This window comes from Tyto alba, unplaced genomic scaffold (assembly GCF_018691265.1).
Source record: "Tyto alba isolate M040663 unplaced genomic scaffold, T.alba_DEE_v4.0 Super-Scaffold_15, whole genome shotgun sequence".
NCBI lineage: Eukaryota > Metazoa > Chordata > Aves > Strigiformes > Tytonidae > Tyto > Tyto alba.
This window is the reverse complement of record NW_024881277.1, coordinates 7,491,937-7,562,940: the sequence shown is the minus strand read 5'-3', so window position 1 is coordinate 7,562,940 and position 71,004 is coordinate 7,491,937. Positions and strand designations below refer to the sequence as shown.

Below are 71,004 nucleotides of genomic sequence, written 5' to 3'. Positions count from 1 at the left end.
CGCAACATGCCCCCCCAATCCCCAAACCCTGACCCTCTTACGGAGGGACAGAAACAAGCAGTGTCATTCTGGGGTGGGTTAGCCGAGGAGGCCAGGGGCATTGCGGGGGAACTAGAGTCTGAGGAAGTCTGGGTTAGACCACCACCCTACGCGCCCCAAAATGGCGCCGAGCAGAAAAGGGAAAGGCGGGGTGAAGGTGTCCCCGGCGGGAACAGGGAGAAAGCGCTAGAACTAACAAGCGCACATAAATGGAAAGGGGAGGAGAATGAAAAGAAGGGTGGTGGGGGCGACCGAAAAGGAGAGGGGTAGAGGACCAATCAGAACGTCCGCTTGGATAAATGCTCTTATAGGGCAAACATCCCGTCGAACAGAAGGCGGGGCAGGCCAAAAGGGAGGGAACAGTCCACCCGCAAGGGAGGTGGGGGGGGCCGGAGCCCAACAAAAGAGTACTGGAACCCGGAAGCAACCAGTCGAGTTCCGACTCCGGATCAGACACTAGCTGGGGCGAGTGGCCTGCAATCGATTCAAACTCAGAGGAGGAAGAAATGGAAATAGATCTAAAAGCCAAAACATCCCTACTCAAATTAAAGAGGAGTTGCAAAGTGGACAAATCCCTCTCACGGATTGGAGGAAAATAAAGATAGCGTGTGCCGGTTTGGCCCCATCGGCCCCGCTGACGTTCCCGGTCCGGGTGACGGATGGGGGACAGAGGGTCTACTCGCCAATAAACCCTAAGGATGTACAAGCGATTGTTAAAGCAATTGCAGATAAAGGGTTTAATTCTGCCATGGTCTCCATCCTCATGGACGGTGTCTTTGGGGGAGACGACATGTTCCTGTTCGATATAAAACAAACTTGCAGATTGATCTTTGACGGGGCAGGGATGATCGTTTTTAAACAAGAATGGGAGGACAACTGTGTGAGGCAATTGGCCCAAGTAGCCGGGGCGGACCACCCGCTACATGGCTCCAGCCTACAGCGGCTAATGGGTACAGACCTGACAATGATTACCCCCCAGGCACAAGCCCAAGGCCTGCGGGCCCATGAAGTTATGTCAACGACTCATGCGGCCAGAGAAGCCATTCTCACAGCCTCTAGAGTTATCGCCAAACCATCGCCATGGGCCACAATAAAGCAAAATGAAAGTGAGAGCTTTACACAATTTGTGGATCGTCTCCAGGCAATGGTCGACTCTTCGGCCCTGCCCGCGGAGGCAAAAGGTCCGGTTGTAGCAGAGTGCTTATGCCAGCAGTGTAATTCAGCAACCAAAGAAATCCTGCGATCACTGCCGGCGGGGTCAAGCATCGCGAACATGATTAAGCATGTCATGAATGAAGAGCATCTAGCCCCGATCCAGGTGGCTGTTCGCACTGCAATAGGTAATGTGATGGCATGTTTTAAATGTGGCCAGGCGGGTCACGTCGTAGTGAATTGCCCTCGATTGGGGGACCCGCCAACAGCACTCCCTTCGCGCCAAAACCAGCCAAGAGGACCGTGTTGGGCCTGCGGAAAGAAAGGGCATTTTGCCAAGGAATGCAGTTCTAAAACTCAGGGAAACGGGAGGGGGAGAGGGCACCTGGGCCGTGCACGGCCCTCTCCCACTTGGGACATGAGGCGGCCCAACTATGCCAACCCCGAAGGGGGCAAGGTGCTCCCGAACCCACCACCCCCTCAAGTGACCATCTTTATGGTTCAACCGACAGTCCAGCCGGATCTGTCCCTATCTCAGAGGCAGCAAAGACCATCCCTTGGGGGCGAGACCCCTGGGTGGCCCTGGCGGTAAAATGTGATAATCCACCAGTGGTGTGGGGGATCTGTTCCCTTTATAATACCTCAAATGATACCACCATTAGAGTTCCCTTATTGATCGACACCGGAGCAGATGTTACAGTTATCCCTGAGACAAATTGGCCCCCACATTGGAAATTGGAAGATGCCCCCATGGTGGGTGGAGTTGGAGGACTAACCCGAGCTCGAAAGAGTGCTCAATTGGTAGCAATAACGCTTCACACTGAAAAAGGACTGGAGAAAACTATTACCCTCTTCCCACATGTCATGTCAGGAGTCCCACCCCTGTTGGGAAGGGACGCTTTATCCCTATTAAAAGCCAGGGTGACAAATTTATCATGAGGGCCACTGCCGCACACCCACTTACATGGAAGTCGTCCGACCCAGTGTGGGTCAAGCAGTTGCCCAAAAGATGGTAAAGTTAAGTGGTGTCTGCTTAAGTCCATTAAACCGGACCTCCAGAATAAAACTAATGAAAATTGTGAGTTTTTGTCCACAGGACCGGATTATCGGACACTCCCGTAACCCGTATGCCCCGGTGGTAAGAGAAGACGACAAGGCGGCAAGCACTGTGTCCGCACCTGGGAGTTCCCTACCTTCCGGCTGCAGAATCAGCCAAACCCAAATCTTATGAGTTCTTGTTGGTTATGTTATGATGTCCCAGTTATTCCTGGTTACCCCAAGTTACACCCCATGATTCCCAGTTACCCCCCCGTTACCACTTGTTCAGTGTGCCTTATGTATTCTGTTTGAGATTTGATATATACTCTTTAAAGTTTTTACAGTTTAGCCAATTTAGTTAAGCATAGAGGGGAGGGAAATGTAGGTAGTTAAGGCTTGGCAGTCAGAAGATGTCGCGCTGTACGGAAAGGTAGGACCACTCTCCGGACAGACAATAACATTTGACTTGTGATGTAAGCAGACAGAAGTGACGTTGTAAACCCAAGCTATATAAGGTTGTGCCACACAGCAATAAATGCCATTTGCCATCCACCACATTGGTGTCTGTGAGCTGATGGCCCAAGCAGCCTGGGGTTGGTCACCGTGCCGTTCCTGAACCAGGTCGCCACGCCTCCAAAAGGCAACACACTTTGTGGAGCTTTCCTTCTCTTCCCACTACCAAGAAAAGCTCCATCATCTCTGAAACCATCCTTCAAGCTGCAGGCATCTGCTACAGTGCTCTGAGCCTCCACTTTACCAGGCTAAGGAACCCCACGTCCCTCAGCCTCTCCACACAGGCACCAAATTCCATCCTCACAGATCTCCTTAGGGCCTTTTCCATTTTCCCCTCCATTCCTCCAGAACAGGGAGCCCCACCCTCAGACACACTAGTCCACATGTGGCCACACCAGTGCTGAGTCAAGGGGCATGATAATTCCCTTGTCTGGTTGGCCACACTCCTCCTACTTCACCCTGTCTACACTTGGCCTTATTCATGCTGATCATGCCCCGCTGGCTCACATGGCATCCCTTGTAATGCCCAGGCTCTTCTCACGATGGTCAGTCCTGGGCTGGTCAGGTCCCAGCCTGCCCTCCTGTATGGGGTTATTCTCTCCCCAGTAAAGGACTGGCCACTTCGACTTGTAAAACTTCATGAGGTTTCTATTCCCAAATCCCAGAGATTCTCAAGGTCCCCCATGAGTGAATCTCCACTGGGCCAGATTTTAATATGTGCATATACGTGGCTCTCCCTGACATGTGATGCCTCAGACAAGATAAGCATGAGGAATTGTAGGACACTACAGACAAGAAAAGGAGGCTTCTGTGTTCAGTGATATGGCTGACCAATTTAGGAATTTCCCTGGTGATCAGCTCAGAAACACCAAAAGAGCTGTGAGGGAAGAGGAAGGTGGGCGATTTTCATGGGAGGGTGCAGGGATGGTCAAGGGGAAGTAACTCAGGGAGGGCAAAGAGGGAAAAAAGAAAAGGTGAACCACAGGAAATGATCAGGGCTGTTTCAGGGTACCAGCCAAGCATCCCTGCATTTGCGCAACAATGCCTGGAGAGGGACAAGGAAGCCACAGATCACCTGACCAAATGTTGTGGCTTCCTTCAGTTGTTACCAGGAACCTGAATGCTTCCCTTCCCATCATGAAGGCAAGATGTGTGGTGGAAGGAAATGCTGAATCATTTATGCTGGCAACAACATCAAGGGATTCCTAGGCCAAACTCCATAGGCCAAAGCAGGGTCACCTATGGGCTCAGAACATGTTGCTCAGGACTTTATTCACTTTGAGCTTCAAAAGCTGCAAGAATGGAGATGACAGAAGCTCTCTGGGAAATCTGCTCCTGTGCATGACCGCCTTGATGGGGAGAAAGTTTTTCCTCCCTTGTTTCAGTTGATGCCCATTGGCCCTCATCCTCCCATCAGGCTCAACAGTGAAGAGCCTGGCTCCATTCTCTTTCTGATATCAAGAACATACAGGAAGGCTGTTATTAGGTCTTCTCAACGCCTTCTCCTCTCCTGGCTTTGCACTTTTGCAGTAAGGAAGGCCAACGACATCCTGGGCTGCATTCGGAGGAGCACTGCCAGCAAGTTGGGGGAGGTGATCCTCCTTCTCTGTTCAGCATGGCTATGATTTGTTGTGCTCAATTCCCTCAGGGTTTTCAACCCCACCAACTTCACTCACACTGTAGTCAAAGCTGCCCTCCACATCTTCCACCAGTCCCACTCTGTCTTCTTGTGAAAAACTCTTCCAGGAGAGCATTCCCCCATGTCAGGTCAGGGATTACCTTCTGCTCTCCCTTTGAACGAGGCATTCTAGCAGAGGTCCATGTTCTCTAACAGGGTGTGAGGTTATCCTGACCGGACGACCGTTGCATATTGAGGAGCTGGAGATCAACATAACAGTAAACTTGAGTAGACCCATGGACAATTCCCATGGGAGCGCCCTCTTTTTCAGTCACTACAAATGATGACGAGAAGACTTTTCCTTGTAAGAAAACACTGAAAGAGCTCCTATCTTCCACCTTGTTGGGGACAGTGTTGCAATGGCTTTTAAGAGCTCCAAGCAGCTGTCTCCCCACTGCTGGCCGGGCAGAAGGGACCTGGCAGCTAGCACACGAGAGGACACCATGTGCTACTGTGCTGCATAGGCCCCTGCTCAGCCACCCCAGCAGTGCTGGAGGCAGGCGATACCTGAGAGAATGTCTACAGCCACGAGAAAGCTGAGAGCAATGTAAGGATGGTGTTAATGGTGTAAAGGTAGGATGTTGCTGTCATGCCCAGTGAGCCAAGGAGCATAATAGATGAGGCCATGAAGGTGATCAGCTCAACAATCAGTGTTTCTGCACAGGACAGCTTGATCAAAAGCACACTGTCACAGAAGACGTGGTCCACACGACTGGCATTGCAGAAGGGCACCCTGGCAGCCAGGACAGTGGAGGCAATGGTGACTAGGAATCCCGAAGTCCACAAGCCCAATGGTAGCTGAAAACAAAGGTGACTGCTCATGAGCATGGAGTACTGAAGAGGGTGACACAAGGCCATAGAACAGTCATAGGACATGACAGCCAGAAGGACAAACTCGAGGTAGCCCAGAGGAGAGTAGAAGTAGCACTGAGTTCAGCAGCTTGGATAGGAAGTGGCTTTGCTGCCCATCAGCAAGTTTCCTCTGGCTGTGGATATGACGGATGTCGTGATGAAGATCTCCAGACAGGAGAGGTTACAGAGGAAAAGGTACGTGGGCCCGTAGAGGTCTCTTTCAGCGAGGATGAGGGAAACAATCAGCAAGTTTCCCCCTAAGATCACCAGACACAAAACCAGGAGAGTAATTGCCATTAGGTGTTCCTGATGGTGGAGGGAGGAGTAGCCAAAGAGAAGGAACTCTGTGACGGTCATATGATTCAACATCTCAGCATCCGAGCTGCAATAAGTGAGGGCAGATGGTCATCATGGGAAAGAGCTTCAGGAGGTTAAAAGAAGATGAGTCAGAGCAAAAGAGTGTAGAAGGATAAGACATTCATGCAGAGATTGAAAGGAGAACAAAAGAGAGGAGGGGAGAATTAGCCTAGCGCAAGAAGGCATCATTCTATGCACTAAGAGCAAACGTAGTATGGGGGCTAGAGTAGGAATCCACTGTAAACTGTATGTAAGTTCTTGTATTTGAGCTCTTTCCCCAAGAGTCACTTCACAGTCAATGGAGAAAAAATAGGGATTTCTCACTTGTTTTTACTGTAGCTTATTTAAACATGTATTTTAGGCTGATCAAAAATGTATTGTAGTGAAAGGGAAAACACGTCAGTGAAGTGGCTTTAGCTTTTTGATTAGGACAGAAACAGGGAGAAGGCGGCATGAAGACGTTGACAAATGCAGAAGTGTGTGGGAAGTAAAGGCAAGCAGGAGAGTTAGAGAAGAGGGAAGATTTATTCCCTGGAAAGGGTTTGATTACCAAGGAACACCAAAGCCCAACAGAGAAAAGAAAAGCATGCTGTGTTTAAAATTGTTCTGTTTTTAAGACTGTCTTTCCATCCACGGTTGACCTTTGCCAGGTAGAACAGAAAAATTATAAAGAATCTTCCTCAGTCAGTGACAACTTTCTTGCTGAAAACCAGTCTGATAAAACATTCTCGCTGTCAGAGGGAAAAATAAGAATTAAAAAGCAAAATAGGAGAGGAAACAAGAGGAAAAATCTATGGGTGCCATTTTTTCAGGAGCCTCAACTTTACCTTCTCATCCCTGAGTGTTACATCCCTGGCCAGCTCTTCTTTGTAAAGATGAAGTCCCACAGGGCACTTCACCTCACAGGTTTCTCAGTCACCCTTATCAGGCAGATGTTCCAAATGTGCTCCAAAACCCACCTGCATGGCTTGCACCTCACTATATTGCTTTTAATGCTTCATGCAGCTGGTTCATCTTGACTGGGGCGTCTCTCACAAGAGAACAGTACGAGGAGTTGCAGGGCACTGCCAATACCCCTCCTGGAGGAACTGTGGCTTCTTGGGGGTCTGGTACTGATAAAGCCGTGGGTCTGGACCCAGAGGGGAAGCAGCCCTTTGGGAGGGAGCTGCAGGAACGCATTTAGCTCTGCCTGGGGATGGACAATGAGTCATCTGGGAGCTGAGGGGTCAACAGGAGAGGGGAGAACATCATGGGCACCACTGCGGTGGGTGGATGTCTGCTACAGATCTCCTGATCAGGAAGAGGAAGTAGATGGGGCCTTCTTCAGACACCTCGTCTCTGCTGACATCCCACCTGATCCGTGCAGCAGTCGAGTCTCATTGCCAGCCCTTCCCACCCTGGGAGCTTGGGAGGTATTGTACAGTAGTCATGCTCTTGTTATTGCTCATCCCCATAGAATACTACCCCAGGAAGAGTCCTGAGCAATGTGAGAGGGACAGGATCTCCCATCCCAGGGGCTGGAGGTGAGCAGTTTGCCCTTTCTCTTAACATAACACATCCATGTTCACACAGAATATCTTCCTTTCAATGGCATTTGTCTACCGTCATAATTTTCTCCAGTTTTCTGCTCTAACCAGCCCCTTGGGAGCATTTGTCAATAGCATCCTCAGTGGGAGCCATTAACAGTGCAGGAAACATTGGAGTTTGTATCTGATACTGACTCCTTGAGAGGTTTCATCAACTACCTCTCAGTGCCTGAGGTTGATGGACTTGTCTCCAACCCCTCCTGAGGGGTCATTAAACTGCCTTGGGCTGTTGCTGTGGTGCTGAGCTGGGCCGGGCTCCTGGGCCAGAGGGAGCTCCTGGCAAGTGGGCAGCGCTGCAGAGAGACAGCTCTGCCCAGGAGCAGCTCCTCTGCAAAGCGCAGCAGGGCTGAGGGCACTGCCTGCAGGCACCCAGGGCAGAGCAGCGAGGCACACACAGCTTCAAGGCAGCCTGGGCTGGGAGGCTGCTGAGAGCTCCGAGGAGGAGAAAGCATCAGGGCCCTGGCCACAGTAAGTCTGGGGGTGCAGGGCAATGCAGCTGCAGCTCGGGGAGGGATCTGGGGAAGGCGGCAGAGCCGCCAGGAATCTGCCTCCTGCCTAGAGGAGGAGGAGGAGGAGGAGGAGGAGGAGGAGGAGCTGCTCCCAAGCAGGGCTTCCCTGGTACCCCCTGCGAGGGCCAGGGCATGAGGGCTGCCTTCTGGCGGGGCCGGCTGCAGGGGTGTGCAGCCGGGTGTGCAGGCAGGGGTGCCCAGGGCTGTCCTTCCCAGCAGGGTCCCTGCACCCCAGGGGGCTGTGTGCTGGGGCAGGGACTCTGCTGCCTGCCAGGGTCAGCACTCAGCCTGCCCGGGGAGCTCCCCACAGCGCTGTGGGGAGAAGTTGTGGGGGGAAGGAGAGACCCCCGCCAGGGCAGGCTCCTTCTGCTCTCCAGAGGCTGTTGCTGCGTGGATCAGGGATGCTCACAACTCCAGATCACTCTGAGGTCTTTTGCAGAGGTTCCTTCTGCAGAAGGATATCAAGGCTGCTTTTACTTGAAATGCAAAGACCTTTTCTTTGAGATTTGTTTTTTGGTTGGCTGGGTGGGCATTGCTAGATTTTTTTCTCCACTCTAGTTGAATAACTCAGATCTCAGTTGTCTTTAGGATTCTCAGTCGCTCCTGAGCCCCTGCACCTAGACTGCTGCCCCTGGGCCGTGTCCTGCTGCCAGGAGGGATCCGCAGGGCAGAGCTGATCACAGGGCGGGTGGGATGGGGGCTGGCAGCACTGACGGGGAGGAGATAAGGGGACAGAGAAGCGGCTCCAGGCAGGGACAGCTGCAGGAACCAGAGATATGGGCATGAAGGGAGAGGGAGTTGCTGCCAGGAACGCTGTGGGAGGGGGGATTCGGGCACCTCCCTGCCATTCCCTGCAGTGCAGATGCCTTCCATGGAGCAGCCCCCTGATCTACCCCCTGTCCAACACAGCCTCTGCCCTCAAGGTCATGGGGCACCTTTCCAGCGGCCTCACCCTTGAAGAGGAGAAACTACCCAATACCCAACTGCCTGTCCCTTTCTGTCTCCAAGAACACGAGCAGTGTGGTATTTCTTCATTTTCCCCCTCCTGTATCTGCTCCCCTTACTGTCATCCCTGGACTTGCTGGGATGGGGGGTGGTGGGGTTAAGCTGCAGTTTTGAGCCCAACGCTGTGGGTCCTGCTGTGCAGATGTGTCCATAGGAGTAAAGTTTCCTCATAATCTGTGGGTAAAACAAAGGACCTAATTTTCTCTTCAGGACACCTCCATTTTAGGACATTCAACTCTTGCTCTGAGGGGTTCATGCTGGGCTGCAGGTTTCTCTCCAGGTGGGCACAGCATTCCCAGGACATCTCTGTGTTATCCAGCAGCCCCAGGGAGGAAACACCTCAGTGCTAAGGCCATGGAAATGCTGCTGGGCGTCTGCACACAGGCAGCTGCAATGAGCCCTCTGTGTCCCTGGCTGGGAGGGGAGAGCTGAGATCCTCCTCAGGTGTGATGAGAGGGGCTGAGGGCTTTGGAGAGCTGTGCTTGGAGACTGGATTCCTCTAGTCCCAGCAGTGCCCTGTTTCCATTATACAGCTCAAAACGGTGCCAGCAAAGGGCAGATGAGACCAGGGCTGATGGACAGAGCAACTCTCCTCACTCTGAATTTTAGGACAGCCCCTTGGTCACTCAAAACATACAATGTTTCAGTAGGAGTTCAGCAGAAATGCCATAAATTTCTGCCTTAAAACCACTCCTCATGTGTAGTGGTGCAACAAAAACGGTTTAAAAAATCCAATATCCCCACAGCTATGCCTTGCAGTAAGGTGAATTGGGAGCAAAAACGCTGAACATGAGTGGATTTAATCTGTGATCACACATGTTCCGATTTATCTATGGCTGGCAGGACTGACTCCTCCAGAGCTCACAGTAGAACTGGAGGACTTGGTTAAAAGGGAGAGGCAGTCACTGAGAGATATGAAGTAGGTTTTATCTCAGAGAAGCCTACACTAACATTTCAATGTCTTTTCCTCCATGGACAGTGCCCAATGACCAGTGGAAGCAATTTTTCAACAGCAGCTCCATCACTGAGTTCCTCCTCCTGGCATTTGCAGACAGACGGGAGCTGCAGCTCCTGCACTTCTGGCTCTTCCTGGGCATCTACCTGGCTGCCCTCCTGGGCAACGGCCTCATCATCACCGCCATCGCCTGCGACCACCACCTCCACACCCCCATGTACTTCTTCCTCCTCAACCTCTCCCTCCTCAACCTGGGCTCCATCTCCACCACTCTCCCCAAAGCCATGGCCAATGCCCTCTGGGACACCAGGGATATTTCCTATGCAGGATGTGCCGCACAGGTGTTTTTTTTCTTTTTCTTTGCTACAGCAGAGTTTTCTCTTCTCACCATCATGTCCTATGACCGCTACGTTGCCATCTGCCAACCCCTGCACTACGGGACCCTCCTGGGCAGCAGAGCTTGTGTCCACATGGCAGCAGCTGCCTGGGGCACTGGGTTGCTCAATTCTCTCCTGCACACTGCCAACACATTTTCCCTACCACTCTGCCAAGGCAATGCTGTGGACCAGTTCTTCTGTGAAGTCCCTCAGATCTTCAAGCTCTCCTGCTCAGATTCCTACCTCAGGGAAGTTGGGCTCCTTGTGGTTAGTGCCTGTTTAGCAATTGGGTGTTTTGTTTTCATTCTTTTTTCCTATGTGCAGATCTTCAGGGCCGTGCTGAGGATCCCCTCTGAGCAGGGATGGCACAAAGCCTTTTCCACGTGCCTCCCTCACCTGGCCGTGTTCTCCCTGTTTATCAGCACTGCCATCTTTGCCTACCTGAAGCCCCCCTCCATCTCCTCCCCATCTCTGGACCTGGTGGTGTCATTTCTGTACTCGGTGATGCCTCCAGCAGTGAACCCCCTCATCTACAGCATGAGGAACCAGGAGATCAAAGATGCCCTGAGGGAACTGATAACAGCATGAATTTCTGAAACAATAAATTACCTTTATTTTGCGAATAACTTGAAATGTAACTCATTACAAAGGAGGGCACAGTATGTAGGTTCTGTTGGGGTTTTGGGAGTTGATTTTTTTGTTTGTTTGTTTGTTTTACTTTACATAATATTCTCTACAAAGAAGTGTGATTATTTGTTGCTTTTATAATTTGTCATCTATCAAGATTTGTGTGACCGATAGACTTTGTAAATGAGGACCTATGCTCTCTTTGTGTTTAAACAAAATAAAGGATACTGCAGCAATATATTTCTCTGAGATCCTTCCTCGAAGCTGTTCTCTGGATCTACTGGGACAGTGCTTGTGTGCAGAGGTGGAGGGGAAAAACATCTTGGCAGAGCAGTGCTTCCAGGAAGCAAATGCACTTGATCTTTCCTAAGCTGCTGGTTTTAAACTTCCCCTTTCTGCTCCTGAGCCCTTTTATTGGCCTATGATCTGAGTGCTTCTGTGCCGTAGTCACAGTCCCACGATGTGGCAGTTCTGTGACCACAGGCAGGGACAGGCAGTGAGCACTTCTGTGACAGAGCTGGCCTTCAGGACAGTGTTTCCATCAGACAAGGGGATCTCCTCAGGGCAATGCAGGAAGGTTTAGGTCTTCTTCCAGAGTTGCTCTCAAGAGGAAATTGCCCAGAAGAGAAACCACCAGTGAAGACTGGAAATATGTGAATGTGCAGGGTGGGGGCACACAGCAGTGTCCTCACACATTCAGGCTCCTGTGAGAGACCTGAAGGCCCAGCAGAGCAGGGGCTGGGCTGTGCCCATGTGCGCTGGGCACCCCGGGGAAGCTGCCCCAGGGCAATCACCACAGACCAGCACATAGCAACCACCATTTCCAGCATGGTCCTCTCACCCCAGCTCAGAGAGGCTGTTTATCTGTCTTCAGAGGGACACAGAAGGATTAGGTCAGAAGTCCAAATTGTCATTGTGTCTCTCTGCTCCATCACCCTTTCTTGGCTGTCTGGCCCCTGCCTTCAAACGCACAGAATGAAAGGAGCTGCCCTGGGGAGCATCTCACCTGCGCAGTCAGAAGGGGTTCTGCAAGCATGAGCGACACTGCCCTTCAGAAGAAGGCATTTCCCACCTTTCAGAAGGCACAGAGCACATCTAGGGAGTGTGAATGCACTCAGAGGCACACATACCTTCATCTTTCACCTCTCCCAACTTCCTTTACAATTGATTGAAGCAACTAACACAGAAACAAACGTTCTTCCTCGTAGGTACCACCTCTGCTCACAGCAGTGTCAGTGCTGGTTTTGGCACCTTTTGCAGGTGCTGAGTGTTTCCCGCTGGTGGCCACATCCTAAGGTCAGTACCGGGCTGTGTGCCACCCACTTCTCTCTGCAAGATTCCCAAACTAGCAGGTCTGCACTGAGAAGGCAGTTACACCCTGGCTAGGGGTATTGATGTCATCTACGGTCATCATCTCATTCCTGTCCCAGATACAGTGCTGGGGCCCCAGTGGAGTGGGCCACCTCTTCTGTGATTTCACTGGAGCTCTCCTGCAGTGACACCATGACAGTCCTGCTGTTTGCTGTCACAGCCTTCTTCTGAGATCCAGTCCTCACCTTCCTCTGAGGGTAGGCTGAGGGACTTGGGCTTCTTTAGCCTGGTAAAGTGGAGGCTCAGGGCACTGTAGCAGATGTCTGCAGCTTGAAGGATGGTTTCAGAGATGATGGAGCTTTTCTTGGAAGTGGGAGGAGAAGGAAAGCTCCACAAAGTGCAACTTGGAAACTTCAGTCTGGATGTGAGTGAAGGAAATCTCACTACAAGGGTTACATTGTGGCATAGGAGGTGCCCAGAAGGACTCTCAAAAAGCCCACAGCATTGTTTTTCAAGGAGCAGCCAGCGAGGGTGAAGAGACTTCAGTGAAGCTACACAAATGCTGGGGTGACAGCTAGGTGGGAAAGCAAGATGGATGTCAACAGCCTTAAGGGAAAAAGGTGCATAAAGGAGTCAGTAGAAGGAAGCCTGCAGTAGTGGTGGCCAAGGGCTCTGGAAGGGCTGAAAAGGCCACACAAGAACAAGCTCTGTGTCCTCTTAACTATGGCATTCGCCTCTGTTGCTGAGGCATATCAGGATAAAATCTTATTTTCAGGTTCTGAAATTTGTTTTGTCCTCTCCTCTTCTTGGGGAAGCTGGGGGGTGTTGTGCAGTTTCCCTACATGTGACATTGCTCACCCTCACACCCCACTGCCCCCAGGAAGAGCCCTGACCCACACGTGAGGGACAGGACCTGCCCTCCCAGGGCCTGGGGGCCAGGGCTTGGCCTTTCTGCTTCACAAAACAAAACAAGGGGTTTTGCAGCTTTACAGCCACCTGCACAGTGCCTTTGCCTACCTGCAACCACAGCCTCCAATTATCTGCTCTAACGAGTCCATGGGGAGGCTTTGTCAGTAATGGCCCTCAGTGGGGCCAATCAATGCTTCAAGGTACTTTGGGTTTTCTTCTGACTTTGATTTCTTGAGTATTTTGTTCAGTCTCCTCTCAGTATCTGAGGCTCATGGACTCAGGGCCAAACACACCATGGGGCTCATTAAAATACAGAATGTCCTAACAAGCCATGCATTTTCCTGTTATTTTCTTGAAGTCTTCAAGACTTGGACAGCTAATTGAATAAATTTTGGAATGTAGTTAAGGAAGAACATTTCCAAATGTGTCTAATAAAAATGATTCTTCATTATAAAGAGCATTTTATAACAATTTCAGTTTAGAGAAGAGGTGATAACAACATTCTGTCTCTGATATTGATGCAGAGTGTCTCCTCGGGAGGTCTGGACAGTCCCTTGGGGTCCAACACAGAATGGACAACCTGGCTCCTCATTGCCCAGTCTCACCATTTCTCACATTGGCCCCCTGGGACTTGCATCACTTCTCCTTACATCAGCCTTCTCCACTGATCTCTGCAGCTGGATCTTACAGGTCCTTTGCACCAGCTCCCACTGCTGTCCTTAGAGAACTGGCTGCCCACAGGCACAGAAGGGTTTAGTTCCTTGGAAACAAAGAAATCTAAAGTATGATAAAGCTTCATCAACAGTAAAAACACTTCACAAGCACATGCTAAGTACAAAATATTGCAAATGAGGTTGCCTTCTGCAAGGTCTAATGTCAGGATAAATACTTTAAGTGGGTAAGTACACAAAGATAGGTATAAACAAAATTAAAGTCTTGACTAAGGAAACAATGAGGCTGTTGAAAGATTTTACTCCCTCGAGTTCAAAACAACAGCATAGGTGAGAGTTATCTGAAGGAACAAAGAATAAAGGGAAGGAGAAATCTGGAGAATAATGGAAAGGTCCTTTGTCTCAGGGGTCTGCATCTGAAAAGGTGACATGAGAAATGTTCATTGTATCCTGGCCAGGTGCAAATTCATGAAAGATGAGAGAAATTCAGTACATGGTAAACCAGGCAGGATAGTGGCAATGAAGTTAGACTGGAATATGGATATTTCTTTGGCATATGCCTGTTAAGAGGTCATGGGATTGGTAGAGGCTTCTTGTGGGAGAGGACAAGCCAATGTTGCAGCCAACTTTGAAAGAGCCCACAAGGGCCACCCGGGGAACCACAGGCTGTACAAGCTCTCTTTGGTGTGGAGTGTGTCGTCAGTTAGAGTCCTCTTGGGTGACGTTCCTGGGGACCTAAAAGAGAAGAAAATGTCCAAATGCAGTCAGCAGGGACTGTCCAAGGGTAAATCATGCCCCGCTAACCTGATTGCCCGAAGGATGAAGTAACTGGTTTTGTGCGTGACATAAGAACAGTGGATGTCAGGTACCTCCAATGCAGCAAGACACTGGCCATGATCTCCCTCAATATTCTTGTACCCATGTTAGGCCATTACAGTCTGGCTGGGTCGGCAGACAGGGAGGTGAAACACCAGTTGGAGGCTCAGGCTCAGAGAGCTGTGGTGAAGGGGTCATACCCTACCTGGAGGCCAGGGGGAGATACTGGGGCATTGTGGGGCAGCACAGGGAACTCTCCTGGGATCTGGGCAATTTAACAACTTTATCCATGACCCAGAGGAGGCAATTCTGACAGTGTTTGTCAATGACACTAATTGAGGGGATCATTCCTGTGCCCTAGGGATGCCATTCCGATGAAACCTGGCATATGAGAGGACGGTCCTGTCAGGAATTTCACGAGAGAAGGACAATGTCCAGGTCTAGCCCCTGGGAGAGAATGACACCCTGTAGTGACAGCAGAAGGTGTCTGCCTGGATGAGGAGCAGCTCTGTAGACAAGTCTGTGGTTGTGCTCAGGTATAGAAAGCAAAACATGATCCAGCAGCGATCAGCCCAATCCAGCATGACCTGGTTGCAAAGGCAGCCAGCAGTGTCCTGGAGTGTTTAAAGAGGAGCCCTGCCAGAAGAGTGAGGGGAGTGATTTACCCACCACTCGTCACTCGCCAGACCATCTGTACATTGTTGTATCAATTTTGGTTCAAGTGTGCTGGGACTGGCTGGGATGGGGTTAACTTTCATTGTCGCAGCCCTTATGGTGGCTTGTTTTGCATTGGAGCCTAAACCAGCATTGAAAACACAACATTGTTGTGGTTATCGAGGAGCAATGCATGCACAGCATCACTGTGTTTTCTATTTCTCACTCTTTTTCCTTCCTGTGAATAGCTGCAGGTGGACAAGAAGTGGGGGGTAGATGGGACACAGCCAGGACAGCTGACCCCAACTGACCAAAGAGATATTCATAGAATCATTGTATCATAGAGCAGCCCAGCTTGGAAAGGTCCAACCTTTTCTGAGAAACGGAGCCTACATGAGACTACCTAGCACCCTGTCCAATTGTTTCTTGAAAACCTGCAGTGGTGGGGACTCCACCACATCCCTTGGGGAGTTCCTTCCAGTGAATGACTGTCCTTAGCCCTTTGGACTGTCTCCAGTCTGCCTGCGGATTTCTTTCATTGTGGGGACCAGAATTGGACACAGCACTCCAGCTGTAGCCTGACAAAGCCTGAGAGGAGTGGGATGATCATGTCCCTGTGTCTGCTCATAACGCCCCTGTGGATGCAGCCCAGGAGCCTATTTGCTGTTGTTGCTGCAGCAGGGCACTGCCGGAGCCTCTTCAGCTTGCTGTCCACCAGGAACCCCCAGGTCCTTCTCAGCAAGGCTGCTCCCCAGCCACACACCTCCCAGCCTCTACTGGGCTCTTTGGTTGCTCTGACTCAGGTGCAGGACTTTTGACTTGTCTTTGGCTCGTGGTTCATATTGTTCTTGCTGGCCCTTTTGTCCAGCCTGTGCAGGTCTCTCTGTAACATGTGTCTCCCTTCTGGCATGTCCACCTCAACACCCAGCTTAAAGTCATCAGCAAACTTGGTGAGGGTGATTTCAACCCCACCATCCAGATCATTTATGAAGATGTTGAACAGCATGGGACCCAATAGCAATTCCTGGGGGATCCAACATGCTACAGGCTTCCAGCCTGAGTAAAAGCATTGATCATGATCCTCTGAGTGCAGCCTGTGAGACAATTTCCTACCCATCTCCCACACCACCTCTCCAGTCTGTGTCTTGCCACTTTGTCCAGTAGAAGGGTATAAGAAACAGTGTTGAATGCTTTGCTGAAGTCCAGGACAACAACATCCACTGCTGCCCACATGTCACTAGAAGATGTTATTTTGTTGAAGAAGATGATGATGTTATATTGGCATGATTTTCCCTTGGTCAATCTCTGCTGTATTTTCCCAATCACCTCCTTCATTTGGTTTATGACAGTTGAAAGGTTCTCTGATTTAATCCCCAAGAAAGTTGTTCCTCCTCCCAAGGCCATGCTACTTTGGAAGCTCCCCCAGAATCTGACCCCTGCCCAGACCCAGCTGTGTCCCATGCTGGCCTTTACAGACCGCCCTGCTCCAGGGTCTGCCAGGGTCTGCACCAGGAGAGAGGCCGGGCAGGGGTGGCCGGTCCCCCCATACAGGCACTGAGACCAGCAGGAGGATGGAGATGGTCTCACAGAAAGACTCACCCTTAAGCTTGGGTGAGCAGCCAGTGCTGGAAATGGCCAGTGAGAGAGGCTGGGGGGTGATGAAGGCCCTGGGTCACCTTCCTGGTCTGTTCATTCTAACAAGGGCACAGAGTAGCCTCTTCTCTCCTGCACCTGCATGCCTTCAATCCCTTCCACAAGCCCTGGCTCTGCACCACAAATCCCCTGTTGAGTCCCCACCCTGAGTGTTCATGCAGTATGAGTTATACTTTGTTGTTTATCTCTCCTTGCTACTTTCCAGTTCAGCGCAGCTTCCCCAAGATTTCCCCCTCCCCTGACTTCTCCACCTCTACTCCCCAGCAAAGCCCAGTCTGGGTTAGTCCCAAGGCAGGTTCCTGGCACTCCCCCCACAACCTCAGCCCCTCTGAAAGGCAGAGCAGCTCCTCGGGGGCAGAGAGGGGTCAGCCCCAGAGATGGGAGGCATCAATGGCACAAGGAGAAGGAGGTCAGTGGCACCATGCATCCTCTGCTCTCCTCTCCAGCACATCCTGATGGCCCTGCAGCCTCTCCTGTCATCCCCTCTCCCGTGACCTGCACAAGAGCCCCGGCCCTGGAGGTTCTCTGGCAGCTTCTGCTGCCACACTGACAGAGAGGCCTGACCTGGGCTGGTGCAGCCAGAAAGGTGTTTTCATTCCCCATTCATTCCTGCCCCAGTCAGGATGGATCTAAGGCAAAAAAAGTTGTCAGTTCATTTATTCTGCTTAAATACACATAGAGCTCCTTATTGAGAACAAGTCTCTGGGTTGCACAAGATGGTTGGATACTGAAGTAGGAGGGAAAGAATAATGCTATTTCTTTGAAGAACACATCATCACAACTGGAAAAATGAGGAACAAAATGTATAAAGAAGCAAAGATATTATTGGGCTGTCATGACATATAGTAGGGGTCATCTGCAGAGAAATGCTGAGAGTCTATGGCTACTGGAAAACCTCCGATCGGTTTCCTCAGGGCATCCTTGAGTTCCTGGTTCCTTATGCTATAGAAGATGGAGTTCAGTGCTGAAAGCATCACCAATTACAGAAATGACACTACCAGAGACAGAGATGGGGAGAACATAGAGGAGGCCTTCAGGTAGTCAAACATGGCGGTGTGGATGAACAGGGAGAGCACGGCCAGGTGAGGGAGGCACATGGAAAAGGCTTTGTGCTGTCCCTGCTCAGAGGGGATCCTCAGCACGGTCCTGAAGATCTGCAGATAAGAGAGCACGATGAAGAAAACCCAACCAAATACTGAACGGGATGTAGCCAGGAGAAATGCATAAACAGTTTTCTATCCAGGCCTGTGCTTCCCAGCCCAGTTTCTCTCTGGCCTTGGAGACAGGAGGGTTTGCTCAATCTCTTGGCTTCCAACTTACGCTTTATGTTTCCACTGCCATCCACTCTGGCCTGTCTCTGCTCTGAAGAAAAACCTTTGCACACATGGGGTCTTGGACACTTGGTACCAGGTTTCCCTGAGACAAGTCAGAGCTTGGCCTGGTGCTACCCCTGAGGTGCTACAACCCAAATGTGCACTGATGCCCTCAGCCGGGACAAGAGGGAGCCTGTGGGTTTTGACATCAGTGGAGAAACTGACATAATCTTTCCAAAGCTCCCCAAGGAAGCCTCTGGCTGGAGAAGCCCGGGCCTCACCGGGGACTTTAATGGCCCTAGCATTTTCTGGCAGAGGAACACAGCAGCATGCAAACAGTCCAGGCGGTTTGGGGACAGCTTGTTTTCACAGCTGCCAGATGGGCCAACAAGGGCAATGCAAACCTGTAGCTGACACTGGCAAGCAAGGAAGAGCTGGTCAGGGGTGTGAAGACTGGCTGTTGGGACAGTGATAGCGGAGTCTGAGCTCTGGAGGGCAGTGAGGAAGGGGAATAGAAAACTGCAGATGTCGATCCTCAGTGGAGCAGATCTGGCCGACTGTGGGGAGTTTTAGCTGGGATCTCATGGTCAGCAGCACTGATGGGCAGCAAAGCCAAGTGTACCTGGTTTTCAAGGACCGCATCCTCCAAGCACTGCAATCTCCTGTATCAAAACTCAATTGAAACTTGAATGGGAATTCATGGGCTTCATCATAAGGTTTTACTACTTCAGGAACAGTAGCAAGAAGAAACAGGAATAATGCTTGGTCGCAACTAAATTTTCTAAGATTGGTGGCGATAGAGCAGAGATACTTTATGTTCTCTTTGCCTCATATTTCACCAAGAGGTTCTCCTAAGCCATTGTGCCTCAAGGCAGGACCCTAGAGGAAAACAGCCAACGGTGGAGAGGAATCGAATCAGGGGCTATATGAAAAAATGCGAATGTTACCTGTCAAAAGGAATCAGATGTATCCAACTCTCTTTACATAAGGGGAGAGAAAGCACTATCAGCTTGCTGGTCTTTGTCCATGGCCTGTGAAAAAATGAATGAGAATGTACAGAACAGTGTCAAAGTTCTGGCAATGAAATCTTCTTCCATACGGATTACACCAAGGTCAACACTGCAAATGGTTCAACTTTTGCCAAACATCTTCATTCAAGGGTTGATTCAGTTGCCCACAAAGTGGTGACCACTGCCCGCAAGATACACAAGGGTAGATGAGGCCATGGCATGGGACTGGGAAATGTGTCCCCAGGCTGATGGGAGACTTTCTGGAGCAGGAGCTGGTGGACAGGCAGGGTGAGCCAAAGCATCTCAGTCGAGACAGCTCATTTCCCTCCCTTGAGTAGATGAGGAAGCCTGGACAATTGCACCCAAGCTGCCCCGTGTTGGAGGCAAATGAGAAATGAGTGGGTCCAGATGCTGCAGAGCCTACTGGAAGACGTACTTGTAGCCCACATACAGTGGGATGAGTGCAGATATGGCTATTCAAAAGAGGGCATTTCCTTTCTTTTGACTCTTTGCATCCCTCTGTGAATTTAGGGAGCTTATAACTTCAGGGTGTGAGTGACCGTGAGTGATTACAGACAGAGTCTGGGGTAGGGGGTACTCTGAGGGATCTCAGGATCCCGGCTTGACAAAAAATATGTTTTCCTTTGGTGTAAGGGCATCTCCACTATAAACATTGGACTTCAGAGCAGTTTAGGTGGACTTCATATGCAGAAGAGGAGTTCTGAGTTTCTTTTTTTTTTTTTTTTTTTTTTTTTGTCAAGTAAGAAACATTCTTCTGTGTCTGTGTGCAGCTCATTTCCCAAGTATGGCAGGTAGGAGTTGGTGTGAATGCTCTGAAACGTGCAGCTACAGACTGTCCTGGAGAAATCTCAGATTGGAACAAAGGTGCTGTAAGTTGCAGGGGGCTGGTGAGAGACATGTGGGGCTGGAGGTAGGGACAAACACTGCCCAGAGAGTGTCTGACATACAGGGTCTTGACTTCCCTTCATATTTAGACTTGATCAGGAGATCAGGAGATTCCTGCCAATGCGTGCTCTCCTGCTTGTTGAGCCCTTTCCCTCAGCACACAGGCCTGGAGAACTTTTCAGAAAAGACTCAGGCAAAGAGGGCTTTGAGTGCCCAAGCCCCACCTGCCTCTGTTGTTATTAAATCAGCCTTCCCATTCAGCAGTAGCCCTGCATGTTCCTTCTTCAGCCTTGGTCTCTAATGAGGCTCTGAAGCTCTTCCTTTTGCTCTTGCATTTCCTTGCAACCACTGGCTCCTGGCAAGCTCTTCCTTCCTAAGGAGAGAAAAGTTAAGACATATAAATTTGGCCTTTGAAAATTGTCCTTGCTGTCACCTCCTGGCAGCTGCTTCATGGCCCCTGTCAGAGCCAGCCCTGTCCCTGCACTGATGCAAACTCTTTGCCACACAAATGCATTATTGTCAACGGAAGACCTGTGGTGTAAGCTGTCTAGGCCAGTCAAAACCATGGTCACTGAAGAAATGGAAAAAAAGGTGGGCTGTTGGTATGCTATACTCTGTTACAGCAAGATCTATATCTATATAGGCAAAGATAATGGATATCTCCAAGAGCTGGTCTTACAACTTCTCTCCATCCAGAACCTGGCCCCAGGATCCCCTCATCTCTCTTCACACACACACACACACACACACAAAAAAAAATGCCTCTCTCCTGCACAGTTACACAACCATTGAGGCTGCAAGGCAGCCAGATTCCACCTTCCCTTTGCTACCTCTTCATGATTTATTTTAGTTGGGAACTCATTTCTCATCCGTGCCAGAGTAGTTCCACCTTTCCATAACTTCCTGCATGTTGAGGTGGACTGTTATGGAAATGGAAGAAACCCTTCAACTTCAAGGGTTGCTCCTTGCACCCTTCTTCTCCGTAGGGCCATATACTAGGGTATTCTTCCAATCAAGTCCCTTAGCAGGACAAACCCTGCTTTCATCAAGTCCTGCTCTTGGCCTTGTTCCCTTCTTTCAGAATCCTCAGCTCTACCTTCTCACCCCTGACTGTTACATCCCTGACCACCTCTTCCTTGTTTCTAGTTATGAAGCCTAACAGTGCACTTCACCTCTCTGCCTCCTCAGTCACCCTTCTCAGGATAACTCAATAAGCTCCAGAAGCAGCTTGTGGGCCTTACACCTCGGTCTGTTTCACCTTCGGCATATGTGGTCATAGTGTAAGTCCTCCATGAGGACCAGGGCATGCAAATATCAGGCTTCTTCCAGCTGTCAGAAGAAGGCCTCATCTACTTCTTCTTCCTGATCAGGAGGTCCACAACAGCCATCCATTAACCCACCACAGTTGCGCCGGTGTTGTTTTCCCTCCTATGGTGACTCCTCAGCTCTCAGCTGACTCTTCGTCCATCTCCAGACAGGGCTCCATGCATTCCTGAGGCTCTCTTCCAGAAAGAACAATTTGCCTTCCAGGTCAAGACCTATGGCCTTATCGGTGCCAGATGCCCAAGACCCCACAGTTACTCCAGGAGGTGGTTTGGGCCACCTTACTCCTCCAGTAGCTACTTACAGACACTCTGGGCTCTCTATTCTCCAGTCCTGACTTAGGCTCTCAAAAATATCAGGCCCCCAGGCCTCTTCTACTTGCTGGTTGCTCTGGTTTGATGTTCATTTATGGTTACACCCACTGACATACACACCAGTGTGACATGCACACACACTTTTCTTGCCAGTTGCTGGGTCCCAAAGAACAGTTGGAAGAGCAGGTGACGTCATCTACTTGGACCTGTGCAAAGCATTTGACGTTGTCCAGCATAGCATTCTTGTCTCTAATTTGGACAGACAGGGATTTCATGGATGGACCACTTGGTGGGTGAGGAATTGGCTGGATGTTATCACTCTTAAGAGTTGCGGTCAGTGTCTCGATGTCCAAGTGGAGAACAGTGATGAGTGGCATTCTTCAGGGCTCATTGTAGAACACGGTGCTCCTTCATATCTTTGTCAGTGACATGGACAGTGGGATGGAGTGCACCCTCAGCAAGTTCACCGATGACACCGAGCTGTGTGGTGCATTGACACGCTGGAGGGAAAGGATGCCATCCAGAAGGATCTGGACAGGCTGGGAAGGTGGGCCTGTGCAAAGCTCCTGAAGTTCAACAAAGCCAAGTGTAAGGTCCTACCCAATGGGTCAGAGCAATCCCAAGGACCGATCCAGGCTGGGTGAGCAGTGGATGGAGAGCAGCCCTGTGGAGAAGGACTTGGGGGTTATGGTGGGTGGAAAACTGCCTGTGAGCCAGCAATGTGCACTTGCAGCCCAGAAATCCAGCTGGGTCCTGGGCTGCATCAGGAGAAGTGAGGCCAGCATATTGTGGGAGGGGATTCTCCCCCTCTGCTCTGCTCTTGGGAGACCCCACCTGCAGTGCTGTGTCCATCTCTTGGACCCCCATAGGAGAAGGACATGGACCTGCTCAAGCAGATCCAGAGGAGGCCACGAAGATCATCAGGGGTCTGAAGCACCTTCCTTGTGAGGACAGACTTAGAGGGTTGGGGTTCTTCAGACCAGAGGAGAGATGGTTCCAAGGAGACCTTCTAGAAGCCTTTCAGTACAAAAGGGCCTACAGGAACAATGTGGAGGGGTTCTTTATCAGGGACTGTAGGTATAGGTAAGAGGGTAACTGTTTTAAACTGACAGAGGCCAAATTTAGATTAGATATAAGGAAGAAGTTCTTTACTGTGAGTGTGGTGAGACACTGGAACATGTTGCCCAGAGAAGTAGTGGATGCCCCTTCCCAGGAACTTCTCCAGGAAACCTGTTCCACGGCCTCAACACTCTCATAATACAACATTTCTTCTTTATATCAAATATAAATCTAAAAACATTTCCCCTAGTCATGCCACTACAAGTCATAGTAAAAAGTCTCACTTGGAATTTCTTGGCCTATGACCACTATGTTTTCATCTCCAAACACCTTTAAGAGAGTCCAATCATCTCCCAGGATGGAGTTTGGAGGCCTCAAGCACATGACAGGTATAGAGAAGTTGAACACACTGGGCTCAGTGGAGCTGAGACTTGGAACAGTCTAGGAGTAGGCTGACAGTGATTGAAGAGAGGTTTCAGAGATTGTGGAGTTTTTCTTCTTTGTGGAAAACAGCATGAGAAAGAAATAATGCCACAAAGTGCAGCTGGGGAAGGCCAGACTTGACACAAGGAGCAATGCTGCAGTGAAATCCATCACCCAGAAAGATTCTGGATCAGCCCAAGCTTTGTGTTTCAAGGAAGAGCCAGGAAGGATGGTGAGAGATCAGGAAAGGAAGGAAGAGGCTCAGGTGGGAGCGAGGTGAGACAGCTGGGGTGCGGGCAACGGAGGAACGACACGCCGAGACGGGTTCAATGTGGGTGATAGAGCATCATATCAAGTGTTTATTGGTCCAGGGTACATATATTTATACAGACAACGATAATTATTATGCCTACTAGTCACTAGCTGATTGGCTTAAGCTCTAAAGGTCGTATTCGCATGGTCCACCTACCTGCAGTTAGCTAACAGCACAAGCTTCTCATAACACTAAGTTTCTCATGCCACTATTTTTAATTCCTCTTAACTTGTTTTCGACACACCACGGTACCCAAGGCCGAAGCGGCTTTGACATTCCTCATGTATCAGCAGCTGCGAGCAGCTGCAGGCAAACCCTAGTGAGGCCCAGCATCAGCGAGGCAGCATCAGCCCCTAGAACAGGCTCTGATCGTACAACTGCTCGGTGGGCTCATGACCCTTGTCTCTGAGCCATTCTCCAACACTGGGGGGATGAGGACAGCCTGAAGGGAAAGAGGCACAGGGGATGCAACCCCATAGGACAGCCTGTGGTGGAGATGACAGAGGGCTGTGGAAAAGCTGAAAAAAAATAACATTGTCAACCCCTTCATGACTTTGGCTTTGGCTGTTGTCTCTGCCACTGATGCCTGTGAGGAGGCACAGTCCCTTGCAGCACAGGGGCCTCATGGCCTCCTTGTGCATCCTCAGGAGCCTGGGAGGTGCACATCTCAATAGCCCCTACCCCAGGAAGAGCCCTGAGGAATGTGGGAGGGACAGGATCTCCCTTCCCAGGGGCTGGGGATCACGACATGGCTATTTGTTTAATTGGCATGGGTACTGGTCCTTTGCCTTAATGCAACACATTCAGGTTTACTCAGCATCAGAGACACCTTTCCCTTGCTTTTACTGATTTCTCATCACTTCCACCAGATTTCTGCTCTAACCGGACCCTGGGGAGGCTTCGTCAACAGTGACCCTCAGTGGGACCCATTAAAGCTACAAGAAATTTTGGAGTTTTACTCCAACTTTTTTGGAGGTTTCTTCAGGTTCTTCTCTGTGCCTGAGGTTCATGGAGTTGGCACCAAACCCTCCTGAGGGGTCATTAAACTGCCTTGGGCTGTTGCTGTGGTGCTGAGCTGGGCCGGGCTCCTGGGCCGGAGGGAGCTCCTGGCAAGTGGGCAGCGCTGCAGAGAGACAGCTCTGCCCAGGAGCAGCTCCTCTGCAAAGCGCAGCAGGGCTGAGGGCACTGCCTGCAGGCACCCAGGGCAGAGCAGCGAGGCACACACAGCTTCAAGGCAGCCTGGGCTGGGAGGCTGCTGAGAGCTCCGAGGAGGAGAAAGCGTCAGGGCCCTGGCCACAGTAAGTCTGGGGGTGCAGGGCAATGCAGCTGCAGCTCGGGGAGGGATCTGGGGAAGGCGGCAGAGCCGCCTGGAATCTGCCTCCTGCCTAGAGGAGGAGGAGGAGGAGGAGGAGGAGGTGCTCCTGAGCAGGGCTTCCCTGGTGCCCCCTGCGAGGGCCAGGGCATGAGGGCTGCCTTCTGGCGGGGCCGGCTGCAGGGGTGTGCAGCCGGGTGTGCAGGCAGGGGTGCCCAGGGCTGTCCTTCCCAGCAGGGTCCCTGCACCCCAGGGGGCTGTGTGCTGGGGCAGGGACTCTGCCGCCTGCCAGGGTCAGCACTCAGCCTGCCCGGGGAGCTCCCCACGGCGCTGTGGGGAGAAGCTGTGGGGGGAAGGAGAGACCCCCGCCAGGGCAGGCTCCTTCTGCTCTCCAGAGACTGCTGCTGCGTGGATCAGGGATGCAGATTAACCCCACCACAATGCCAGAGGCAGCTTTTCAAGAAGCACATCAAGGCAGGGTCTACGTGGAAGGAAAGGGGCTTTCTAGGATCTGTGCCTACAGTTTCCTGATGTATTTGGGAGGGTGTGAATAGTAGTGGAGCTATTATGTTTGAGCGAGACTCTTACAGCATTAGAGTGAGAGCTGTGAAGTTCTGTGAGGAAACTGCTTAAGTCCTTTCACCTGTTGCTTTGCCTACTGAAAGCACCATCACTGCTGTGGTGTCCTCTTACAACCTGACAACACATGGCTATCCCTGGGCAGTGTCCTGGTGCCAGGAGGGGTCCTCAGGGCAGATCTGAGCACAGGGCGGGTGGGATGGGGGCTGGCAGCACTGACAGGGTGGTGACGTGGGGACACAGAAATGGCTCCTGGCACAAAACAGCTCCTGGGAGCAGAGAGCCAGGACTTGCTCCAGCATTCTCTTGACTCTGTACTAAAGCACAGGGAGACACATTTTCCCTCAGGTCTCCCCTGTTTTCAGGCTGAGAGAAATGTGAAAGATGAGGATTTCTACCCCTTCAAAGAATTTCTCCTCTGAAACATCACAAATCTGAGCTCATAAAAAGGAATTGAATACATTTCCCCCAAAGAAAAAGAAATAATTTTGAGGAGACTTTTTGGCAAACAGCATAAGATTGAATAAAAGAAGTCTGTCTTAACTTGTCAATGTCTTCTAGTTCAACCTCCCTGACTGCAGTGAACAAATGTCCAACGGCAGCTCCATCACTGAGTTCCTCCTCCTGGCATTTGCAGACACACGGGAGCTGCAGCTCCTGCACTTCTGGCTCTTCCTGGGCATCTACCTGGCTGCCCTCCTGGGCAACGGCCTCATCATCACCGCCATCGCCTGCGACCACCACCTCCACACCCCCATGTACTTCTTCCTCCTCAACCTCTCCCTCCTCGATCTGGGCTCCATCTCCACCACTCTCCCCAAAGCCATGGTCAATAACCTCTGGGACACCAGGGACATCTCCTACTTGGGATGTGCTGCACAGCTCTTTTTCTTTGTCTTCTTGATAACAGCAGAGTTTTATCTTCTCACCATCATGGCCTATGACCGCTACGTTGCCATCTGCCAACCCCTGCACTACGGGACCCTCCTGGGCAGCAGAGCTTGTGTCCACATGGCAGCAGCTGCCTGGGGCACTGCGTTGCTCTATTCTCTCCTGCACACTGCCAACACATTTTCCCTACCCCTCTGTGGAGGCAATGTTGTGCACCAGTTCTTCTGTGAAATCCCCCAGATCCTCAAGCTCTCCTGCTCAGATTCCTACCTCAGGGAAGTTGTGATTATTGTGGTTAGTGTCTGTTTAGCTTTTGGGTGTTTTCTTTTCATTCTTTTTTCCTATGGCCAGATCTTCAGGGCCGTGCTGAGGATCCCCTCTGAGCAGGGACGGCACAAAGCCTTTTCCACGTGCCTCCCTCACCTGGCTGTGGTCTCCCTGTTTGTCAGCACTTCCATGTTTGCCCACCTGAAGCCCCCCTCCATCTCTTCCCCATCCCTGGACCTGGTGGTGTCATTTCTGTACTCGGTGGTGCCTCCAGTATTGAACCCCCTCATCTACAGCATGAGGAACCAGGAGATCAAGGATGCCCTGAGGAAATGATAAGAGAATGATTTTGTGAAAAAATAAAGTACCTGTCTTCTGTAAATCACTCATACTTTAAATCATTACATCTCAGTGCATAATCTGTAGCTTTTGTGTTTTTTTGTTGGGGTTGGGTGGGCTTTTTTGCTTTCTTTAATTTACATGGTGTTCTCTACAAAGAAGTGTCAATATGTGAGCCTTTTCTAATAATGCATCTATTAAGATTTTGTGTGACCCAAAGACTGTGTAAATTAGGGCCTATGTTTTCTTTCTGTTTAAACAAGATAAAGGATGCTGCAGAAACATGTTTCTCTGAGATCCTTCCTTGAAGACCATGTCCCGACCTGCTGGGTTAGTGCCTGTGTGCAGAGGTGGATGGGAAAAGCACCACAGCACAGTAGTGCTTCCAAAAAACACAACCACTTGGTCTTTCCAGTGCTGCTCATTTTCCACTTCCACTTTCTGCTCCTGAGCCCTTGTATTGGTCTAAGATCTGAGTGGTTTTGTGCTGTGGTCACAGTCCCACGGTGTGACAGTCCTGTGACCGCAGGCAGGGACAGGCAGTGGGCACTTCTGTGACAGAGCTGGCCTTCATGACAGCGTTTCCATCAGACAAAGGGATCTCCTCAGGGCAGTGCAGGAAGGCTCGGGTCTTCTTCCAGAGTTGCTCTCAAGACCATGCCCAGGAAATTGTCTGGGAGAGAAACCACCAGTGAAGAGTGGAAGTGTGTGCATGTGTAGGCTGGGGGCAAACAGCAGTGTCCTTGTACAGCCAGGCTCCTGTGAGAGACCTGAAGGACCAGGAAAGCATGGGCTGGGCTGTGCCCGTGTGTGCTGGACACCCCAGGGAAGCAGCCCCAGGGCAATTGCCACAGACCAGCCAATAACAACCACCATTTCCAGCATGGACCTCTTACCTCAGATCAGATATGTTTTTCATACTTCCACAGAAGGACAACAAAGGTCTAGGTCAGAAGTCCATGTTTGCATTGTACAGACAAAGCATAAACCTGCACATCATGTGTGCATTGTGAGATGAACCTGAGTGAGCACAAAATCCACCAGCTATTCCTGGGGTTGCCATGAAGGTCTGTGGCACAGACCATCTCTTGGCGTCACTTCACGTAGAGACTGACATCCCCTGGGAAACCCCCTGAATGCAGCACTGGGAGGTGCTTCCCTGAACCACGGTCCCTGTGTCCATTCCTCGTGCCTCGGGGCATCTCCCACGGGTGCAGAGCAGGGCGAGCACCGCAGGGCTGAGGTGCCTCCCAGCCTCTGGGGGTGGCAGCAGGAGTTCAGAGAGACACTATGGCTCCTGCAGTGCACTGCCTCTGCGTGTGCAAGGGAAGGACTCGTGTCTCTGAACAGCCCTGTGTGTAAGAGGAGTGCCCGAGGCCAGCTCAGCTGTGGGCACCTGACAGAGCCCTGACACTTCTGTGTGTGACTGCAGGAACAACCCCACCTTTCCAGTGAGAATCATCTCGGCCTCCTTGGACAGGCTCATTGCAAAACCCTCTATCTGCTTCATCACCCTTCCTTGGCTGTCTGGCCCCTGCCTTCAAATGCACAGAATGAAAGGAGCTGCCCTGTGGAGCATCTCACCTGCGCAGTCAGAAGGGGTTCTGCAAGCATGAGCGACGCTGCCCTTCAGAAGGCATTTCTCACCTTTCAGAAGGCACAGAGCACATCTAGGGAGTGTGAATGCACTCAGAGGCACACATACCTTCATCTTTCACCTCTCTCAACTTCCTTTACAATTGATTGAAGCAACTAACAAAGAAGCAAAAGTTCTTCCTCGTAGGTACCACCTTTGCTCACAGCAGTGTCAGTGCTGGTTTTGGCACCTTTTCCACGTGCTGAGTGTTTCCCGCTGGTGGCCACATCCTAAGGTCAGTACCAGGCTGTGTGCCACCCACTTCTCTCTGCAAGATTCCCAAACTGGCAGGTCTGTGCTGAGAAGGCAGCTGTATCTTGGCTAGGGGTATTGATGTCATCTGCAGTCATCATGTCATTCTTGTCCCAGATACAGTGCTGTGGCCTCCTTAGATAGTTTGACAAAATTTTTTTTCTACACTATCCTCATGCCCCTGATCAATACCCTCATTTACAGACTGTGAACCAGAGATATTCTGGGGGATACAAACAACACTGAGAAAAATTCTCAGGCAAGCTGTGAGCTTCAGAGACACCCCCTCAGAGTTGTGGGCCTGCAGGCAGAAATCCTTTCTGGTTCTCTGATGAACAGGACCAGAGGAGAAGGTCAAGCATGTGCTCTGTCCTGGGCATTTCTGTGGAAATGTGTGATATTTAGAAGGTTTTTGGTGTGGGAAGGGACAAAGAGGTGCTGGTGGAGCTGGACAGTGTTATCATGGACCTTTCTCAAACATCTCTGAAAACCCAGAGCAATCGGGGAAGTATCCCTGGTCCTCAGAAATTACAAACATCACACTTCTCTTCAAGAAGTACAAGAAAGAAGTTTGTGAGAATTACGATGGCCACCTTCACCTCAGCCCCTGGGAAGGGGGAAGGTGGTGGGACAAGTCCTCCTACAGGCCATTGAAAGAAAAGAAAAAGATTATTGAAGGTGTATGGAAGGGGAATGTAGGCAAAGTTGTGTGCCTGGAATTTAACAGGGCCTTATACATGGTCTCCCATGGTCTCCTTGCAGCCAGATTGGTGCTATCTGGGCTGAAGAAGTCGATGATGAGATGGGTGGGAGTTTAGCTGGACGATCAAGCCCAGATGTCATCGGTGGTACAGAGTCTTCCTGAGAACCAGTCACTAGCGACCTCCCTCAGTGACCAGCACTTGGGCCAACACTGTTGAACGTCTTTATTATCTCCTTGTACGACAGGATGGAGCTCACCTTCATGTCCTTTGTGGATGATGGCAAGCTGGGGGAGCCTTTCAGCTACCTCATCTAGTTCACCCTGCCTTGAGAGGGAGAATCAGACAAGATAGTGTTCAGGTGTCTTCCAGGAGGACTTCTATGACACATGGGATCTTTCCATTGAAAAGCTCATTGAAGTTAAAATAGGCAGAGGAAGGAGAAAAGACAGAGAGGCACAAGTAGAATAAATAATGTGCCTGTATAAACATGGTAGCTCTTCTGAGCAAAGTTTCTCCATTTCAATTATTGGTAAGAAAATTTATTGTGATAAGTGGCTGCATAAAACTATTTCTACAGAGCAAGAGAGCATAATCAGTTTGATAGGACATACACCTGGTGCTGTTAATAAAAGACTAGGTAAACTAGAATGAAACTTCCTTAAAAACCTCGCAGTGTTGGAAAAGAAGACTTTCTCATCTATTATATCGAGTTCTTTTATGCTGAATTAGAAGTTTTTTCCAAAATATATATTCAGGACATGATTCTGCCATCCACACAGAAGTGGCCACTGCCCTGGTGTAGCTGGAGCACCCGTGTGTCCCAGGACATATGGGGTCCCTTCTGGATCAGGAGCTGGCAGGCAGGCAGAGTACCTGTGGGGTGGTGGAGGGCATCGCCTGCCTCCAGCACTGCTGGGGTGTCTGAGCAGGGGCCTCTGCAGCACAGCAGCACATGGTGTCCCCTCGGGTGCTGGCTGCCAGGTCCCTTATGCCTGGCATTAAAATCTTGCCCAATGAACATTCACTTGTGGAGGACCTTGAGAAACTCTGGGATTTGGCAATAGAAACTTCATGAAGTTTTACAAGTAGAAGCAGCCAGTCACTTACTGGGGAGAGAATAACCCCATACAGGAGGGCAGGCTAGGACCTGACCAGCCCAGGACTGACTGTCGTGAGAAGAGCCTGGACATTACAAGGGATGCCATGTGAGCCAGCGGGGCATGATCAGCATGAATAAGGCCAAGTGCAAACAGGGCAGAGTTAGGAGGAGCATGGTCACCCAGAGAAGGGGATTATCATCCCCCTTGACACAGTACTGGTGTGGCCACATCTGGACTAGTGTGTCTGGGGGTGGGGCTCTCTGTTCTGGAGGAATGGAGGGGAAATGGAGAAGCTTCAAACGAGATCTCTGAGGAAGGAGTTAGGGGTCTGTGGGGTGGCTGAGGGACCTGGGCTTCCTCAGTCTGGTGAAGTGGAGGCTCAGGGCACTGTAGCAGTAGCCTGTGAAAGTGCTTGAAGGGCACTTTCAGTGATGATGGAGCTTTTCTTGGTAGTGGGAAGAGAAAAAAAACAAAACGCAGCTTGGAAAGTTCAGACTGGATGTGAGAAAAGGAAATCTCATTGAAAGGGTGGCATTATTGTGTAAGATGGCAGTCAGTGAAGGTTGCGATCACCCGTGGCATTATTTGTCAGGGAACAGCCAGCGATGGTGGAGATATATCAATGAAAGTACAGAAATGCTGGGGTGACAGCTAGGTGGGAAAGCAAGATGGATGCCAGGAGCCTGAAGGGAAAAATGTACATGAAGGGGACAGCAGAAGAAAACCTGCAGTAGAAGTGGCCAAGGGCTTATAAAGGGCTGAAAGGCCACAAAAAACCAAGCTCTTCCTCTCTTTGGCTATGGCAGTTGCCTCTGTCACTGAAGCCTGCCAGGATAAACCTTATTTTCTAACTCTGAACATTGTTTCCTCCTTGTCCCTTCTTGGGGAAGTTGGGAGGTGTTGTGCAGTTTCCCTACATGTGGCATTGCTCACACTCACACCCCACTGCCCCCAGGAAGAGCCCTGACCCACACGTGAGGGACAGGACCTGCCTTCGCAGGGCCTGGGGGGTCAGGGCTTAGTCCTTCTTCTTCATAAAACAAACCAAGGTGTTTTGCAGCCTTACAGCCACCTGCACAGTGCCTTTGCCTACCTGCAACCACAGCCTCCAATTATCTGCTCTAACGAGTCCATGGGGAGGCTTTGTCAGTAATGGCCCTCAGTGGGGCCAATCAATGCTTCAAGGTACTTTGGGTTTTCTTCTGACTTTGATTTCTTGAGTATTTTGTTCAGTCTCCTCTCAGTATCTGAGGCTCATGGACTCAGGGCCAAACACACCATGGGGCTCATTAAAATACAGAATGTCCTAACATGCCATGCATTTTCCTGTTATTTTCTTGAAGTTTTCAAGACTTGTACAGTTAATTGAATAAATTTTACCATGTAGTTAAGGAGGAACATTTCCAAAGATATCTAATAAAAATGATTCTTCGTTATAAAGAGCATTTTATAACAATTTCAGTTTAGAGAAGAGGTGATAACAATATTCTGTCTCTGATATTGATGCAGAGTGTCTCCTCGGGAGGTCTGGACAGTCCCTTGGGGTCCAACACAGAATGGACAAACTCCATCCTCATTGACCAGTCTCACCATTTCTCACATTGGTCCCCTGAGACTTGCATCACTTCTCCTTACATCAGCCTTCTCCACTGATCTCTGCAGCTGGATCTTACAGGTCCTTTGCACCAGCTCCCACTGCTGTCCTTAGAGAACTGGCTGCCCACAGGCACAGAAGGGTTTTAGTTCCTTGGAAACAAAGAAATCTAAAGTATTTGAAAGTTTCATCAACAGTAAAAACACTCCACAAGCATATGTTAAGTACAAGATATCACTAATGAGGTTGCCTTCTGCAAGGGCTAATGTCAGAAGAAATACTTTAAGGAGGTGAATACACAAAGATAGATATAAACACAATTAAAGTGTTGACTAAGGAGACAATGAGGCTGTTGAAAGCTTTTACTCCCTGGATTTCAAAACAGCAGCATAGGTGAGAGTTATCTGAAGGAACAAAGAATAAAGAGAGGAAGAATTCTGGAGAATACTGGAAAGTGCCTTTGCTTCAGGGGTCTGCATCTGAAAAGGTGACGTGAGAAATGTTCATTGTATCCTGGCCAGGTGCAAATTCATGAAAGATTAGAGAAATTCAGTACGTGGTAAACCAGGCAGGATAGTGGCAATGAAGTTAGACTGGAATATGGATATTTCTTTGGCATATGACTTTTAAGAGGTCATGGGATTGGTAGAGGCTTCTTGTGGGAGAGGACGAGCCAATGTTTCAGACATCTTGGAAAGAGACCACAAGGGCCACCCAGGGAACCACAGGCTGTACAAGCTCTCTTTGGTGAGGAGTGTGTCGTCAGTTAGAGTCCTCTTGGGTGACGTTCCTGGGGACCTAAAAGAGAAGAAAATGTCCAAATGCAGTCAGCAGGGACTGTCCAAGGGTAAATCATGCCCCGCTAACCTGATTGCCCGAAGGATGAAGTAACTGTTTTTGTGCGTGACATAAGAACAGTGGATGTCAGGTACCTCCAATGCAGCAAGACACTGGCCATGATCTCCCTCAATATTCTTGTACCCACGTTAGGCCATTACAGTCTGGGTGGGTCGACAGACAGGGAGGTGAAACACCAGTTGGAGGCTCAGGCTCAGAGAGCTGTGGTGAAGGGGTCATACCCTACCTGGAAGCCAGTGGGAGATACTGGGGCATTGTGGGGCAGCACAGGGAACTCTCCTGGGATCTGGGCAATTTAACAACTTTATCCATGACCCAGAGGAGGCAATTCTGACAGTGTTTGTCAATGACAGTAAATTGAGAAGACCATTCCTGTGCCCTAGGGATGCCATTCCGATGAAACCTGGCAGATGAGAGGACTGTCCTATCAAGAACTTCACAAGACAGAAGAAGGACAATGTCCAGGTCTAGCCCCTGGGAGAGACTGACACCCTGCAGTGACAGGAGATGACAACTGCCTGGCTGGGGAGCATCTCTGTGGCCAAGGCCTTGGTCGTGCTGGGGGTCAGGAAGTAAAACATGATCCAGCAGCGATCAGCACAATCCAGCATGACCTGGATGCAATGTCAGCCAGCAGTGTCCTGGAGTGTTTAAAGAGGAGTGAGGGGAGTGATTTACCCGCCACTCATCACTCGTTTGAACACCTGTACACTGTCGTATCAATTTTGGGGCCCACAGTGCAAGTGTGTTTGGTCTGGTTGGGATGGGGTTAACTTTCATTGTTGAAACCATTATGGTGGCTTGTTTTGCATTTGAGATTAAACCAGAGTTGATAACGCAGCAGTGTTTTGGTTATTGTGGAACAATGGTTGTGCAGCATCAAGGTCTTCTTTATTTCTTACACTTCTTCCTCCCAGCAAGTAGCTGGGGATGGGCAAGAATTTGGGGGTTAGATGGGACACAGCCAGGACAGCTGACCCCAACTGACCAAAGAGATAGTCACCAAATCACAGTATAATAGACCAGACAAGGTTGGAAGTGACCTCGAAAGATCATCTGGTCCAAAGTTTTCTGGGAAAGGGAGCCTACATGAGACTACCTAGCACCCTGTCCAATTGTTTCTTGAAAACCTGCAGTGGTGGGGACTCCACCACATCCCTTGGGGAGTTCCTTCCAGTGAATGACTGCTCTTAGCTCTTTGGACTGTCTCCAGTCTGCCTGCGGATTTCTTTCATTGTGGGGACCAGAATTGGACACAGCACTCCAGCTGTAGCCTGACAAAGCCTGAGAGGAGTGGGATGATCATGTCCCTGTGTCTGCTCATAACGCCCCTGTGGATGCAGCCCAGGAGCCTATTTGCTGTTGTTGCTGCAGTGGGGCACTGCCGGAGCCTCTTCAGCTTGCTGTCCACCAGGAACCCCCAGGTCCTTCTCAGCAAGGCTGCTCCCCAGCCACACACCTCCCAGCCTCTACTGGGCTCTTTGGTTGCTCTGACTCAGGTGCAGGACTTTTGACTTGTCTTTGGCTCGTGGTTCATATTGTTCTTGCTGGCCCTTTTGTCCAGCCTGTGCAGGTCTCTCTGTAACATGTGTCTCCCTTCTGGCATGTCCACCTCAACACCCAGCTTAAAGTCATCAGCAAACTTGGTGAGGGTGATTTCAACCCCACCATCCAGATCATTTATGAAGATGTTGAACAGCATGGGACCCAATAGCAATTCCTGGGGGATCCAACATTCTACAGGCTTCCAGCCTGAGTAAAAGCATTGATCATGATCCTCTGAGTGCAGCCTGTGAGACAATTTCCTACCCATCTCCCACACCACCTCTCCAGTCTGTGTCTTGCCACTTTGTCCAGTAGAAGGGTATAAGAAACAGTGTTGAATGCTTTGCTGAAGTCCAGGACAACAACATCCACTGCTGCCCACATGTCACTAGAAGATGTTATTTTGTTGAAGAAGATGATGATGTTATATTGGCATGATTTTCCCTTGGTCAATCTCTGCTGTATTTTCCCAATCACCTCCTTCATTTGGTTTATGACAGTTGAAAGGTTCTCTGATTTAATCCCCAAGACAGTTGTTCCTCCTCCCAAGGCCATGCTACTTTGGAAGCTCCCCCAGAATCTGACCCCTGCTGTTGGGAAAATGTTTCAATGCAGTGCTGCTGCACAAGCTGTTCTATCAGCTCTGTCCCCTGTATAGCCCCAGCCCAGGGCTGCAAGCACGGTCAACTGAATAGAGCATCAATAAAATGTTGTAACAAAGGTAATGATGGGCCTGACAGTTCAAAGGATGTTGATGTATGAGAAACTGACCCTTAGCTACCGAATCGATGGGAGACCTATCATTGTGGCTACTAAGAACTGAGACGTACAGAACTTGAGGTCATCGTCCTTGAAGACTAAAAGAAAGAAGAAACAAAACAACGAAGTAGTCGGACTCCAGAACAAGATGTGAAACCCACTGTCAAGATAATAATGACTGATATAGTATAATTCTGTGTATTCTGGATTAGGTAATGCTTTGTAGGTGCATAAATACATGTATGCGAACTCATGTAAGCTGTCACTCTCTGCGGAGGTGACCCAACGCTGCTGGACCTGAATAAAATCCTAGAGTAACCCACGACGGAGTTCGAGTCTCCTTTAACAGTTTTGGCACCCCAGATGGGACTCTAGGCTGTGAAGGGAAGGACGAATAAAAGAGGATCCCGATAGTACATCCTACAAACTGCCGGCTACAGAAAGGTGAGTTCAAGTCTCCCCTTGTCTGTGTTTGTGGGTTGGAATAGGAAAGGATCACTCTGAAATACCCCTCACAAAGAAAATTGCAGAATGGGAGGATATCCTTCAGTACCTAAAGGATCCCCCTTGGCAGAATTATTAGCAAATTGGAATAAACTTTCTGGGACAGCAGGGTTGAGTAAGAGTAAAGTTATAGTGTTATGTCAAGATGACTGGCCATTTTTAACCAGAATTAGAGGGGCAGGTCCCCAAGAAGTATGGCCATCTGAAGGTACCTTCGATGAAACTAGGTTGAAATGTTTGAGATTGATATTAGAAGATAGGAATCCGCAGCAGATGAATTATTTATTTTTATGGCTGGAATGGGCCGATTTGAGAAATCGTATGGCTCTAAAGAAACCTATGAAAAGAGAAGAATTAATTGCCTTCCTTGATGATCATCAGGGAAAGAATCAGAACCAGAGTTCCCATCCACAATCAGAAGGGAAATCTGTTGTAGGACAATATCCTATGGTAGTGGAATTTCATTCCAATCCTAGAGTAGGCCCCAACTCAGGACCTGAAGTTCCTCCAGTTATTGCAGTTTCCACACACTAACCCTGGAAACCTGGTGATTTAATGTTGTGGCAAGAAAAAATGCCGAGGTTAAGGGACAGTGCTGAAAAATGCGCTAAGTTTTTTTTCAATTTCTTCTTTTTCTGACAGTAGCTTGTCATATTCAGAAGAGACATGAATCAGGTTTTCAGTGACTTCAGTGAGCTCCTGCTGCAGTTCGTCAGTTGTTTCCTTCAATGCCTCTTGCGCTTCTAAGAGTTGATATTCTTTCTCTGAAATACTTTCTTTCAGCTCCACAATAGTCTCCTGATGTTGTCTGAGAGAGCAATGAGCACATTTCAACTCCTCCTGCATCTCTGAATTCTTGCTAATTGTCTCCTGTGTGGTTTCTCTTAACTGCTCTCTCTCATTTTGGAGATTCTCTAGTTGTATTGTAAGATTACCATCTCCACTTTCTGTCAGAGTGCTTGCTTCCCAACATTCAGGCAATTTTGGAATAAAATTGCTTCTCCCCAGTTTTTCAGATTCTCTTTGACATTCATTGGCCTTTACTTCCTCCATTTCATGCCATTTCCTTTTTGCCTGGCTCAGCTCTTCTCTCAGAAGAAATAGTTCTTGCTCAGTAGATTCTTCTTGAATCTGAGGGATCTTGTTTGTTAGGCTGTCCTCCAGAATCTCTGACTGCCTCTGAACCTTTAACAAAAGTTCTTCCCTTTCTTCAGCCTTGATCTTCTCATTGCTCAGAAGTTCTTGTTGACACTTCAATTCCTTCTCAGTTTTGAGAATCCTCTGCACAAGGACTGCTGCTCAATGGATACCACCCGATCCCCTTGTCTCCACTGCTGTGAAAATATGCCTTATCAACACTCTCCTGCAGGTTCATCTCCAGTTTGCTCTTCTCTGCTTGAATACTGTTAGATTGACTCCCTATGGAGTCAATCTAGTAAAGATGTGGGACTTCTGAAATCTGCAGCCCCCGTAAAAATTAAGACTAAAGGTGGTATACCCCCAGCAGTTAAGCAGTATCCTATTGTAGCAGAAGCTATTCCTAGTATCACTAAACGAATACAGAATTTTTTGGATAAGGGCATCTTAAGACCTACTGTTAGTCCTTTTAATACTCCCATTTTACCTGTAAATAAAAATCAAAAGGATGAGGATGGAAATCCTGAGTATCAGTTTGTTCAGGATTTACGAGCTGTAAATGAATATGTAGAACCCCCACATCCAGTAGTTCCCGATCCTTCTACTATCCTTACAAAAATACCAATTTGGGCGAAATACTATACTGTTTTGGATTTGACCGGAGCTTTCTTTACAATACCAATTGACCCTGACAGCCAGAATTTATTTGCCTTTACATGGGAAGGTCGCCAGTATACCTGGACCAGACTTTCTCGAGGATTTACTGCTTCACCAACTTTGTTCTCTCAAATATTAAAGAGAGACTTACAAGGTCTGGAACTACCGGCTGGGTCAGTATTGATACAATATGTGGATGATTTGTTAATTGCAAGTAAAGATTATGACAGTTGTGTAAAAGATACTAAATATGTATGTCTTAGATTATATGAGAAAGGACATAAAGCATCTCTCTCCAAATTGCAGTTTTGTGAGCCTGAGGTAAAATATTTAGGGTTTATACTAGCCGGAGGTACTAGGAAATTAGATCCAGATAGGGTACAAGCAATTCAAGAAATCGCTAGACCTTTGACTAAGAAACAAATGAGAGCCTTTCTTGGACAAGCTGGATATTGTAGACCCTGGATACTGGGATTTTCAGAAATTGCAAAACCTTTGGTAGAAACTACTAAAGATGTGAGCCCAGAACCCATACCATGGACGGAAGAATTGGAAACAGCTTTTATGTCCATGAAGACTGCCTTGGTAAATGCTCCAGCTCTTGGGTTACCAGATTACAAAAAAACCCCTTTTAAATTATATGTAACAGAGAACAGAGGAATTGCAAAGGGAGTATTAATTCAGAAGCATGGACCCTATGGACGTCCTGTAGCATACTATTCTGTCACCTTGGACCCAGTTATCAGAGGATCTCCATACTGTCTGCGATCTATTGCCGCAGCTGCTGAGCTGGTGGAAAAGGCAAAGAATATTGTGCTAGGCCATTATCTCATAGTTGCTGTTCCCCATGAGGTTGAACTTTTACTAACTGAATATGCAGAAAAAGCACTTTCTGCACAAAGGACACACAGATATGAAATTATCCTTTTGCTAACGGAGAATGTCAAACTTGAGAGATCAAAGACTCTTAACCCTGCTACCTTACTCCAAGTGACTGAACCTGAAAGATCGCACGACTGTGTAGCTGTCTTGAAAACTATAAGCAAGACTAGAGAAGATTTGAGGGACACTCCGGTGGAACACCCTGATTTAAATCTCTTTATGATGGATCTTCCTTTTATCTTCACAGTAAGAGATTTACGGGCTTTGCAATAGCTACTGAAAAGTTTGTTCTCATCGCTGAACCCTTGCCACCGACATTAGGAGCTCAAGCTGCAGAATTGATAGCACTAACCAAAGCAGCATTGTATGCTAAGAATAAACGAGTTAATATTTACACTGACTCGAAGTATGCCTATGGCATTTGTCATGCAGTCGGTGCATTGTGGAAAGAAAGAGGCTTTCTAACATCTGCAGGTAAAACCATTGCACATGGGTCTTTGATTAATGACTTGTTGTTGGCAATACAAGAGCCAAAGGAAGTTGCGGTAATTTATATACCTGCTCATACGAAACGCACCGATCAGCTTGCAACAGGTAATTTTCTTGCAGATGCCGCAGCACGAGCCGCCGCTACTAAAAATTACCCCACGACTGAAGTTGTGGTTGCTAATTTCTTTTCTATCCCAAACCCCGATACCCTTTATCATGATGTCCCGACCACCGAAATGGAAGAATGGAAGAAGATGCAAGCTGTGCAAGATAAAGGGATCTGGACCCTGAATGGTAAACCTCTATTGCCCAGAAGGTATGTACTGCCGCTTGCCCGTTGGTACCATGAGAAGGGGCATGGAGGTCCCGAAGCAGTAGCCTCGAAGGTAACGCAGCTATGGGCAGCACCAGGAATCTTTTCAGCAGCTAAGAAACTGACTGAAGGATGTTCTTCGTGTAAGAGATATGGAGATATAAGGCAAAAAGTAACTCCAGGGAAGAGGCCGCCAGCAGTCTATCCTTTTCAGAAACTTCAGATTGATTTTGCGGAAATGCCAGCCGCTCTCGGATATAAATACTTGCTGGTAATAGTAGATCAACTCTCTGGGTGGGTAGAAGCTTTCCCGACCCGGAAGAATGATTCAAAAATAGTTGTAAAAATCTTGCTTAAGGAAATCATTCCTCGATATGGCATACCTGAGGTGATAGACTCTGACCGTGGACCGCATTTTACAGCATCTATTTTATTACAAGTTTATGTAACCCTAGACATCAAAGGACAGTTTCATACTCCGTATCACCCACCTTCATCAGGGCAAGTAGAAAGAATGAATAGAACAATTAAGGAGAAGTTAGCGAAAGTATGCAGTGAAACTGGATTAAAGTGGCCAGAGGCATTAAATTTAGTTTTATGGGATCTTAGAACTACTCCAAAGCAGCCGTTAGGAATTAGCCCAGCAGAGGTCCTATTTGGACGAATTTTAGCTGTACCCGGTTCGTATATTTCAGCAAAAACTGCACTACTGGATGGAGATGAGAATGTCACTCAATATTTATTATATTTACAAGATTCCTTTCAGAAAATTAGAAAATATGCATATTGGTACCAAGGTGTGACACCAGAAGTACAGGTTCACGATTATAAGGTGGGAGATGAAGTGTTGGTAAAAACATTTAAACGAAAGAATAAGATGTTGCCAAAATGGGAAGTAAGCCATATGATGCAAGTTGTGCAACGAGACAATGTATCCTGGGGTGTTAGTGATTTATGGCAATGGGCTACTTCCTGGATTCCTGATTTTCCAACTTTAATCAAGAAGATTCTAATGGTAGTTGTTTTAGTCATAATCATTTTGAACATGGTAATGTTTGTATGTCAATGTTGTGTCTCGTGTTTATCTCGAATTCCCACCAGACCCTATTGTATCTGATAGGATAGTGAGTATCCTAAAAGAAAAGGGGGGACTGTTGGGAAAATGTTGCAATGCAGTGCTGCTGCACAAGCTGTTCTATCAGCTCTGTCCCCTGTATAGCCCCAGCCCAGGGCTGCAAGCACGGTCAACTGAATAGAGCATCAATAAAATGTTGTAACAAAAGTAATGATGGGCCTGACAGTTCAAAGGATGTTGATGTATGAGAAACTGACCCTTAGCTACCGAATCGATGGGAGACCTATCATTGTGGCTACTAAGAACTGAGACGTACAGAACTTGAGGTCATCGTCCTTGAAGACTAAAAGAAAGAAGAAACAAAACAACGAAGTAGTCGGACTCCAGAACAAGATGTGAAACCCACTGTCAAGATAATAATGACTGATATAGTATAATTCTGTGTATTCTGGATTAGGTAATGCTTTGTAGGTGCATAAATACATGTATGCGAACTCACGTAAGCTGTCACTCTCTGCGGAGGTGACCCAACGCTGCTGGACCTGAATAAAATCCTAGAGTAACCCACGACGGAGTTCGAGTCTCCTTTAACACCTGCCCAGACCCAGCTGTGTCCCATGTTGGCCTTTACAGACAGCCCTGCTCCAGGGTCTGCCGGGGTCTGGGCCGGGAGAGAGGCTGGGCAGGACTGGCCGGTCCCCCCATACAGGCACTGAGACCAGCAGGACGATGGAGATGGTCTCACAGAAAGACTCACCCATAAGCTTGGGTGAGCAGCCAGTGCTGGAAATGGCCAGTGAGAGAGACTGGGGGGTGATGAAGGCCCTGGGTCACCTTCCTGGTCTGTTCATGCCAACAAGGGCACAGAGCCGCCTCTTCTCTCCTGCACCTGCATGCCTTCAATCCCTTCCACAAGCCCTGGCTCTGCACCACAAATCCCCTGGTGTGTCCTCACCCTGCATGGTCATGCAGTATGAGTTATACTCTGTTCTTTTTCTCTTCCTGGTACTTTCCTGTCAAGCCCAACTTCTGCAAGATTTCCTCCTCCCCTTTCCTCCTCCACCTCACTCCCCAGCAAAGCCCAGTCTGGGTTAGTCCCAAGGCAGGTTCCTGGCACTCCCACCACGGCCTCAGTCCCTCTAAAAGGCAGAGCAGCTCCTCAGGGGCAGAGAGGGGTCAGCCCCAGAGATGGGAGGCATCAATGGCACAAGGAGAAGGAGGTCAGTGGCACCCTGCATCCCCTGCTCTCCTCTCCAGCACATCCTGAGGGCTCTGCAGCCCCTCCATGCCATCCCCTCTCCCGTGACCTGCACAGGAGCCCCGGCCCTGGAGGTTCTCTGGCAGCTTCTGCTGCCACGCTGACAGAGAGACCTGACCTGAGCTGGTGCAGCCAGAAAGGTGTTTTGGTGTTTTCATTCCCCATCCATTCCTGCCCTGATAAGGATGGATCTCAGCCAAAGAAGTTGTCAGTTCATTTATTCTGCTTAAATACACAGAGAACTCCATATTGAGAACAAGTCTCTGGGTTGCACAAGATGGTTGGATACTGAATTAGGAGGGAATGAATAATCCTATTTCTTTGAAGAACACATCATCACAACTGGAAAAATAAGGAACAAAATGTATAAAGAAGCAAAGATATTCTTGGGCTGTCATGACATATAGTAAGGGTCATCTGCAGAGAAAGGCTGAGAGTCTATGGCTGCTGGAAAACCACCGATCAGTTTCCTCAGGGCATCCTTGAGTTCCTGGTTCTTTATGCTATAGAAGATGGGGTTCAGTGCTGAAAGCATAACCAATTACAGAAATGACACTAGCAGATCCGGAGATGGGGAGAACATAGAGGAGGGCTTCAGGTAGGCAAACATGGCAGTGTGGATGAACAGGGAGAGCACAGCCAGGTGAGGGAGGCACATGGTGTTGTCCCTGCTCAGAGGGGATCCTCATCAAGGACCTGAAGATCTGGAGATAAGACAGCACGATGAAGAAAACCCAACCAAATACTGAACGGGATGTGGCCAGGAGAAATCCATAAACCGTTTTCTATCCAGGGCTCCACTTCCCAGCCCAGTTTCTCTCAGGCCTTGGGGACAGGAGTGTTTGCTCAATCTCTTGGCTTCCAATTTACGCTTTATGTTTCCATCTCAGTCCTCTCTGGCCCATCTCTGCTCTGAAGCAAAGCCTTTGCACACATGGGGTCTTGGACACTTGGTTCCACGTTTCCCTGAGACAAGTCAGAGCTTGGCCTGGTGCTCCGCTGAGGTGCTGCGACCCAACTGTGCACTGATGGCCTCAGCCAGGACAAGAGGGAGCCTGTGGGTTTTGACATCAGTGGAGAAACTGCCATAGTGTTTCCAAAGCACCCCAAGGAAATCTCTGTCTGGAGAAGCCTGGGCCTCACTGGGGACTTTAATGGCCCCGGTATTTTCTGGCAGAGGAACACAGCAGCATGCAAACAGTCCAGGCGGTTTGGGGACAGCTTGTTTTCACAGCTGCCAGATGGGCCAACAAGGGCAATGCAAACCTGTAGCTGACACTGGCAAGCAAGGAAGAGCTGGTCAGGGGTGTGAAGACTGGCTGTTGGGACAGTGATAGCGGAGTCTGAGCTCTGGAGGGCAGTGAGGAAGGGGAATAGAAAACTGCAGATGTCGATCCTCAGTGGAGCAGATCTGGCCGACTGTGGGGAGTTTTAGCTGGGATCTCATGGTCAGCAGCACTGATGGGCAGCAAAGCCAAGTGTACCTGGTTTTCAAGGACCGCATCCTCCAAGCACTGCAATCTTCTGTATCAAAACTCAATTGAAACTTGAATGGGAATTCATGGGCTTCATCATAAGATTCTACTACTTCAGGAACAGTAGCAAGAAGAAACAAGAATAAGGTGTGGTCACATCTAAATTTTGTAAGATTGGTGGCGATAGAGCAGAGATACTTCATGTCCTCTTTACCTCATATTTCAACAAGAGGTTCTCCTAAGCCATTGTGCCTCAAGGCAGGACTCTAGAAGAAAACAGCCAACGGTGGAGAGGAATCGAATCAGGGGCTATATGAAAAAATGCGAATGTTACCTGTCAAAAGGAATCAGATGTATCCAACTCTCTTTACATAAGGGGAGAGAAAGCACTATCAGCTTGCTGGTCTTTGTCCATGGCCTGTGAAAAGACTGAATGAGAATGTACAGAACAGTGTCAAAGTTCTGGCAATGAAATCTTCTTTCATACGGATTACACCAAGGTCAACACTGCAAATGGTTCAACTTTTGCCAAACATCTTCATTCAAGGGTTGATTCAGTTGCCCACAAAGTGGTGACCACTGCCCGCAAGATACACAAGGGTAGATGAGGCCATGGCATGGGACTGGGAAATGTGTCCCCAGGCTGATGGGAGACTTTCTGGAGCAGGAGCTGGTGGACAGGCAGGGTGAGCCAAAGCATCTCAGTCGAGACAGCTCATTTCCCTCCCTTGAGTAGATGAGGAAGCCTGGACAACTGCACCCAGGCTGCCCCGTGTTGGAGGCGAATGAGAAATGAGAGGGTCCAGATGCTGCAGAGCCTACTTGAAGACGTAGTCATAGCCCACATACAGTGGGATGAGTGCAGATATGGCTATTCAGAAGAGGACATTTCCTTTCTTTTGAATCTTTGCATCCCTCTGTGAATTTAGGGAGCTTATAACTTCAGGGTGTGAGTGACCGTGAGTGATTACAGACAGAGTCTGGGGCAGGGGGTAAACTGCGGTCTCTTGGGCTCTCTGCTTGACAAAAAATATGTTTTCCTTTGGTGTAAGGGCATGTCCTCTATAGAAATTGGACTTCAGAGCAGTTTAGGTGGACGTCATATGCAGAAGATGTGTTCTGGGTTTCTTTTTTTTGTTGTTGTTGTTTTATTATTATTATTATTGAATTGGACCATCTTTTAGTTTTGTTTTTTTGTCAAGTAAGAAACATTCTTCTGTGTCTGTGTGCAGCTCATTTCCCAGGTATGGCAGGTAGCAGTTGGTGTGAATGGGCTGAAACTTGCAGCTGCAGACTGTCTGGAGAAAGCTCAGATTGGAACAAAGGTGCTGTAAGTCGCAGGGGGCTGGTGAGAGACATGTGGGGTTGGAGGTAGGGACAAACACTTCCCAGAGAGTGAGTGTTTAACATACAGGGTCTTGACTTCCCTTCATATTCAGACTTAATCAGGAGATGGTCTAGAATCAGTATCAATTGCAGTTGGGTGATGTCACTTCGTGTGTAAGCGGGAAAATAGGAACTAGTGGAAAAATAAGAGATTGTTTCTTATTAACATTTAATACTGAAAGCTTTTCACTTTGACTACAGTCCTGAAACCACTCAAATTCACCAGATAGGAACTACAGAATTCAGTGATACTCAGAGACTTGGCTATTGAGGACGTTTTAGCTGCTTCTGAGCCATCTGGTGCCAAGTTGCTGAACTGCAGATCCTGGAAAGGGATTGAACTGGCCTCTAGAGAAGTCGGAGTCAGCAGGAACCCTCCAAGTTCCTGAGGGTGTCAGTGATCACCACCGAGGGCCATCACTGAAGAGCCCATGGAGGGAATGAGGAGACAAGGTCCCTGTCCCTGGGGGTGGTGAAGCAGGAAGGCAGAGGCACTGCTGCCAGGCTGAAAATCAAATGTTCAGGTGACTGTGAAAGCCCTTGATGTATTTCCTCAAGCTGGATGTTCAAGCCCTGACCCCCATAGCCTGGGAATGGGGATCCTTTCCCTCAGGGGATGCTGAGGGTTCTCCCTGGGGGCAGTGAGATGTAGGGGGGTGTGATGCTGAGTGCAGGACAGCAGGAGGAGTCCTCCCAGGCTGTGAGGAGGGTCAAGGAGGAGGCAACAAAATGCTGTGGCTGTAAGGAACTGGTGTGCTCTCAGGGACCTCAGTGGAAGAGACAGCAGCCATCGTCAGAAGGACAAGGCTTTCAGTTGTGTTGGGGGGTCCCAGACACATCAGAGGGGTCATTCCCACTACAGGCTGTCCTACACTTGCCCATGCCTGTGCCTGTTTCTGTGCAGATTTTAACCACCACCCCTGCTTCCCCACTTCACTCTGATCCCATGCTGTCCCAACCTCTACTGATGACTCTCTGTCCTCACTCACTATTTGTTCAAACACAAAACTATCATGTTCTCTTCTTTTGCAAATGGCTGTGAGTTCCCCATAACCTGTGGAACTTCTTCCAAAGGCCTGCTAACACACTTCAATTGCTAAAGATGTCATCACTCAACCTGTATTTGTACTTGAGATTGCCCTGACCCATGGGTACATTTACATTAGATAAAAGGAAGGAATTCTTAAATATGAGGGTGGTGAAACACTGGAATAAGTTGCTCAGAGAAGTGGTGAATTGACCCTGCCTGGAACTTCTCTAGGCAACCTGTTCCAGTATCTCAACACCCACATCCTAAAATATTTCTTCCTTATATCAAATCTCAAACTACCCTCTTTCAGTTTAGCACCATTGCCACTTGTCCTGCCACTACAGTCCCTGGTAGAAAGGCTCACTCCGTGTTTCTTTCCCTATGACTACTATATTTTTCATCTCCAAACACCTTTTAGTGTGCCCAGACATCTCTCAAGATGGAATCTGGAGGCCTCAAGCACATGCCCAATACAGAGGTTATAAACATCCTGGGCTAAGTGGAGTAGAGACTTGGGACAGTCTAGAAGTAGCAGGCCTTCTGTGAGTTCACTGGCAGTATACGAGTCAGCTGAGGAAAATAGGGTGTCATGGCTCAGTGGAGCAGCAGATGCAGTGGAAAAGACCAGGAGAAGGCTGAGGAACTCATTCTTTTCCCATCTCCTCCTGGTAAGGTCTGTCCACTGACAAACCTTGTCCATGAATATCCTTCCAACACCTGTGCTAGCAGGGTTCCACCCTGGCAGAGGAGGATGTGCCTGGGGAGCACTTACAGCACTTGGGCACACACAGGTCCATGGGACCAGAGGGGATGTGCCCAAGGGTGCTGGGAGAGCTGGCTGGTGTCATTGCAAGGCTGCTCCTGGTCACTTTGAAATGTCAGGGCAAACAGGGAGTTCTCTGGTGACTGGGCAAAGGCAGGCAGTGCACCCATTTTCATGCAGGGCAAGAACGAGCATCCATGGAACTACAGGCTGGTCAGACACATCTCAGTCCCTGGGAAGGTGATGGAGCAAATTCATTCAAGTAGTTCCTTTGCCCACATCCATCAGCTGCTGCTCTCTTAGATGTCCTGGGGTAGCTGAAGTACCCAGGGGGTGCTTGGAAGGGTGACCCAGGACCTGTAGGAACCCTTCTGGAGCATTCTCTGGTCACCAGGAAAAGGATCTCCAGACAATTCAGTTGAGGCAACTCCTGTTTCTTCATTGACTAGAAAGGGAAGTCTAGGAAACTTGATTTGACATAGACATCTGAAGGGAGGTTTCTGATGTTGGAAGGTGACCAGTCTCCTCCCTTTCTTCACCTATAAATGCATCAGTCTTCAATTACCCTCCTGGGAAGTAAAATGAGAGTGTTCATGCATGATCCAGACACCCCTTTGAGTAGATACTCTAACACTGATGTGTTGAGACAAGTGCAAATGTGGCCACCCAAACCCAGTGTGTTTCACTTCAGTTTGTCACCCAGCTCCCCCCTATCAGGTGACAGATCCTGCCACCTTAGTGGGTGACTCTCTTTGTGCAGCCAGTGAGCAGTGTCATGGATGCTCCTGGGTGGGGAGGGGTTTTAGAGGGCTGGGATCTCTGCAAGACATAGAAATATCTTTCTTTCATGCTGCAGGCATAAGTATGAGAGAAATGTTTAGAAAATGTCAATAAAAATAAAACAAATAAGAAATGAGGAATGATGAAATGCAAAGAAAAATTTTTAATGAATTTTCCAACTTTTAAAATTCTTTGTGTTTATTTCCACTTAGTTGAGTTTAGCTTCACTTTGATATATCAGTCTTTGGGGGATTTCATTACATTTTTATTTTAATTTATTTAATATATTGAAATAAAAAATATTTCCAGAATCCAGGTGGGGTGTAGCTCCACTGATAGAGATGTCTTAAGTCATAGGGAAAGAGATGTCTGGTACCATTGCAGGTGTCCTGGGACCCTCTGCCCAGCCTCTGTCAGCATCTCCCCAGGGGCTCTGGTCTCCTGCAGACCTTCTGTCCTGTGTGACAGCAGCCAGTCCCAGGGAAATACGTCAGACACACTGGGGTGTCTGCAAGGGGCACTCGATGTCCATGGTCAGACAGCTGAGCTCCACCTGGAAAGGGCAAGAAATGCCTGCCACTTTTAAAAAACACCTGAGCACTTTCTTGTCAGCTGAGATGATAGAAAACTTTTAATAAAGTGGTGATGTTTTTCCACCATGACCTGATGGGAATTTCTAGGAAGGGTATTAATTGCAGGAGAAGAAGACATGTTCCTTCCCCAGTGCTACCATTGCCAGGACTCTGTCCAGGATACTGTGCATTAAACCTTGCTAATTTTCCCACCTGTCTAGCTCTAAAGCCATCTTCTCAGCACACTCGCTGGACCTATATGGTTTCCACCGGTCTCTAGTTTTCCTTTCCTGTTATTCCTTGCTCACTCATATCCCTCTCAACACCCCACATTGAAGCTCTGAGCTTCAGGGACTTAGAAGCCTGCCCTTGTCTTTCAGCAGTCTCATTCTCTCTTCAGCCACCTCCTTCATTGTGTTTGGATCTCTCATTTCCCATCGATCTGTCTGAGACATTGCTCGTGAGGTTACCTCCTGTGGATGGTGAACCTCATTGGAGGCAGCTTCAACTTAGCATCACTTGAGGAGTGTGGGTTATTTTTGCTTAAACTTTACCATGTTTTCCTTCTGTTGATTCATAATGAAGAGAAATTCTGCTGTGCCCGTGTGCAGCCAGGTCTCTGAGGAAAGCCAGTGGGAGCTGGTGCAGCGGAGCTGTAATGTCCAGCTGCGGGCCTGGGCGGAGAAGGCTGAAGGAAGGAGAATTGCTGCAAGTGCCAGGGGGACGATGAGAGAAGTGGCAGGCTGGGGAGGTGAGGAATCTGGCTGTCCATGCAGTATCTGACCTTCAGCAGGAGCTGGCCCTACCCATCCTGACAGCACTAGGAGACCCAGGCTTCAATCAGTTCTTCTGTAAACTGAAAAAGTGATACAGTAAACTTAAAACTAAAAATTACTTCTGTATTAAATGCTCAGTCAAATGTTCCCCTTTACATACACTCCAGAGACCTCTGCAGTTATCTATCCAAGGCTTGATAACTGAAGAAAACAATTGAAAGACACGTGGCGTTTTGCATTTGAATGAGCCCCATGGTGTCTGTGGTGCTGAGACCATGAGCTTCAGATGCTGAGAGGAGCCTGAAGAAACAACCAAAGAAGTCAACATCAGAGGCAACCCCTAAGGTTTCAAGGAGTGTTAATGGGTCCCAGTGAGGGCCATCAGCATCAAAGCCTCCCCAGGGGCTGGTTAGAGCAGGAAGTTGGAGGTGTCAATGAGAGGCAAACAAACACAATGTTAAGGTGGTTCTGGTGCTTAGTGAACCTTCAGGTGTTTAAGCCAAAGTGACAAAGCCTGACCCCCAGCCCCTGGGAAGGGAGATGCTGTCCCAGGGCTCTTCTTGGGGCAGTGTCATGTGGGAATGTGCAGTGACAAGGGCAGGACTATGGTATGACACCTGTGGGTGTCTCCTGGGTGGGTCAAGGAGGCCGTGAGATCCTGGTACCCTGAGATTAACGTTTGTCCAGGTAGGCCTTAGTTGTGGAGGCAACGGCCAGAGGCAAGGGGGAAAAGACCTCGGCTCTCCTGGGGGCTCTTAGCCTTGCCAGAGCCTTCAGTTGTCTTTCCCACAGGCTGTCCTCAGTGTCCCACACCTGCAGCTCTTTCCCTGCAGACTCTCAACATCAGCCTTTCTTCCCCACCTCGCTCTCACCTGAGCATCTCGCTGCCCTCACTGGTAGAGAACAGAATAGACGAGGCTATTTCAGTTGGGAGGGACCTGCAACCATCATCTAGTCCAACTGCCTGACCCATTCAGGGCTAACCAAGTTACAGCATGGTATTAACGGCATTGGCCAAATGCCTCTTAAACACTGACCACCCTGGGGCATCAACCACCTCTCTGGGAAGCCTGTTTCAGTGTTTGTCCACCCACTCGGTAAAACAAATGCTTCCTCATGTCCAGTCTAAATCTCCCCTGGCACAGCGTTGAACCTTTCCCACATGTCCTATCACTGGATACCAGGGAGAAGAGATCAGCACCTCCCACTCCGTGTCCCCCGCCTCAGGAAGCTGCAGAGAGCAATGAGGTCACTCCTCAGCCTCCTCCTCTCCAAACCAGACAAACCCAAACTCCTCAGTCACTCCTCATAGCACATTCCCTCCAGCCCTGTCACCAGCTTTGTTGCCCTCCTCTGGATGCATTTGAGGACCTTCACGTCCTTCTCAAACTGTGCGGCACAGAACTGCACACAGTATCGAAGGTGAGGACACACCAATGCTGAGTATCTATCCCTCCTCCTGGCTGTTCCTTGAAACACAAAGCTGTGGGCTCTTCCAGACTCCCTCTGGGTGACTTGTTGCAGCACAGCACTGCCCTTGGGGTGACATTTCTTTCTCTTTGTCTCCATTCTCTACCTCCCAAGCTGTACTTTGTTCTGTTATGTCTTTCTCATGCTGTTTTCTGACACGTGGAAACACACTTTACAATTCACAAAGAGTTATAAAGCAGGTATGTTTATTGCAGCACTGGGTGCAAAGGCGATCTCTCCTCCAAGCTTGTACACAGTATCATGAAGCAGGCATCATTTATGATATAAAAACATGCATATTCGTTAGTATAGGCTGGGTTATTACAATTAGTTCTAAGAATAGGTGTGATTATTGTAATTATTTCCGGGAATTCATTATCCTAAGTCTCCTCCTCTTGCCACATGCGTACTGCCATCCGGTGGTCGTGGGCCAGGGTCTTTTGGAGGAAAGCTCGTGGTCTTCTTCACCATGTACTCTAAATCTTTGTCCCAGAATGCTGAGTTACCTCAGCCAGTAACTGCAGAACTGGCTCCCGCCAGATGGCTCCTTCTTGCAGACGCCTTAATTAACAGATGGATATCCTGTTATCTATGGAGGCCTCTTGTAAAGAAGTTTCCTGTTATCTTTCAAGGTCTTTTGCAACCAAGTATCCCGTTATCTTGCTAGTTATTTTGCTAAGCGTTTATTTTCTATATCAAGTCCCCCCTTTTTTTTTTTTACCCTTGCAAATTCTTTTGCTATATGGCACCATTCCTTTTAGCAAAATACTTGCCATTTTCAATGTTTTGCTGTAATTTGTGTTTCTTCCACTCCACATCGGTATTTCCAGTTTGTTTATCCATCCACATAAAACATTGCAACACACAACAGACTAATAATCCTAATACAATAATCACGATAATGACAACAAAAAAGTGTTTAAGCTTTGCGACATTAGGTAGCCAAGAGGTGAGCTCTTCCCAGAGGTTAGAAAACCCATACGAGGTACCATCCAGGGATACCTGATGTAAGAATTTTGAGTGTTCCCAAATCTTCTGAAGGTCAATCTCTGTTCTACTTGATTCATCTACATAAATACAACAGCTTGTATTGATCAAGGTGCACACCCATCCCATGTGAGCTGTGATTATATCTAGAGCCATTCTGTTTTGAAAGTCTAATCCCTTCAGGGATTTTACCTCCTGGTCTAAACGTAAAAGGGCATCAGTAGTTATGTTTGCTATTATTTCCATTTCTGCCAAAATATTTACTATGGCTTTTTCAATCTCACTAACTCCCAACCAGGGTAAGAACCACTGTGTGAAGCTATGAAACCCTAACGGTTTTTCTATAAGTGGGTTATAAGTTCCCTGTCTTACCCTTTTCCAGGGTGACCTCAAAACACCATTTGAGGCATGGGACTGGTTAAATATTTTGTCCTGGGGTATCAAGTACCCCTCTGCACATATCCCTGTCCAATTAGCAGGCAGGCTTTTTCTGGCCACTCCATCTCTGCAGAGCCACCAGCACCCAGGACCTAGACTACACTTTTCAGTCTGTTTACTAAGGAAAAACAGAGCTTGTCCTTTACCTGCACTTTTCTCTTGGATATCCTTAATGGTCACAATTAAAGTCTCCAGTGATCTGAATGTCCCTACATCCTGTCCTCCTGTGCTATTTCTTCTGTATATTGTGTTTGCTTGATCCCATATCTGCAAATGAAATTTAGGCCCTGTCCTTTTATTTCTATCTTCCCCCAAAGTGCAACTTTTTGTAGTCCGAGCATTCATAGTTGAATTCTTAGATATTACTCCAAATAAGGGTGGTCCTGAATTTCCTCCTCTGGGAAGAACTGTACATACCCAACAATCTGTTAAATTTAGTGAACAAGCTATCTTCTCAGTTTGTTGCAGAAACACATTATCCCTCCATGCTATTACACAGGCACTGAAAAGGAGCAGTATTACAGGGCTCTTAGTCCTCATCTTAGCTCTGCTTTTGAATGCGGAGCTTCAAGGGTCCAGTAGGTGCTGATCGCCACTGGGTTTTAGGGGCTTTCTTCACTCTGGTATAATGTATCCACGATGCTTGTTCTTTAATCTTGATAGCTGTATGGGATGTCAGCAACACCTGGAAACTTTGGCTCCAGAGGTGAATCTGAAAGAGATCTGATATATACATAATCTCTAGGCTCAATATTATGCACAGGTCCATCAATACCTCAGGCACTAGTTCCCAAGACTAGCTTCCTAACCTCCTGAAGTTGTTTCTGCAGTGTTATCACATAATCGGTTAGTATTTCATTCCTGACATGGGCTGATGTTCCAGCTTGTATCATGTAGGGTCTCCCATATCCTGTTTCAAAGGGACTCAGCCTTTCTTTGGCTCTGGGTTTGGTTCAAAAGAGCCAATGGTAGGGCCTGAGGCCAGGGCAATCCATCTTCTTGTCCCAATTTGACAATCTGTATTTCAATAAGGTGGTTCATTTTCTCCACCTGGCCGCTTACTTGTGGCCTATATGGGGTATGTAATTGCCAAACTATCCCCAGAAGTTTGCTAACTTGTTGAACAACTTTTTCAATGAAGTGCAACCCTCGGTCAGAAGATACAACCACTGGAACCCCAAACCTTGTTATTATTTCTTGTAATATGACCTTGGTCACCTCTCGGGCTTTACTGGTTCGGCAAGGGAATGCTTCCAGCCAACCTGAAAAGGTGTCTGTTAGGACCAATAAATACCAGTACCCTCCTTTTCTTGGGAGCTTTGTGAAGTCAATTTGCCATTGCTGTCCCGGATAGTTTCCCCTCCCTATTTCTCCTAGTTGGGCTTTGAGGCCCATTTTAGGATTATTCTGTAAACATATTTCACACTGCTGGGTCACCTGTTTAACAATAGTGTAAAAGTTTCAGGCAATTACACACTGGTTCAAATACCTATACAGAGCCTTTGCTCCCCAATGAGATTTTCTATGTTCTGCCATGGCAATGGCCTACAACAATGTGAATGGTGTGATTAATTTTCCTTGCAGAATTTTAGCCCAACCACCTGTTTCAACTTTCCCTCCCAAGTCCTCAATTAGTTTCTGATCTTCTTTTGAATATCTGGGTTCACAATCAATCTGTATTTTGTCATCTGGGACCAAAGACTGTACCCTTACATCACCCTTCTCTGTCACTCTTTTAGCCTCGTGGTCCACCATGGCATTGCCCAACTCCTGGGCAGTGTTTCCTTTCTGGTGAGCTTTGCAATGCATAGTAGCCACCTTCTCAAGCAGCTGGATGGATTCCAGGAATTTAAGAATCTCTTCAGCATGCTTTATAATTTTCCCTTGGGTGGACAGGAATCCTCTTCCTTTCCATATGGCCTCATGGGCATGGACCACCCCAAAGGTGTATTTAGAGTCCGTCCAGATGTTTATCTTTTTGCCTTTGGCTAGTTCCAGCACTCTGGTTAAGGCTATTAATTCTGCTTTTTGTGCCAAGGTATCTGGGGCAGGGGCTGCGGAGTGGTTACAGCATACCCTGCTTTGCGGACGCCTTGTCAAACGAAGCTGCTCCCGTCTGTATACCAGGAGTCCTCCACATCTGCTAAAGGTTCCTCCTTCAGATCGGATCCACTACTGCTTCAATCATTTCCAGGCAGTCATGTGATACCGATTCCCCTGTATTTCCACTGAGGAAAGATGCTGAGTTGACAATGTTAGTAACGACTACTTCCACTTCATCCTGTTCCACTAGAACAGCCTGATACTTAAGAAATCTTTGGGGTGAGAGCCAGTGCCCCCCTTTCACCTCTAATACTGTAGATATGGTATGGGATAGCAACACTGTGATCCTTTGGCCTAATGTGAATTTGCGTGCTTCCTGAATGTTTAGCACTAGTGCTGCTACTGCCCTTAGGCAGCTAGGCCAACCTTTACTTATTTCATCAAGTTGTTTGGAGAAGTATGTCACTGCCCTTCTGTATGGTCCCACATTCTGAGCCAGGATTCCCAGGGCTAGTCCCTGCTTCTCATGGGAGAACAGCCAAAATGGTTCGGTTGTGTCCGGTAGCCCCAAGACAGGGGCCTCCATGAGCTTCCTTCTCTGTTGCTGGAACGCTTTATCTGCTTCCCCATTCCAAGTGAAGCTTCCCAGACCTGGATTTTAACAGTTCATAGCTTGGCCCTACCAGGAGCCCGTAGTTGTATATCCAGTGGTGACACCATCCCATCATTCCTAAAAATGTATGGAGCTCCTTAGCTGCCTGTGGTCGAGGGGTCTGGCAAATGGCCTCCTTTCTTGCTGTGCCTAGAGATCTTTGTCCAGCACTTATCTCGTACCCAAGGTAAGTCACCAGCTGCTGGGCCACTTGGGCTTTCTGTGGAGAGGCTCGATAGCCATTAAGTCCAAGGAAATTGAGCAGACTAACTGTCCATACTATGCATATCTCTCTTGTTTCTGTGGCTATTGATAAATTATCCACATATTGTAGTATTATCCCAGCTCCATGTGATCATTCCCACTTCTCCAAATCCTTGGCTAATTGATTTCCAAAACGAGCGAGGGTATTCTTAAACCCCTGTGGTAACACAGTCCATGTTAATTGTGTCTTTATTCCAGAGTCAGGGTTTTCCCATTCAAACGCAAACAGCAACTGACTTTCAGGGCTCAAGGGTAGGCAAAAGAAGGCGTCTTTTAGGTCCAATACCATAAACCAGGCCAATTTGAGTGCTAAGTTGGTTAATAATGTGTATGGGTTGGCCACAAGAGGGTGCAAGTCTTCAACCATCCTATTGATAGCTCTGAGATTCTGCACTATCCGGTATTTCCCATCTGGCTTTTTGACTGGTAAAATGAGAGTGTTATATTCTGATTCAGACTCTGTTAACAACCCAAATTTGATGAATCAGTCAATTATTGGCTGGATTCCTTCACTATCTTATTTCCTAAGGAGTTATTGCCTAATTCTCACAGGCTGCCTTCCTGTTTTAAGTTTTACTGTTATTGAGGAGGCATTTTTCACCCTTCCTCGTGTTTCCGAGGCCCATACTCCCGGATGTACTTGATTCTGGACTTCTTCAGGCACTCCTGGACTGACAGGAGTGTCTATAAGGGCCAGACTCTAAAGTTCAATTAGCTGATCATTCCCCACTTGAAATTCTATTTTTCCTCCCTCAAATGTTACTTTCACTTTCAACTGCTCCAATAGGTCTTGGCCTAATAGAGGTCTTGGGGAATTAGGCATATGTAAGAATTTGTGTATTGCCAATTGTTTTCCTAATTTCAATTTAAGGGGTTTTAAAAAGTACTCCTTTTCACTTTGGCCGATAACTCTTCTTACTGTTACAAAATCATTATCCATAGGTGTTAAAGCCTCATTCAAAACCCAAAGTGTTGCTCCAGTATCTACTAGAAATTTTATATTCTGTTGTCGTTTCCCTAGCTTTAATGTAAGCAGTGGATCTGCTAGGGTAGATTCCCCAGATCCTTGACAATCTTCTTTGACATGGGCCTGTATCCTCCCTTTCCTTTTTCATTTCTCCGGATATTCATTCTTCCAATATTCCCTTTGTTTACACCATGAGCACTGATCCCTTCTCAAAGGCCTCCTTGGTCCCATACTCCTGAATTCTTTATTTTCTTGTAACGCCGCTACCAACACCCGCTGGTCTCTTCTTCGACCATCCTCCTCTCTGTTGCTAAACACTCTCCATGCTTCATCTAACAAAGTCTCCAAATTCCTGCTTTCCACCGGCTTCAATTTCTGCAGCTTCCTCCGGATGTCCCTCGCTGATTGTCTGATGAACAGAGACACTAATTGCTGAGTGCCTACTTCCGATCCTGGGTCTAAAGGGATGTACTGCCTCATAGTATCCTGTAATTTATCCAAAAATTCCGAGGGAGTATGCCTTAGACCTTGCTAAATGGCATACAAAGTTGTGCAATTAATTGTTTTTGGAATAGCCCACTCCATTCTTCTCACAACCCAATCTCTGTATGTATTCAGCAACCTTACATGAGCCCCTCTATTAGGGATCCATCCTGGATCCTGTAAGGGGAAATGAGCTTTTATATCTTCCCCCAGTATTCTTAAGAAAATCACTAGCCAACTCTTGGGCTGTTTTTAATATTAATTGTTTTTCTGACTCTGTCATATGGTCTAATAACAATTGAATATCACTGCAGTCAGGGTTATGTTGTTTTATCAGAAACTGGAAGTGTTTGATCACCCCCACAGAATCACTCCGATAGTTTTTCACCACATTTTTCCATGTTTCTAGATCAAACGAGGAGAAGGGAATTTTTATTAGGACAGGCTCTCCTCCTTGACATACAGCTTCTCTCAAGGGTGCCTGTACACTAACTCTTTCCTTTTTACTCTGGGTATGTAAAGTGACCAGGCTATCGGGAGGAGTTCCTGGGTCCAAATCCTCCCGTTCCTTTTGTTGTGTTTTTGATGGCAGTTTATATTATTCTGGCAGCTCTCCCACCTTGGGATCCCTTAACTTTTCCAGCCTTGTGGATCTTTGACCTATGCTACAGGCTGAACAGCACCTTTTCAGTTTTCCTTTTCCTTCTTTCATATTTTCCTTTTCTAGAGCCAAAACCATTGGGTATTGTGGGCTCTTTAATACACGATCAGTTTGATACTCAGGATGATTTTGGAGTGTCTGCATACGAGACGTCATCCCATTTTCCTTCTGTCCTCAAAAACAACATCAGTTGCAACAAAGTATTATAATTCAAGGTTCCATTAAAGGGCCATTTTTCCCCATCATCTAATTTATACAGGGTCCACCACTGGTTACAGTATTTAGGTAAGGTCCTTTTATTCACAATTCCACCTGGTGTTCCTCTGATTTCCTTCCAATGGGCTAAGATGCAGCCCAGAGGGATCTTTTTCACTATACCCCCACTCTGTTTCCCTCCCATATTGTTAGCCTGGAGGGCTTATCCACATTCTGCTTCTATTGCCTCTGTAAGTTTCCTAGGTTCCCACAAAAAGTACTTTTAAGCTCACCTGAGCGCTCAATTCTGTCCCAGTCAGACCACTTCCCTTGACATTTACTACACCAGAAATCGTCTCCAAATTCCACCCAGACGTCTTGTCCACAACCAAAGCATTCAAAAACAAAGATTGGATTACAAGAAAAATCGTTGGGTCTGTGTATTGGACACCAAAAGTTAACCACAGGTTCAAACAATCCTGTTTTAAAATCTGACATACACTTCATTCGCTTCGCTTGCTTCCAGCCGCTCTCCTCGTGGAGGACATGGAAGCGGGGATCAGAACTCCGCACTCACTTCGCAGCTGTGCTGCGTTTCACTTCTCTCATGCAGGCATACAGGCACAGAGACACGCAGTTACACACAGGGCCCCTGTCCTGGTTCGGGCTGGAATAGAGATCATGTTCATTTCGGTAGCTGGAGGAAAGCTGCAGCACACTGAGATTCCAGAGGCTCTCCAGGTCCGAGAGTCCTTGCCTGTGCGCGGGGGTGGGGGGAGCACAGCTGGAGTGCTGGGCCCCGATTGGCTGATATTCCATGTCATGTGACATTACGCTCACTATATAAAGGAAGGAGTGAGACGGGAGGGGCTCTCACTTCCTGGAGTGTTGCAACAGTGTCTTTGTGTTCGGGATCACTGGCCGGGAGCAGGCGGGTGTCAGTCGGCAGGTGGTGAGCAGCTGAATTGTACATTACCCATTCATACTGTCACCACATTATTCTATTACTGTTATTAAACTGTTTTTATCTCAACCCGTGAGTCTCCCTTTGCCCCCCTGATTCCCTCCCCCTTCCCAAGTGGGGGGAGGGTAGGTGAGCGGCTGCGTGGCGTTTAGCTGCTGACCAGGTTTAAACCACAACAACTGTCACACAGGTTATCCATGAATGTGATACAGTGCTGCAATCAGGCAAGCCAAGAGGTTAAAACCTCTTTGGTATTGAGGGCTATGGTTAAAATATAGATATGGGGAGGCCTGGCAGAGTGATTACATCGCACTTCCACAATACTTGACATGGCAAACTTTATGTGCTCACAATGGTGGAAGCAACTACCGGGTGGGTGGAGACATAGGCCGTGCCCCATGTCACTGCCTGGAACACTATTCTGGGCCTTGAAAAACAAGTCCTGTGGCAACATGGTACCCCAGAAAGAATTGAGTCAGCTAATGGCACTCATTTTTGAAATAATCTCATAAACACCTGGGCAAAAGAACATGGCATTGAGGGGTATATCACATCCCCTACCATGCACCAGCCTCTCGGAAAATTGGGTGGTACAATGGGCTACTAAAGACCATGCTGAGAGCAATGGGAGGAGGAACTTTTAAACACTGGGACACACATTTAGCAAAGCCCACCTGGTTAGTCAAAACTAGAGCATCTACCAACCAGGATGGCCCTGCCCAGTCAAAATTCTACATACTGCAGATGGAGATAGAGTCCCAGTAATGCACCTTAAGAACATGCTGGGGAAGACTATTTGGGTTATTCCTACTTCAGGTAAAGGTAAGCCCATACGTGGAATTTCCTTTGCCCAAGGACCTGGGTGCACTTGGTGGGCAATGCAGAAGGATGAGGAAGTCCGATGTGTGCCTCAAGGGGACTTAATGTTAGGTGAAAATAGCCAATAAACTGTATTACATTAATCACCAAACAATCCTATAAATGCATTGCTATGGTTGACACATATTATGCTAATGGCATCATATTCATAAAGAAAAACACAAACTTCGATAAAGTCACGATTGGTTTCAGCAACTGATACCCATCGACTGCTGCAGACTGAGTACAGACAGCGTCAGATGCATCAGCCACCAGCTCCGACTGCAACAGAGACTGCATGCCATCCTCCTGCCAGGCCCAAGGACACCTGTGCCCTACCAACTGAGCATCCCTCCTCCTGCCTTAAGAGACTGCTATGACAGATGGAACCTGAAGCTATGGACCAAATGAACTCACTATACATTCTGCAGTATATAGACTGCAAGGACCAAGTGCACCCAGATCCTTGGGCAAAGGTAATTCCACCTATGGGCTTACCATGGCCCATGGGCTAAGGGAATTATATCTGTGTGCACATGACTAAGACCAGGGAAGAGGACAGTAATTAATTAGACTGTATGAGGAAATATGGAACCCGAGGATAATGCAAAGGATATGGAACAAGGGGTGGACATGGTCCTGGTTCAGACTGGAATAGAGTTCATGTTCCTTTTTGGTAGCTGTAGGAGTGCTGATGCACATGGAGATTTCAGGGACTGTCCAGCTCCCCGTGTCCTGCCTGTGCACAGGCTCACAAGAAGCAGAGAGGTAACACAGATGGAGCACCGGGCCTGGATTGGCCAATGTTCCATGTCATGTGATGTTATGCTCACCATATAAAAGAGGGGTGGGCGGGAAGGGGCACGCTCTCACTTTTGGGATTGTTGTCGAGGCATCTTTGTGTTTTAGGATCGCTGGCTGGGAGCCGGCTGGGTGTCAGTCGGCGGGCGGTAATGCAATTGCACTGTACATTACCCGTTCATACTGCCACCGTATTATTTTATCACCATTATTCAACTGTTCCTATCTCAACCCATGAGTCTCCCTTTGCCCCTCTGCTTCCTTCCCCATTCCCAGGTGGGAGCTGTGTGGTGTTTGGCTGCCGACCAGGCTCAGACCATGAGTTACACCCACTGGCAGACACACCAACATGACATGCACACACACCCGTCTTGCCTGTTGCTGGCCTCACCAAAGAACAGTTGGAAGAGCAACTGATGTCATCTACGTGGACTTGTGCAAAGCACTTGACATGGTCCCGCATGAAATCCTCGTCTATATGTTGGAGAGACAGTGATTTGGCGGATAGACCACTCGGTGGATAAAGAATTGGTTTTATGGTCACACTCAAATTGCTGAGGTCACAGTCTCAATGTCCAATTGGAGAACAGAGATGAGTGTTATTCCTCAGGGGTTGGAGTTGGGGCTGGTATTGATTGACATCTTTGTCGCTGTCATGGACAGTGGGATCGAGTGGCTGGAGAAGTAGACCCATACAAACCTCATGAAGTTCAACAAGGCCAAGTTCAAGGTCCTACCCATGGCTTGGGACAACCTCACATACAAATAGATTCTGGGCAAGGAGTGGATTGAGAGCAGGCCTGCGGAGAAGGACTTGGGGGTGGTAGTTCATGGAAAACTAGCTGCGAACCAGCACTGTGCACTCGCAGGCCAGAAAACCAATTGTGTCCTGGGCTGCATCAAAAGAAGTGTGGCCAGCAGGTCAAGGTGGGGGATTCTCCCATTCTGCTCCGCTCTCATGAGACCGGCACTGTAGTCTGGTTTCCAGCTCTCGTGATCCAAACATAAAAAGGACATGGACATGCTCAAGCAGGTCCAGAGGAGGCCGTGAAGATGACTGGGGGGCTGGAACACCTCCCTTGTGAGAACAGGCTGAGAGAGTTTGTTTTGTTCAGACTGAAGAAGAGAAGGCTCCAAGGGAGAAATTCTAGTGGCCTTCCAGGACTTAAACAGGGCTACAGGAAAGATGGGGAGAGACTATTTATCAGGGATTGCAGGGATAGGACAAAGGGTAATGGGTTTAAACTGAAAGAGGGTAGATTTAGCTTAGATAAAAGGAGGAAATTCTTTAGTATGAGGATGGTGAAACAGTGGAAGAGGTTGCCCAGAGAAGTGGTGGATTGCCCCTCCCTGGAACTGCTCTAGGCAACCTGTTCCAGTATCTCAGCATCCTCATCGTAAAACATTTCTTCCTTATTTCAAATCTAAATCTACCCTCTTTCATTTTAACACCATTGCCACTTGCCCTTCCAATACAGATCCTGGTGAGAAGTATCACTCCATCTTTCTTGACCTGTAACCACTATGTTTTCATCTCCAAACACCTTTGAGAGTACCCAGACATCACCCCAAGATGGGGTTTAGAGGACTCAAGCCCATGTGCAATGTGCTTAGATATAAACATTCTGGACTAAGTGTTGTGGAGACTTGGGACAGTCTAGGAGTAGCCCAAGAACCCTTGAAGGGTGGTTTGAGAGACGGTGGACTTTTTCTTCACAGTGGAAAACAGCATGAGAAAGAAATAATGTCATACTGTGCAGCTGGGGAAGTCCAGACTGGACAACAGGATAAATGCTGTGGTGCAACACATGACCCAGGAGGAGTACAGATCAGAACAAGACTTTGTTTTTCAAGGAAGATCCAGGGAGGATGGTGAGAGATCAGGAAAGAAAGGAAGATGCTCAGGGGGAGCGAGGTGAGACAGCCGGGGGGATGAGGACAGCCTGCAGGGAAAGAGGCGCAGGGCATGCAACCCCATAGGACAGCCTGTGGTGGAGATGACAGAGGGCTGTGGGAAAGCTGAAAGACCCCAATAAAGTCAACCCCATCACGATTTTGGCTATGGATGCTGCCCCTGACACTGATGCCTGTGAGGAGGCACAGTCCCTTGCAGCACAGGGGCCTCATGGCCTCCTTGTGCATCCTCAGGAGCCTGGGAGGTGCACATCTCCATACCCCCTACCCCAGGAAGAGCCCTGAGGAATGTGGGAGGGACAGGATCTCCCTTCCCAGGGGCTGGGGGTCGTGGCTTGGCCATTTGGTTAATGGGCTGAGGACTTGGAACTTTGCCTTAATGCAACACATTCAGGTTTACTCAGCATCAGAGCCACCTTTCCCTTTTAGTTCCCAACTTCTCATCACTGCCTCCAGATTTCTGCTCTAACAGGACCCTGAGGAGGCTTTGTCAACAGTGTCCCTCAGTGGGAGCCATTAACACTCCAGGAAATCTTGGAGTTTGAAAATAACTCTGACTTCTTCAGAGGTTTATTCAGCTTCTCTGTGTGCCTGAGGTTGACGGACTTGGCACCAAACCCTCCTGAGGGGTCATTAAACTGCCTTGGGCTGTTGCTGTGGTGCTGAGCTGGGCCGGGCTCCTGGGCCGGAGGGAGCTCCTGGCAAGTGGGCAGCGCTGCAGAGAGACAGCTCTGCCCAGGAGCAGCTCCTCTGCAAAGCGCAGCAGGGCTGGGGGCACTGCCTGCAGGCACCCAGGGCAGAGCAGCGAGGCACACACAGCTTCAAGGCAGCCTGGGCTGGGAGGCTGCTGAGAGCTCCGAGGAGGAGAAAGCGTCAGGGCCCTGGCCACAGTAAGTCTGGGGGTGCAGGGCAATGCAGCTGCAGCTCGGGGAGGGATCTGGGGAAGGCGGCAGAGCCGCCAGGAATCTGCCTCCTGCCTAAAGGAGGAGGAGGAGGAGGAGGAGTAGCTGCTCCTGAGCTCGGCTTCCCTGGTGCCCCCTGCGAGGGCCAGGGCATGAGGGCTGCTTTCTGGTGGGGCCGGCTGCAGGGGTGTGCAGCCGGGTGTGCAGGCAGGGGTGCCCAGGGCTGTCCTTCCCAGCAGGGTCCCTGCACCCAGGGGGCTGTGTGCTGGGGCAGGGACTCTGCCGCCTGCCAGGGTCAGCACTCAGCCTGCCCGGGGAGCTCCCCACGGCGCTGTGGGGAGAAGCTGTGGGGGGAAGGAGAGACCACCATCACAGAAATGACAATGCTGCTCACAGCTCCAAAGCACTCTGGGGACTTTTGCAGAGGGTCCTTCTGAAGAAGGATCTCAAGTCTGCTTTTACTTGTAATGCAAGGACCCTTTCTTTGAGATTTCCTTTCTTGTTTGGCTGGTTGGGCACTGATAGGATATTTTTCCACTCTAGTGAAGGCGCTTAAATCTCAGTTATCCTTAACACTTCTCTGAGCCACTCCTGAGACCCTGCACACATGGAACTGCCCCTGAGCAATGTCCTGCTGCCAGGAGGGGTCTGCAGGGCAGAGTTGAGCACACAGAGGGTGGGATGGGGGCTGGCAACACCAACAGGGAGGAGATAAGGGGACAAAAATGTAGGTCTCATCAGGGACAGACCCAGGTACCAGAGACATAGGCAGGGAGGGAGAGGGTGTTGCTGTCAGGAACGCTGTGGGGAGGGGGGATTTGGGCACCTCACTGCCATGTCCTGCAGTTCAGATGTCTTCCATGGAGCAACCCCTTGCTGTCCCCTCCCACTCAACACAGTCTCTTCCCTGAAGGCCATGGGGCACCTTCCCAGTAGCCTCAGCTCTGAAGGGGAAAACTTAGCAAATACCTAACTGCCTGTCCCTTTCTGCCTCCAGCAGCACTAGCTCTGTAGTATTTGTCCATTTTCCCCCTCCTGTATCTGCTCCCCTTACTGTCATGCCTGGACTTGCTGGGATGGGGGGCTGGGCTTAAGCTGCAGTTCAGAGCCCAACCCTGTGGGTCCTACTGTGCAGATATGTCCATGGGAGTAAAGTCCCCTCATAATCTGTGGGCTCAGGGCAAAACAAAGGACACAATATTCCATTCAGGACATTTACTCTTTAGGACATTCAACTCTTGCTCTGAGGGGCTCGTGCTGGGCTGCAGGTTTCTCTCCAGGTGGGAACAGCTTTCCTGGGGCATCTCTGTGTTATCCAGCAGCCCCAGGGAGGAAACACCTCAGTGCTAAGGCCATGGAAATGCTGCTGGACGTCTGCACACAGGCAGCTGCAATGAGCCCTCTGTGTCCCTGGCTGGGAGCGGAGAGCTGAGATCCTCTTCAGGTGTGATGAGAGGGGCTGAGGGATTTGGAGAGCTGTGCTTGGAGACTGGATTCCTCTAGTCCCAGCCAGTGCCTTGTTTCTGTGGGGAACAGCTGTGTCTATCATCATCCAGTGGTGTCTATCATCAAGCGGTGCCAGCACAGGGCAGATGAGACCAGGGCTGTTGGACAGAGCGACTCTCCTCACTCTGAACTGCAGGACAGGCCCTTGGCCTCAGGACCCACAATGTTTCACTGGGAGGTGCAGCAGAAATGCCAAGAATTTCTGCCTTAAAACCACTCCTCAGTTGCAGTGGTGCAACTAGAACACTCAAAAAAATAAATCCCCATGTTTCCACCCTGCAGTCAGGTGAATTGGGAGAAATAGTACTGTAAACCTCTTTGATAATACAAGTGGATTTAATGTATGATTATCCGTGTTCTGATTTATCAATAGCTGTCCAGCAGATTTGACTCCTCCAGAGCTCACAGCAGAGCCCCTGCTCCATGGGGCACCCTCAGCCAACATCAACCTGAGCTCACAGGATGGACTGGCCAAAGAACTTGGTTAAAAGGGAAAGGCAGTCACTGAGAAATACAGAGTAGATTCTATCTCAGAGAAGTCTACACTATCTTTTCAATGACTTTTCCTCCTTGGACAGTGCTCAATGACCAGTGGAAGCAAATTTTTAATGGTAGCTCCATCACCGAATTTCTCCTCCTGGCATTTGCAGACAGACGGGAGCTGCAGCTCCTGCACTTCTGGCTCTTCCTGGGCATCTACCTGGCTGCCCTCCTGGGCAACGGCCTCATCATCACCGCCATCGCCTGCGACCACCACCTCCACACCCCCATGAACTTCTTCCTCCTCAACCTCTCCCTCCTCGACCTGGGCTCCATCTCCACCACTGTCCCCAAAACCATGGCCAATTCCCTCTGGGACACCAGGGACATCTCCTACTTGGGATGTGCTGCACAGCTCTTTTTCTTTCTCTTCTTGATAACAGCAGAGTTTTATCTTCTCACCATCATGGCCTATGACCGCTACGTTGCCATCTGCCAACCCCTGCACTACAGGACCCTCCTGGGCAGCAGAGCTTGTGTCCACATGGCAGCAGCTGCCTGGGGCACTGGGTTGCTAAATTCTCTCCTGCACACTGCCAACACATTTTCCCTACCCCTCTGTGGAGGCAATGTTGTGGACCAGTTCTTCTGTGAAATCCCCCAGATCCTCAAGCTCTCCTGCTCAGGTTCCTACCTCAGGGAAGCTGGGATTCTTGTACTTAGTGTCTGTTTAGCTTTTGGGTGTTTTGTTTTCATTGTGCTGTCCTATGTGCAGATCTTCAGGGCTGTGCTGAGGATCCCCTCTGATCAGGGACGACACAAAGCCTTTTCCACGTGCCTCCCTCACCTGGCCGTGATCTCCCTCTTTATCAGCACTTCATTTTTTGCCTACCTGAAGCCCCCCTCCATCTCCTCCCCATCCCTGGACCTGGTGGTGTCATTTCTGTACTCAGTGGTGCCTCCAGCAGTGAACCCCCTCATCTACAGCATGAGGAACCAGGAGATCAAAGATGCCCTGAGGAAACTGGTAACAGGATGAATTTCAGAAACAATAAAATATGTGTCTTCTGTAAACAACTCTAAGTGTAACTGATTACATACAGGATCTCAGTCTGTAGGTTTTTGTTGGGTCTTTTGGAGTTGATTTTTTTTGTTTTCTTTGTTTTACTTTACGTTATGTTCTCTGCTAAAATGTGTCATTATTTTTCCCTGTTCTCATTATGTATCTATCAATCTTTTGTGTGAACCAGAGACTGTGTAAATGAGGATCCATGATCTCATTGTGGTTAAACAAAATAAAGGACACTGTAGAGACATGCTTTGAGATCCTTCCTCCAAGTCGTTCTCCGGTCCTACCAGGTCAGCCCTTGTACTGGTCTAAGATGTGAGTGGTTTTGTGCTGTGGTCACTGTCCCACGGTGTGGCAGTCCTTTAACTGCAGGCAGGGACAGGCAGTGGGCACTTCTGTGACAGAGCTGGCCTTCATGACAGCATTTCCATCAGACAAGGGGATCTTCTCTGGGCAGTGCATGAAGGCTTAGGTCTTCTTCCAGAGTTGCTCTCAAGACCATGCCCAGAAAATTGCCCAGGAGAGAAACCACCACTGAAGAGTGGAAGTGTGTGCATGTGTAGGGTGGGGGCAAACAGCAGTGTCCTTGTACAGCCAGGCTCTTGTAAGACACCTGAAGGACCAGGAAAGCATGGGCTGGACTGTGCCCGTGTGTGCTGGACACCCCTGGGGAAGCAGCCCCAGGGCAATTGCCACAGACCAGCCAATAACAACCACCATTTCCAGCATGGACCTCTTACTTCAGATCAGATAGGTTTTTCATACTTCCACAGAAGGACAACAAAGGACTAGGTCAGAAGTCCATGTTTGCATTGTACAGACAAAGCATAAACCTGCACATCATGTGTGCATTGTGAGATGAACCTGAGTGAGCACAAAATCCACCAGCTATTCCTGGGGTTGCCATGAAGGTCTGTGGCACAGACCATCTCTTGGGGTCACTTCACGTAAAGACTGACGTCCCCTGGGAAACCCCCTGAATGCAGCACTGGGAGGTGCTTCCCTGAACCCGGTCCCTGTGTCCATTCCTCGTGCCTCGGGGCATCTCCCACGGGTGCAGAGCAGGGCGAGCACCGCAGGGCTGAGGTGCCTCCCAGCCTCTGGGGGTGGCAGCAGGAGTTCAGAGAGACACTATGGCTCCTGCAGTGCACTGCCTCTGCGTGTGCAAGGGAAGGACTCGTGTCTCTGAACAGCCCTGTGTGTAAGAGGAGTGCCTGAGGCCAGGTCAGCTGTGGGCACCTGACAGAGCCCTGACACTTCTGTGTGTGACTGCAGGAACAACCCCACCTTCCCAGTGAGCTCCATCTCGGCCGCCTTGGACAGGCTCATTGCAAGTGCTCCTGTCTGCTCTGTCACCCTCCCCTGGGATTCTGGAGTGTGCCCAGAGAGGCCATGGGCCTTATTGCAGACTTTCAGTACTTCTTGGGGTCTTATAGGAAAGACGGGGACAGACTATCTAAAAAGGCCTGTAGCAATGGGATAAGGGATAACGGTATTGAACTTAAAGAGAGTAGATTCCGACTAGATATAAGGAAGAAAGCTTTTACAATGAGGTGGTGAAACACTGGAACACATTGCCCAGAGAGGTGGTAGATGCCCCGTCCCTGCAAACATTCAAGGTCAGGTTGGACAGGGCTCTAAACAAATCGATCTAGTTGAATCTCTCCCTGTTCATTGCAGGGGGGTTGCAATAGGTGACCTTTAAAGGTCCCTTCCAACCCAACCTATTCTGATTCTGATTCTATGAACTCTCTCAAAGGAAATGTCTTCCCCCCAACCTTTTCCATCCCACAGGCATGCTCAATATCACACCCTCCTAAAACAGTGTTTGCAGCATTGGACACCATAGGCCTGCCCATGTCCTCCCTACTGAGATAAAACAGAAGCAGAAAGCATTTATCCCTGCAGGTGGAACATTATTGTGCAACCTGGGTGCAGACCTTGTCTTTCCTGAGAGCTTTCCTCAGGTCCTCCCTGACCTCCCTGTTCCGCAGGCTGTAGACGAGGGGATTGACCAGGGGCGTGAGGACAGTGGCAGAAGAGGGAGAGCACTTTGTTGAGCTGCCTCAGCGGGGCTGTTCTGGGCAGCAGGTAGACAGTGAGGAGGGTGCAGGAGAAAAGAGAGATGACAATGAGGGGAGGGGAGTGGGAGGAGAAGGCCTTCTGCTGCCCATGCTGGATGGGATCCTCAGGATGGCAGCTATGATGCACACATGGGACGCAAAAGCAAACAGGAAGGGGAAGACAACGCTCAGGAAAGACAGGATGAAGGATGTGAGTGTGACCACGCTGGTGCCACTGCAGGCAATCTCCAGCAGAGAGGTCACAGAACAAGTGGCCAGTTGCCCTGGGGCCACAGAACTTCAGCTGGGATAAGAAGACTGGGACTGTCGCACACACCAACATAGCCAAGGTGCAACCTCCAGCTGAAGGCAGACCTTCCAGGTCATGAAGCCTGCATAGAGCAGGGGCTGGCACGTGCCCAGATCCCAATCATAGGCCATCATGGCCCGCAGGTAACACTCGGCAGTTGCAAAGCAGCCAGAGCAGTGGAGCTGAGCCATACAGCTGTGAGCAGAAATGGTCCCGTCCCCATTCAGCAAGCTGGCCAGCAGCCGGGACAGGAGGGTGGAGCTGTAGCAGGTCTCCAAGGAGGGCAGATTGCCCCAGAAGAAGTACGTGGGGGTGTGCAGATGCTGCTCTGACACCATCAAAACAATGATGAGGATGTGCCCAATCACAGACATGATGAGTGACAGGAGGAAGAGTGGAGTCTGGATTGAGGGCACATTCCCCATTCCCCTCAGCAGGAACTTCGTGAGGGATGTCCGACTCCCCTATTCCCATTTTTCCATACAGGTTTGTTTCTCTTTCTTTCCCCACTTACCAGGAAGGAGGCCTGTGATAAAACAGCTGCATTTCTGCACTAAGTGGAAGAAGAGATTGAATGGAAATACGGCTTAAAAATATGCAAAGAAACAAAAATTCCATATTCTTAGCATTGTTTATAGTATATTTTTGTCTCTCTCTAACCTCGAAGAAGGTACCGGGGTTCTTCAGGACCGGACAAACCCACTTGTCCCAAGAGCACTCCCTCTGACCACAGGGCTGCCTTGCCCCATGGAGCTGCCTCTTCCTCGTGCTGGAATGCAAACATCATGTGCTTTTGCTCACATTTTGACATCCTGCTTTACTGTGCTCGGGGGTTCCTCAACATGACCAGAATAGCTGTTTAGAACTGAGATCCTCTGTGCTCTGACAAGGAAAACCAGTGCCATGATTTGAAATAAATTGTTTCTGTCAAAAGATCAAGGCAGATGTCCTTTCTCCAACCGGGAGAAGGCTGAGCGCAGTGCTGGGTGAGTGGTCTCAGCTCTCAGAAATGCTGCCCTTCTGAGGAGAGCATTCCTGCCCTGAGCAGGCCAAGTTCTTGCATTGACCAGGAGCAGGTCAGGAGTTACCTGCTCAGAAAAAGGGACTGTTCAATGAGATCATGACAGAGGATGCTTGAGCCCACACTGTGTGTGAGACAGTAAAAGAAAAGGTGGGACAAAATCTATGCCCAGGACATGCCTGAGTGAACAGCCAGGGAAAGTGCCTGCCTGAGAAGCAGCCTCACCAGCTGTGCTCCTTGAAATACATATTGCTCTCAGCATTGTCAAACCCACCTCCTGGCTGTGATGGTTTGCTTCTGGAAGCAACCAGCTTTAGCAGAGCTGACAAGGATGAGTAAAGCCCCCAGCCCTCCCCACTGGATGAGTGAGAGTCCATGTCAGAAAGCTGAGGGTCTGAGCTTGTGGAACGGTGAGGGAAGGAGACAAGATGGAGAAACTGGGAAAGAAGAGAGCCCTGTGGGAGGAGAAGGGCTCAGGTGATATGGCCCCAGAGACCCTGCACTGACTTTTCCCCCATGCCAACTGAAGTGGGTAAGTGCCAGGGAGGGCTCCAACAGATCCCAGGCCAGCTGGAACTCAGCACCACCAGCCCCTCCCCAGCATCTCTGCTGGAAGTTACTGGGTCTCAGGGTATCTGGGGAAGGAGGGAGCTGGGCTGGGGACATGTGCAGCACAAGACAGGGCTGAGACTCAGCTCTCACTCACACACTTTCACTGCACAAACACCCACAGCAAAATCGGCAGTTCCCTGACTCGGGACATCCAGCACCCACCTGCAATGCTCAGCATGAAGGGTTGGCCTCTGTGCTGACGGTGCCTGGGAACAAAGACCTGGGGCCTCACTCTCTGCCTCTACCCCACCACATCTTCCCTTCCGCGATCTCTCTGCAAACCCTGACTCAGATCTAATGCCCTGCTCTACCCTTGCCCTTTTCTTCCCACAGATCAATAAGTGATGCACCAGCAGCAAAAAAAAAAAAATAAAAAATTCCCCCTGCTTTGTACTGTGTGCTGGAGCTTATAACACCAACAATTCTTTCAGTGACCCAGGCACAGCTCAGCTCTCCCCAGGCACTGCAGGGAGGAAGCATTGCTAAGCTAGTTCTCAAATCAAGCTGCAGCTTCTGAACTGCTGGAAAGGCTGGAATCTGTTGTGGCAAGGCCTGCCTTTCCTGACAACCCTGAATACCTTGAACTCCAGGTGAGGCTTCTCTAGAAAGGAGACTCAGGGAAGGAAATCATCAGGATTCAGCAAAATTCCTGACAGAAACCCGTGAGAGTTACCCAGAGTATAAACCCCATCACCTCCTTGAATTAGACACTAAAAATCTCCACACACTGGGCTAGTTTTTCAAAACCAGACTTTTAAATTAGAAATACAGGCTAAATACCTCAGAGAGACAAGTTTCAAAGAGAAACAAAAAATAGGTGAAGCCGTATCATCTGGATTTACAAATTCTCTATCAGCAGAAAGGAAGTCCCACAGCCTATGGGATGTTTCATTAGCTGGCCCTACAGAAATTTGGTTTCTTGGGCCTCTTGGCTCCAGCCTGCTGCATTCACATTGCTGGCAAGGGGACAATTTCAAGTTCAAGCATCAAATTTTTCCCCATCCTGCCTGGAGATGCAGAACAGCTCTGTCACACATCACGCAGCATCAGAATGAAGATGGAGGTAGTGTGAATTTAAATGGTTTGGTCTCAAATGAAATCTCAAATCGTGATCTTGCATGAAAACACTTTTTTCAACTAGGCATAAGTTACACAACTGTGAGTTCAGATCTAGTTTTCAGAGTTTCTCACATCTCTCGATAAAGAGGGTATGGTGCTGGGGAGAGGGGAACACGCTTTGGTTTGCTAAAACCCTGATGAGTGTCCAACACGTCCTTCCCTTGGCCTCTGGCATCCCAATTCTTGAGATGTAAACACAGTGAGGCTTCTGTCAAGAATCCTTAAGATGTTAGTATGACTTCCCTAAGAGTAGCAGTACCTGAAAGAAACAAAGAAAGAAACAAAAATTAATTAATCTGCCTAAGTGTAAATTAGTGTAATGAAACACTCTGCTTGCTTCGTAGACATGCTGGGCAATGTCAATTCAATCAGTATTTGCAATGTAAGCCATCTTCAAGTAGCCCTTCCAAAGCAGTTGACATGAAGGTAACTCTTGTAAAAGTCTCCTTTTGTGTCCCCAGGAGGCATGGGCACTGCTGATTTCCCTCTCCAGAGAGTGGCAGAGGCTGGATCCCCTTCTCAGGACAGACTCCTTGCCAGGAACACACAGGCATGGGGGTAGCTCAACTGGCTCTTACTGGCAATTCACTCAATATCTCTTTTGGTGTACTTGCTGTTTTTCTTTGACAAGTCTTAAAAACACTGAAGAATCAGAAAAAAAAAAAAAAAAAGAGAAAAAGAACTAATAGAAGTTAATCATCAAAGCAGGGAGGTTGGAACTAGATGATCTGCAAAGGTCCCTTCCAATCCAAACCATTATGTGATTCTGTGATTTTATGACAAGCATGAATTTAAAGTGTTGCCTGTCCTGTAAAGGAGCTCCATATATGTCAGACACATTAAACAGACTGTGCCTCACTCCCCATATTCCCTGGCAGTCACAGAATCATAGAATCATTTAGGTTGGAAAACATTCCTAAGGTCATCAA

General features: G+C 48.8%; 3 protein-coding genes across 3 annotated transcripts; all 3 read left to right on the top strand.

The window, feature by feature from the left end:
- Positions 1-9,932: 9,932 nt before the first annotated feature.
- On the top strand, positions 9,933-10,592 carry LOC122153134 (olfactory receptor 14J1-like; the record flags this gene model as incomplete). The annotated part of the gene is made up of 1 exon (XM_042789232.1): positions 9,933-10,592. A coding segment is annotated over one exon (660 nt), but the record flags the coding sequence as incomplete, so codon positions are not given.
- A 15,250-nt stretch (positions 10,593-25,842) lies between these two features.
- On the top strand, positions 25,843-26,748 carry LOC116963425 (olfactory receptor 14C36-like). Its single transcript, XM_033000129.2, has one exon. It carries the CDS (start codon positions 25,843-25,845, stop codon positions 26,746-26,748), a length of 906 nt encoding a protein of 301 aa, XP_032856020.2.
- Positions 26,749-39,104: 12,356 nt separating this feature from the next.
- Positions 39,105-69,301, top strand: LOC122153066 (olfactory receptor 14J1-like). Its single transcript, XM_042789179.1, has 4 exons — positions 39,105-39,184; positions 63,936-64,908; positions 67,594-67,809; positions 69,290-69,301. The coding sequence occupies exons 1-4, from the start codon at positions 39,105-39,107 to the stop codon at positions 69,299-69,301; spliced, it is 1,281 nt and encodes a 426-aa protein (XP_042645113.1).
- Positions 69,302-71,004: the final 1,703 nt, after the last annotated feature.

Coding starts and splice junctions, on each gene's coding strand:
- LOC122153066 (XM_042789179.1), top strand. CDS start 39,105: ATGGAAGAATGGAAGAAGATGCAAGCTGTGCAAGATAAAGGGATCTGG. Junction 39,185..63,935: donor AAACCTCTATTGCCCAGAAG/GTATGTACTGCC, acceptor ATTCTATCTCAG/AGAAGTCTACACTATCTTTT. Junction 64,909..67,593: donor AAGATGCCCTGAGGAAACTG/GTAACAGGATGA, acceptor GAGCTGTAGCAG/GTCTCCAAGGAGGGCAGATT.
- LOC116963425 (XM_033000129.2), top strand. CDS start 25,843: ATGTCCAACGGCAGCTCCATCACTGAGTTCCTCCTCCTGGCATTTGCA.